This window comes from Peromyscus californicus, unplaced genomic scaffold, assembly GCF_007827085.1.
Source record: "Peromyscus californicus insignis strain IS unplaced genomic scaffold, ASM782708v3 Scaffold_15__1_contigs__length_86483966, whole genome shotgun sequence".
NCBI lineage: Eukaryota > Metazoa > Chordata > Mammalia > Rodentia > Cricetidae > Peromyscus > Peromyscus californicus.
The window spans coordinates 52,976,893-53,047,820 of record NW_026294447.1 but is presented as its reverse complement, the minus strand read 5'-3'; the positions used below and the strand labels follow the sequence as shown (position 1 = coordinate 53,047,820).

The window sequence follows — 70,928 nt, the reverse complement described above, 5'->3', positions numbered from 1 at the left end:
TCAGTGTGAAACTCGGCAGAAATCAGAGATAAAAAGACAGGGCACAAGCCGAACTTGCCACCAGGTAGGGATGCAGATAATAGTTGTCCTAGACTTTCTTTTTTCTTTTCTTTTTTTTATTTTAAATTAGTCCTTTTTTTAAAAAATAATTTGTTCAACTTTATTTTATGTGCACTGGTGTGAAGGTGTCAGATCCCCTGGAATTGGAGTTACAGACAGCTGTGAGCTGCCACGTGGGTGCTGGTAATTGAACCTGGGTTCTCTGAAAGAGGAGCCAGTGCTCTTAACCTCTGAGCCATCTCTCCAGCCCCTTAAATTAGTTCTTGTTTCACATTTGTTGTTTTAATTTTTTCCTATTTATTTATTTATTTATTTATTTATTTATTTTTCTATTATCAGCTTGATACAGTATAAATTCTTATCCTAATTGTGAAATGTTTCGTTGAGGCTTGCCCAGGAATTGTGTAAAACCAAAACTACTTATAAGCCACAGTCATCCTAGGGTCCCCCCTGCTTTATAGCCTCCCTGGTTCTGTGGGTTGCAGTCTGATTGTTCTTTGCTTTATATCTAGAATCCACTTGTGAGTGAGTACATACCATGTTTGTCTTTCTGGGTTTGGGTTACCTCACTCAGGATGATATTTGCTAGTTCTATCCATTTGCCTGCAAATTTCATGCTGTCATTGTTTTTCTCTGCTGAGTAGTACTCCACTGTGTGTATGTACCACATTTTCTTAATCCATTCTTCAGTTGACGGGCATCTAGGTTGTTTCCAGGTTCTGGCTATTACGAATAGTGCTGCTATGAACATATTTGAGCATGTATCTTTGTGGTATGATTGAGCAGTCCTTGGGTATATGCCCAAGAGTGGTATGGCTGGGTCTTGAAGTAGATCAATTCCCAATTTTCTGAGAAACCGCCATACTGATTTCCACAGTGGTTGTACAAGTTTGCATTCTCATCAACAGTGGAGGAGTGTTCACTTTACTCCGCATCCTCTCCAACATTGACTGTCATTGGTGTTTTTGATCTTAGCCATTCTGACAAGGTAAGGTGGTATCTCAGAGTCGTTTTGATTTGCATTTCTCTGATGATTAAAGATGTTGAGCATTTCTTTAAAAGTTTTTCAGCCATTTGTGATTCTTCTTTTGAGAATTCTCTGTTTAGCTCTTTAGCCCATTTTTTAATTGGATTGTTCAGTATTTTAATGTCTAGTTTGAGTTCTTTATATATTTTGGAGATCAGTCCTCTGTCAGATGTGGGGTTGGTGAAGGTCTTTTCCCATTCTGTAGGCTGTCTTTTTGTCATATTGACGGTGTCTTTTGCCCTACAAAAGCTTTTCAGTTTCAAGAGGTCCCATTTATTAATTGTTGTGCTCAATGTCTGTGCTGCTGGTGTTATATTTAGGAAGTGATCTCCTGTGCCAGTGCTTTCAAGAGTACTTCCTACTTTCTCTTCTATTAAGTTTCGTGTAACTAACTGGATTTATGTTGAGGTCTTTGATCCACTTTGTCCTAGACTTTCTAAGTAACTTCAAAAAGAACACAACAACTTTATTTCCATGCTCCCTGATTTCTTTATGGAAACTCACACATTAATAAACATATGCCTAGATCCTGACAGAACCCCATGTACATCTGTGTAACCGTCCTGTCTGGCAGCAATGGGCTTGTTCTCAACAGAGACTTGCTGTACCCTCTTTGGCTCTCAGACTTCTGAAGGGAAGCTGCCTTGTCTGGCAGTGAAGGAAAACTCCTAAAGCATCTGTGTCTGCAGAGCCTGGCTGGCTGATCTGAATTTCAGTACTGTAGAGAGATGGGAGCACTGCAGGTCAGGGGCTAATAAACTTCTCATGGGCTAAGTGCTGCTCTCTGGAACAGCCATGTTTCCTCCCTCTGTGTCAGAACTAAACCTTGTGACAATAGAGTCTATTCACTTAGCAGACAACCAGCTTCAATCCAAAAGCTAAAAATGCCAGCAGATAATATCTTGAGCCTGTGGAGAAGCTTCCCTCCTGTCTTGAGGCTCCTGCCTAACTGAGCAGCCCTTTGAGGAGGCCCAGAGAGATTTTCCATTATAAGCCATGAGAGGGCTGGGGGTTAGTTGAGTGGTCAGGGACTTGCCCAGAAAACACAATACCCTGGTTCAGTTTATAGTACCATAGGAAAAAGAAAATCATGAGAGCAAACTTGGTCATAGAACCTCCAGCATGTGTCATGTCTTCAGCCAACAGTGTGACTCATGAGAGGCCCTGAGGAAGAACCACCCAGCCTGGTTCCTCATGGGTGCCTGACACTGTGAGATATTCCATGTTTATTATTTCAAGTTGTGAATATCAGAGCAATTTACTCGGCATCATCAGATTAGTGAGAGGAGACCAGTCTCCCTCTTAGTCCTTTGGACCCAGAGAGAGAGAGTAAGGACAGACATGTCAGAAGGCAACATGCAGGCACACATTGAAATGACTAAGGTAAGTCCTTCATGTTCTGACTCCAACTTGTGTTTCCTCACACAGTTCTCAACCCTCTCTGTTCTCCACCACAGTCATGTCTGCCTTCACATGTATTTCAGATTTCAATGGACACGTCCATGGTGCAGAAGAATCGACCAGATAAGTAAGAAAACCACAATAAATAAAGATGCTATAATTCAAAATTATTTTGTCATGTTATGATTGAGATGAGTACTCTATTCTGTTAACAAAGAACATTTCAACATAATCTGAACTATATCTAACTTGTAATTAAATTATGGTCTTTGTGGTTTTTGCCCTTCAACATTCTGTGTCCCTGAGTTTGAGCACCTATAACCTTTTCAAAGACATGAGCTCATTCTTGGTCTGATCATTAATAAAAGTACTTAAATTATTTTTGGCTTAATAGTGTTGTTGTCAATAACTACCTCATGTGCATCATTTCAACATCTCAGCAGTGTCTCACTGTGGATTCTTCCCTAGGCAGAAGCCCCTCTTCCTGCTCTTCTCTTTCTCTCCCCACAGACACCACAAAGGTCACCACTGCTGCTCTGTCCTTCATGCCTAAGACCTTGTTGCATCTTCACAGCACCTGCTGAGGTGGGCCCCGGTGTTGACTGCCTACTGTGAAGGATCCCAGAGACAGACACCAGTTAATGCTGAGCCAAGCCAGGAGTGTGATCCAGACTAGCCAGATGGTGTCCATCCTCTCCATCACCACAGCTTTGGTCCCTGCTGACCCATACCCAGCCTGGCTGTGAGGACACACTGATGTAACAGCTGAGGAACCATACAGCCTTCCTGGTGGTGTGAAGGATGCCTTTGTTATCCAACTGTCTGAGTTCACCAGAATTCTAGGTACAGATGCCTGAACTGCAGACATGTTCTATCATGCTGGGGCTTGCCTCCTCACTCTCACCGTACTGGGTAATCTAAACTTCACATATATAAGCCAAGCCAGCATCCCACCACTAAGCTAGCTCTCCAGTCCTCTTCTCTTTCTCCTTGAACATGTACTTTATGTGGTTCTGTATGTTTATGAATGTGTATGTTGCATCGATGTTCACGTCCATATGAAGGTCAGAGGTCAACCTCAACTGTCATTCCTCATTCAGCTTGGTTTTAGGACAGGGACTCTCTCTCTCTCCCTTTTTATTAAAATAATTTTTCCTTTCATTTTATACACCAATCAATGATCCTTCTCTGCCCCCCCCCCCCCCCCCCCGGTTTCCCTGTCCCAACCTGTTCCCCACTCTCCCCAACAGGAAGGCAAGGCCTCCCATGAGGAGGCACATCCAGTAGAGGCAATTCTAAGCCCCTCCACCTTCCTCAAGTCTGTGTGAGGTGTCCCATCACAGGTAGTGGCCTCTAAAAAGCCCGCTCATGCACCAGGTATAGATTCTAATCCTACCGCCAGGGAACTCCCCAAGCAGGTCAAGCTACACAACTGTCTTCCAATCAGAGAACCCAGCAAAGTCCCATGCAGGCTCCACATCTGTTGATTCAAATTTCTTGAGTTCCCACTAGTTTGGTTTGGCCATCTCTGCAGGTTTCCCCATCATGATCCTGATGCATTTGCTCATAGAATCCCTCTTCTCTCTCCCTGACTGAACACCAGGAGCTCTGCCTGGTGCCTGGCTGTGGATCTCTGCATCTGTTTCCATCAGTCATTGGAGCAAAGCTCAGGACAGGGTCTCTTTATAGGCCTGAAAAATACTGAATTGCCTAGGTTGGCTCCCCAGGGAGCCCCAGGGATCCACCTGTCTCCACTGCCCCAGAGCTGGGATCACAAGTTCATGTGACCCAACTTGGGTTTTTTTTACTTTAGTTTCAGAGCATAAAATTCTGGCCCTAATGTGTGTGTGTGTGTGTGTGTGTGTGTGTGTGTGTGTGTGTGTGTGTGTGTGTGTGTATGTGGGGTGGGAACACTCTACCCACCTGGCCATGTCCCCATCCCTCTTCCTCTTGATAGTGTCTTTAGATGCACAAAGCTTGACTTGCCTCAGGCTAAAAGCAAAGAGGCCAGCAGACCCTGGCCTGAACTCTCTGAAACTGTGATCAAACCAAACCTTTGCTTCCCTCAGTAGGTTATCTCAGATGTGCTGTCCCAGTGACATAAGGCTACCTGACACACCCCTCTGTCTACTGTCTGCTCTGTGGCCTCAGTAACAACAGAGAACAGATGGAGGCAGCCAGCTGGATGGCAGCTCAGTATCCTCTCAGAAGGCTCTGGAATCATGCTATGATCTGCAAATCAGGCACTTCACAGTGGCTACCCCTTGGGGGTCCTCACATCTATGTGGGGTTATCCTTAGGTACCTTGTCCTGGTTTTAGTTTGGAGCACAGGTGTCTGAGATCACTACTGTAAACCTCTTTCCCTCACAGTCTGCTACCTCTATTGCACACCGAGGTGGTCCCTGTAGAGGGTTTATCACCCTGGCAACATTTGGTGGCCAAATCCTGGGGGAACTCTCATAGAATGGGCAAAAGTGAAACCCTGACATCTGTGTCCTAGACTCCCTTAAGAGGTGGACTCAGACTTTGCCAACACTTCTGGAAACAGTTCACAGGCAGTGTGAGAGGTACTCAGCGCCAGGCTCTTTAGATACCTATGCTGAAGCCAGGAAAGATGCAGGACTGCAGCTGAGGCCTGTAAGTGATCATGGAGTGCATGAGGTGGTGAACTCAGGGCCTTGACTGACTGTTGGACACATTGGATTTGTTGGGACATGGTTTTTTTCAATACATTGGTCCCGTTCTTATCTCTCCATGGTCCCCATGGAGTAATACCTTAGTGCACACTGGGGATGGGAATCCTGAGTGTGAGCCTCCAGGCTGTAATTCTCTGTAACAATGAGTCCACCTATGCATTGTGTGTTTTTAGGTGTCTCAAGACTTAAGTGTGTCTCAAATTGAATGAATAACTTTCTCTGTCTGTGTAGGCCTCCAGCAGTGTTTCAGAGCTCACAGATTCTCCACAGAGAATAATCCACAGAGGATTATTCTCTGAGAGAGGATGTTGCTGCCATTCTGGGTGAGCATGGATATCATGGGTTCTGATGATGCACAGTGGCTGGCGTTGTCCTCTGTAAGGAGGTCACTTTTGATTCATGGTGGCAGCTGCTTCAGTGCCCTCCTGTGCCAACTGCACAACACCTGAAGGGATAAGTGCTCTTCCCTTGCTTGAATATTGGAGTGGGTTTCTGATGTGGCTGAAGGGGTGGGAGGAAGAGGCAGCCTGGCCTTTATCAGTCATTATAACCATTGTCAATGCTATTTCTCTCTCTCCCATAGCACTCTATAATAGATATTTTCTGATCATTGATGTGTAGACATGAGACCTTGGCAATTGCCTTTGACAGGTAATTTAACCACATTCTCAGAATGAATATGTCAGACTATTATTATATTTGGCAGTCCATGTGGCAGAGGCAAGAAAGAAGGACAAGATCCACAGTGATTTGGAGACCCCTAACCAACTGCACTGTCTGGAAGAGGCAAAGATTGAGGCAGGAACTGGGCACTCAGTGATCCCAGATGCTGGAAATAGACTCAGGGTAGCAGGTTTCCTTCTCAGTGCTGGGATTGAGGTCCACATGATTGACCTATAAGTTTGCATAGTTCAGTCAAGCCTGCTGAAGCTGAAGGCAGACATAACCAGAGCCTAGATAGGGACTGAGCCATCTGCCAGGGCCCAGGCTTTTGAGTAGAGGCAGATACAGTAGAGGCAGCAGGGAGGAACACAAAGACAGAGTTCAGGCTCAAGAACATGAACTAGTGCTGCCAGGAAGACTGGGAGTCAAGCCTGACACTGACTGTCCAAGTGCCCTGTGCATGTTTGAGTCATACAGCTAGTCACTGTCACTGTCCAATCCAGGTATGCCACAGCTATTTAGAGCATTGAGGCCAAAATGCACATAGAGATCCACATATAGGCTTAATCCCTGGCCCTCAGGAAGAAGCCTCACCACTTGGAAAGTTCTAGTTTTCCTTGGGATTTGTAACTTTGGCCATAAAGAGTGCAATTTGAGTATTTGTGTCAGAGACAATCATTAGGAATGGCCTGTTGAAATTGACAGTCATTGGGTTCCATTTTCCAGAATCAGGGATAAATCTGACTCCTGTGGCAGCAGCTGCTTCTGTGCCTGTCTCTGCCACGTCCAGCACAGCCTTGTGGACCACCTGTAAGAGAAAGACATCATTCACTGGAGACCAGGGAGGGCAGGAGAGGAGATCCCTGGAACAAGCATCCACTGCTGGCCTCAGCTGCTGGTGAAGTTGTTTGTTTCTACAGTGAGCTCTACCCCTGGAGTTTCCAAGTTTCTGCTCAAGGTGTGAGATGAGGCATGCCCTGCATCTGGTCAGTCTCTGAGAATCTGTGTTACCCTCAAACCCATCCTTAAACTGGAGGATGGGAATAGGATACTCCAGTCCTTACTCCACAGGCAACTTCTCAGGAGATCCACAGGGAAAAAGCCAGGGTGCTGGCAGCCAGTGTGGGCTACAGCATCCCTCCTGCTCCAGCCCCCTTGGGACATACAATCTTAATGCACAGGACATGGCTTCATATTACCAGACTGCCATGCCCTGCTGGTATAGAGCTGAACCCAGGCCTCTGAGTGGGCACTGGACAGAACACTAGACATTGCCAGACTTTGCATCTGGGAAGGTAGTGTGAGGTTCCTAAGGCATCTTCTCCCTATTCTTAATCTTTTCATCTCAACTGCCACTCATCCCTCGATATTTCCTTTACTGTTACTGTTCTGTGTGCTAGTGAAGACGTACTGGCCAGCTCTGCAGTGCAGCAGATTGCCCTGCAGCAGATTGTGGTTGGCATCCGCACTACAGCCTATGGTGGTCTACCACCACGTACTGGGCTCCTGGGCAGATTATGTTCAGGGCATAGACAAGGGACTGGCTGCATGATATCCAGCAGGAGTACATATATATATATATATATATATATATATATATATATATATATATATGCATATGAGGGATTCTCAGAAATGCAGGCTTTCTCACACATTTGGCATTTCCCTGCACACCTCTTGGCCTTCACCATCCACATTGAGGGACCAAGGTGAACTACCCAGTGTGTCTAGGCTTACCTGAGAGACTCTCAGGTCCTTGGCCCCTGTGATCCCAAAGAGGTCAGCCTGTTTGGAAAAGACTTCCGTGATTCCCAGCTGTGGAAGGATGTTCTCCAGGCTGTAGTCAGTGGAGATGGAAAACTTGGGCATGTAGAGCTCAGTAATCATCCTGAGAATGAAAAAGAGAAATGTAAGTGTCCATGGACTGTGTTGCCCCATCAACCCACTTTATAGCTGGGGAACCAGAGACAGCCCTCTCACTGGAGCACAGCCCTCTTTCCATCCATGCCTAGAGCATTTGATTTTCTTCTTCCTAATGCATTAATTACCCATCAGTGCCTGAGAGTGTTTACAGGGGCCAGGCAATGATGCTTGGTATTTTCTGTTCCTCTGCCTAGAATGCTTTCTTCCAAGATCCACAAAATGGAGTCCTTTGCTTGACCTGTAGACCATCAGACATCTCCTAATGATCCTACTATATTAAATTTCACACTATATCTGACTCCAGCTTTCCTTATCTTTGAACCCCTTCTCAATCTCACCCCTCCTCACCTTTAAACTAATCAAATAATGATTAGGTGCATTTCCATCTCCCCGCTATCTCTTCCTCAATTACAAGAGGAACCCTCAAGCGTAAAAAATTTTGTGCCGAGTCTCTGACATACTCTCAGGGTCTAAGTCAGAACACAGCACATAGTAGGTCTTAAACTCATCATTCCATTATTGGTGAATGAATGATGGTATGAGATGACTACACAGGGCAGAGTTGATTCTCAGAGCTGATCTCATCTCCACCCCACTCCCCTCTGCCTTCCAAAACCCATTCAAGATTCCCTGTAATTACAGACTGTTAGACACAGAGGAATTCTCAGCAGAGGGAAATTCACCCCAACTCTGTCCCTGTTGTCTCTCTAATCATTACATTGGGTGCTAGTGAGACTCTGAGGGACGTGGACACTGGGCCAATGTTGACAACAGGATGGGGAGCCAGGCCACCTCTGGTTCCTGTGGATACTCACCTGGGCCTCAGAGAGTCCTTCCATTTTCTCAGGGTCTCTGGTTGCAAGCTGGCTTCCACCTGCTGCATCCTGCCCTCGTCAGGGAGGATGAACAGGGCACTGGCATTGCCTGTGTACTTCAGCTCCACCACAGAGCAGGACAGATCCTCATCCCGGAAGTAGGGTGTAGTCAAGTCCTCAATATTCATCATAGGCACCTCCACAGTCCTCTTCTTGCCCAAGTAGAACTTGGCCTTGAAAGTATCTTCAGGGTAAAAGGGCATCTTCCATTTTCCTAAAGATGAACAGGTAATCAGTTTGTAACATCACTTGAGAGACCCCACCTCTGTCCCATTTCTGTCCAGCTGCTGTGTTGTGACAGCCATCAATCCAACTTCAACAACACAGAGTGTCCTTTAGGTTGCATAGTCTGGATTGGGGGAAAAAAACCCTTGTAGGTGGACAAGTTCCTAGAGATGAGAAGAGACTCCAAGCTTTGTTTGGAAAGGGGAACTTCAAAACAAATCCTGGCTACTTGAGCTCCTGAGAAACTGTTAGGGTTCTGGGCATGGGATGTGTAACAGATAGATGAGATTAAAAGTGGGGAGATCTGTAGTGGGTAGCCATTCCAGCTTTGATCTGGAAGTTCCAACCCCCATTGAGACTTCGGCAACTGTCACGCCTACAAGGTGGGGCCAAGGGAGGCGCCTGGGGATCTGAGAGCTGGATCGGCGGGCGCTCTCTCTGTTGCGGGACCCTGGACTGGAGAGGTGGACCGAGCAGAGCTCCAGAGAACACCGCTGGACTGTGATACACCTTCCCCAGACTCCGCGACCTACCTATTCCTTAATTTGTAAGTTACGCCATTAAATAAATCTCCTTTTAACTACGTGGAGTGGCCTTAATAATTTCACCAATATCTGGCGCTCACGTGGGGCAAATTCCAAAGGCCTGGGTGGCTCCCGCCCTCAGCCTCCTCCCCGGCTGGCGGGTACCTAAACCCGCCTGCAGAGTTCCATATAACCAGGGAACGCCTACATGGTTCCATTCCCGAAAAAGGGAGCAGCTAGTCCGGTCTCAGCTCCCTAGCTTAGCCCCCAGACCAGCGAAAAACCGCTGTGAGTGAGGCGATCCCCGTCCTCCCCGAGTGCGGGCCCTGGCTCCCGCCATCCGGCTCCCCGCCATCCTGGCTCCTGCCTCCAGCTGCCGCCTGCCAAGGTTGCCAGCAGGCCCTGCTTTGGAGCTGTACCAGCGCCTCCTGCTGGCTGAAAAGCGCCACTACACCCCCCCCCCCCACCGAAAGGTAAGATAGGCAAACCAGCGTTTTATTTCAAGTAGAAGTACTTGATAATTTTACACCTTAAAACTGACTAACAAATTTTGAGTAATTCTTGTAATATGGCTGACAACATTACCTCACAAGAATTTGAAAACCTTTTTGCCTGTATGATGAATGACATCTTCCTGGAAATATACGACCTTCCTAAGGCATATCTGGCCTGTACCACTTTGGTATTCATTGTAATAATCCACACAGTGTTCAAACACTGGTTTAATAGCAAGAACAAAGATGAGTCATTATTGGGACTGATACGGGCTTTAAGCGAGAGCAATGAAGGCTTACAGAAAAAGATTCTCTCTCTGGAATCTGCTTTAACAGATAGCAATGAGACCTTAGAGAAAAAGATTCTTTCTCTGGAATCTGCTAACCAGGATTTACAGGCTTTCAAAACTAACAATGAGGGCTTACAGAAAAAGATTCTCTCTCTGGAATCTGCTAACCAGGATTTACAGGCTTTCAAAACTAACAATGAGGGCTTACAGGAAAAGATTCTATCTCTGGAATCTGCTTTAACGGATAGCAATGAGACCTTAGAGAAAAAGATTCTTTCTCTGGAATCTGCTGATCAGGATTTACAAAACAGGCTTGTACCAAAAATTGATCTTATTGATAATAAATGTGAATATTTAATGGACAGAACACTAACTCTCCAGACACTATATAAGGAAGAAAGATTATCATTAATTGATAAGATAAGGTCCATGGAATCATGTGTTTCTGAGGAACATAAAAACTTCTATGATTCCATGAGAAATCTGGAGTCCCTTGCCAGAGAGGAGGTTCACTCCATAGAACAGACTCTAGGTGCTCGTTTGCAGGCCTTAGAAGAAACTCTCAGTAAACATTATGACAAGGGACCTAATAAGCAGAAGGGCAAGACCATAGAGGTTGTAACATCTCCAAATGGCTCTCACACAATGGCTTATCCTGTTATCATCCATGAGAAGCCAGCGGATGACACACACCCCGAGCCATATACTACATATACAGTACAACCAATTTCAACAAGGGACTTTAAAAATATAAAGGAAGCAGTAGTTACGTATGGGATACACTCCACATATGTAAAACAATTGTTAAATTCGTGGTCTACCTCACATAGAATCATCCCAGATGACTGGCATCAGTTAATTTCAGCTGTTCTAGAATATAGTCAGCAGCTACAGTGGAAAAGCTGGTTGAGAGAAGAGGCAAAAAATTTAGAACAACAAGGTAAAATCAGGTTTTGTGATCTCCCAAGATCAAATACTTGGTGAGGGATGTTTTGCTGACAGGAATGTACAAGCCACTTATGATGAACATACAATATCCCTATGCCGTACAGCAGCTCTAAATGCTTGGGAAAAAATTCCAGAACCTGGAAAACCAATTGAGGTATACACAAAGATATTTCAGGGACCACACGAATCCTTCACTGATTTTTTACAAAGACTGAACACAGCTATAACAAGAGCTGTATCAGATAAAGAATTAAGTAAAGTATTAACTGAGTCCTTGGCGTTCGACAATGCTATGCAGAATGCAGAAGAATACTTACACCATTAAAGATCAGATCAGCTCCTTTGGAAGAGTGGATTCAGTATACTAATGGTGTTGAGTCTCGTAACTACAGTAATGAGGCTTGGATAGGAGAGACAAATCCCAGAGGTGAAAGAAGGCCCCATGTTACCAAATGTTTTAAATGTGGTACACCAGGTCATATAAGTAAAAACTGTACGTGGGGTACTCCTAGGAGTAATACTCCTTTTAGGAATAGCCTAAACAGGAGACCCCAACCACCTCCCGGATTATGTAGAAGGTGTGGCAAAGGCCGACATTGGACCAGTGAGTGCAGATCAAAAATAGATATACGAGGTAACCCTTTACTGGCGGGAAACGCCTCAGGGGGCCTCTTGCAGGCCCCCAAATCAAATGTAGTATGAACATTCCCAGCCACTGTGGAAGAAATTCCTCTCCAAGACAACTGAATAAACCAATGCCTAATGTAAAAACCGATACTGCAATGGATGATAAAACAGCTCTGATGGATGGATCACAGTTTACAAAGAACACTATAAAACAAATATTTTGGCAGACTTCCATAAATGATCAAAGACCAAAGCTTAGAATTCGAATTAGTGGCCTGGTTATGGAGGGACTGGTAGACACAGGTGCAGATGTGACTATAATTACACCAAAATCATGGCATCCAAATTGGCCTCTTCAAGAGGTAGATGTCCAACTTTTAGGGATTGGCACCCTATCTCAGATAAAACAGAGTTCGAGATGGGTTGAATGCATAGGGCCAGAAGGACAGAGAGGAAGGCTGAAGCCATATGTAGCAAATGTAGCAGTAAATCTTTGGGGCCGAGATCTGTTACAACAGTGGAATACCCAGATTAAAATTCCTACACTTTCAGAAAAAGAATACAGACAAATGCATGTTTCTAGGAATAATATCATCACATGCTATAAAAATCAGGCACCAACCATTCAGGCTGTTCACAAACAGAGCACAACTGCTGTTGAACTCTCAGAAGTACCAACTGCCTTACCTTTAAAATGGCTAACTAATAAACCTGTCTGGGTTGGACAATGGCCTTTGACAAAAGAGAAGCTACAAGCTTTAGAACAGCTGGTTCAAGAGCAGTTAAATGCTCAACACATTGAAGAATCTACCAGCCCTTGGAATTCTCCTGTATTTGTTATTAAAAAAAAGTCTGGCAATTGGAGAATGCTGACAGATCTGAGAGCTATTAATAAAGTAATTCAGCCAATGGGCTCCCTACAGACTGGGATGCCCTTGCCCTCTATGCTACCTAAAGAATGGCCTATAATAGTTATTGACTTAAAGACTGTTTCTTTACCATACCCTTACAAGAAAATGATAGAGAAAAATTTGCCTTCACAGTACCTAATTATAACAATTCTCAGCCAGTCAAGAGATATCAATGGAAGGTTCTCCCACAGGGAATGTTAAACAGCCCTACTTTGTGCCAACACTTTGTGCAGAAACCATTGGAGATAATTCGTGTAAAGTTTCCACAATCCATAATTTATCACTATATGGATGATATCCTATTAGCTGATCCAAAGTTAGATACATTAGAAAGCATGTTTGAAGAAGTAAAGAAAGTTTTACCTCACTGGGGACTGCAAATTGCTCCTGAAAAAATACAAAGAGGAGATTCTATTAACTACTTAGGATATAAGATAGAGCTACAAAAAATTAGACCCCAAAAGGTACAGCTAAGGAGAGATCGATTGAAGACTCTTAATGATTTTCAAAAGTTATTAGGAAGCATTTCCAACTTACTGGGTATCATGGGAATACCCAAAGAGGGACTACAAAATTTGGCTAATACTCTAGAAGGGGACAAAGAATTAAATAGTCCAAGAGAATTATCAGCCGAAGCTGAGAAGGAATTGGCCCTAGTAGAAAAGACAATTCGAGAAGCACATGTGGATCGTGTGGATCCAGAACTTAAATGCATTCTTGTCATATTCCCCTCCAGACATTCCCCAACAGGTATTTTGATGCAGAGGGAAGATATTATATTGGAATGGATATTCCTACCACGTAAACCAAATAAGAAATTAAAGACTTATATAGAAAAGATCTCTGATTTGATTCAAAAAGGTAAACTAAGACTTCGCCAGTTGACAGGAATGGACCCAGCAGAAATTGTAGTACCTTTAAATAATGAAGAAATTTCATCACTATGGAAAGATAATGAATACTGGCAGAGAACCTGCAGTAACTTTTTGGGAGAGATTAACAACCACTATCCCAAAAGCAAGAGAATAGAATTCATAAAGAAGACCGAATGGGTCCTTCCTCACATTGTACGGCAAAAGCCAATTTCTGGAGTCCTCACATTCTATACTGATGCAAATAAATCAGGGAAAGCAGGATATAAATCAGGAGACCTAAGTAAAGTGGTACAAAGTCCATACAGCTCTGTACAAAAGGCAGAACTGTATACCATTCTTATGGTACTGAAGGACTTCACAGAACCCCTCAATATAGTCACTGACTCTCAATATGCAGAGAGAGTTGTTTTACATATTGAAACTGCTGAATTTATTCCTGATAATACAGAATTAACTTCATTATTCATACAATTGCAGGAAATCATCAGAAAAAGGGAACATCCTATATATATATATAACACATATCAGATCCCATACAGGTCTACCAGGACCTCTAGCACAAGGTAATGATGAGATTGATCAGTTACTAATAGGTAATGTGCTAGAAGCTTCAGAATTTCATAAGAAATGCCATGTAAATAGCAAAGGTTTGAAGAAGGATTTCTCCATCACTTGGCAACAGGCTAAGGATATTGTGAAAAAATGTCCTACTTGTTCCATCTATAACCAACTTCCATTACCTGCAGGGAGCAATCCAAAAGGTATACAAAGAAATGAAATTTGGCAGATGGATGTGTTTCATTTTGCAGAATTTGGAAGATTAAAGTATGTACATCATACCATTGACACCTATTCAGGATTTCAATGGGCAACTCCTATGAGTTCTGAAAAGGCTGATTCTGTGATTACACACCTATTAGAAGTTATGGCCATCATGGGAATACCTGTACAAATTAAGACAGACAATGCCCCAGCATATGTCTCCAATAAAATGAGACAATTCTTTGCTTATTACAATATAAAGCATGTTACAGGTATACCACACAATCCCACAGGCCAAGCAGTCATAGAAAGATCCAATCGAACTTTAAAGGATATGCTAAATAAACAGCGACAGGTAACAATGACTCCTAGAAATAGATTGCATAGTGCTTTATTAACCTTGAATTTTCTCAATGCTGATGAGAAAGGAACAACAGCTGCGGAGAGACATTGGACGACAGACAAAACTCCTGAGCTAAACCAACCGGTTTATTTCAAGGATGTGCTGACCTCAGAATGGAAACCTGGATATGTTCTACGTTGGGGAAGGGGTTTTGCCTTTGTTTCTGCAGGAGAAGAGAAGCTATGGATACCAACAAAATTAATAAAAATTCGATTTGAACAGGAAAAACCCCTTGATGAGGTGAAGTAAAAGATCATCCACCAATGTGACATCTCTACAAGTTGTAAGAAAAATTTAACAATCAAGGTTGGGGTAGGGTTCTGTTTTTGTCTTTCCAGGATAATGGAAATACCCATCTTCCAAAAATCATAAGGCCTTGGATATCCGGATGTTTACAGCAGAAAGAAAGAATCTATTGGTACCAATCTACACACGGTAAAATCTCACTGTCTAACATCTATCTCTCTATCAATCTAGAAAAGTTGTGGTTCCAATTCAATTATAAGCCAAGCTGGCTTTGGAGATGGAATTGGCTCACTCCTTCTCTAAACCCAAGCACATTGCTAAAAGAAAAGTTTGAGAGATTCTTCAGTTCCATATCAGAAGAGCCCTCTGGTGTGGGACAGAAGGAAACCAATAAAAGGGACCATTGTCTTCTAGATTCTAATTCTCTGCATGCTTACTCTTGATTTCTCAGAATCCTTTCTTACATGCTATGTCCTCTTTAAATCCAAATCTTCCATTTTGACAACAAATAAGTTTTTCTAATAGCAATCTCAGAAGTCTCCAGAAGGAAGATGGGGCCCCAACAACAACTCTACCCAATCCAGAATGATGTCATGGCAATCATCATCATACTACACTTCTTACTGGAATTTCAGACAATCTTACCCATTACTCTAAGACTTACTGCAGAACCTACAGTTAGTCTAACTGAGATTTAACTATCTGAGCTTTCTCACAGTACCCAACAGAGATAACATCACCCCCTAAACAGCAGGAAGCAATTCTAAGAAAACGACGCCCCTTCTCCCTTAGGTTTCATAATTCTCAGGGTTATGGATGATGGTTATAGGGTTGGGGGTGGAAGGAAATATTAAACTCAGTATTCAAAAAAAAAAAAGAAAAGAAGAAATGGAATGGATAGGTATAAGATATTATGGTAGATTATTATGTATACTAGTAAACAAATTTAGTAAAATAGTAGCCTTAAATAATTTGCACTGTAATTTGCACTGTTATGGGTTCTTATATGTTGATACAAATGTAAACTATTTTTATATTCCTGTTTAAGATAATTTGTATATTGATACAAATACGGAACTATATTTGTTATAATGTACATATATTTCTACTCTTATTTGAAATACTTGTATATTGATACAAATGTAAATTTATATCTGTCATACTTTATGTAGGTTCTACTTCTGTTTAGGATATTCGGTATATTGATATATATTTAAGATTATTGTCATATTGCATATCGCACTATATACTCGTACCTCTGTTATAACATCTTGTGTATTGTCACAATTTTGAAGTCCATCGTTCTTTACCATACACTTGCTTATAGACTGTTTACCTTGTTTACGTGAAGCCTTAGTCCTTAGGTTATTTCGGTAGATAAGACTTATAGATTTATAGTCACCTATGCTTGTCATCTCTATAGTTACGTTAGTTAGGTTATCCAGATTTACAGATACATAGGTCAGATGGACAGGTAATCTTCAAACACTTCATAGACCTAGAGAATATGGCATTTAAATAACTTAGAATTCTGTTGATGTGAGACATAATTGCTCCTGGCTGCACCAATTTGATCCCGAGAGAATGTTGGGCTTCTAAGACATTTCCATTTGGAAGTTTGTCTTCTTGGCACAAAATGGCCTACTGGGCAAAGAACTGCCCTTGCCTCGACGGCTGACAGTACTAATGCAATGCTATCCTTTCTGGACAAGCAGGACACAAGGAAAGCGACCACTGTACTCTGCCAAGACAGGGTAAGATGGTCTTTCAGAATTCCTGCTTCTGAAAATGGTCTGTCAGATACTTTAGGCCTGTAGCCAATTTGAATGCACCAACAATGCTGAGAAACATTAGGTGACTGTCCAGGCTGCCAGCTGTCTCCGTCTACTCTCGCAAGATTCCCGAAAGTTGCTTGCATCCATCTACCATTTCTCAGGTACCATTATATTCCTTCTCAGGTCTTTGATGGGATTGAAGACTAGCAGTTATAGTTACAACTTAGTAGATAGAACATATTAAGTATTAGATTCAGGTTCTTTAGGATAGGACACCTTTTGGAATGATCTTTGTAACATGCCATTTACCTATGCTCTATACTTCTCTGGACTTTAGTATGTGTTTCTTGCTTGATATTGTTTGCATTGGTTGTACTTCCATCTTATCTAGGTCATTATCCCTCATTATTCCTGGACAACATTTGATAACCATTCCTTTGTATATAGTCTTGTATTAGGTTAGAACTTTCTTATTTAGACAAAAAGGGGGAGATGTAGTGGGTAGCAATTCCAGCTTTGATCTGGAAGTTCCAACCCCCATTGAGACTTCGGCAACTGTCACGCCTACAAGGTGGGGCCAAGGGAGGCGCCTGGGGATCTGAGAGCTGGATCGGCGGGCGCTCTCTCTGTTGCGGGACCCTGGACTGGAGAGGTGGACTGAGCAGAGCTCCAGAGAACACCTCTGGACTGTGATACACCTTCCCCAGACTCCGCGACCTACCTATTCCTTAATTTGTAAGTTACGCCATTAAATAAATCTCCTTTTAACTACGTGGAGTGGCCTTAATAATTTCACCAATAGAGATCGGAGCCTGGGGAGTGTTGAGGATCCCTTCTTCCTCAGGAGGAGCCATATCTAGAAGGCAATGTCTTGTGAGACAGGATTTTAGGGAAAACAGGACAAGAGAGACTGTGTTCTCCCACACCGTGAGCAGTCCATGGTCCCATAGATTGTGGACTAAAATGTGAGTAACAAGTCCTCATGTCACACGTGGGCTATGGCCACCTCTACAAATCACAGATATCCCATTCAGACTTATCCCAGATTTCTACAGAACTTGGTACTGAAATAATTTCTTGGGCTTGGGATCTAGCAGCCTAAACATGCACCCCTACCTCACAGCCAAGCAGCATTGGAGCTTGGGTCCTGAGGCTAGAGAGCCATGCCCAGCCATCCTTCAGGTCATCACTCTGCTTCCACCATTCCCAGCCCACAGCAGCTCTGCAGCCATCCTGTGCTCCTGTCCTCTGTCCCCCTAGACTCTTTTTCTGTCCATGGCCACCTTGAGATTTTGTCCATGGTCTCAGAGCCTGTCCTCCCTCTGCCCTGCACTATCCTTAATTCATCCCAGATCTAATTACATCATGACTTCTCTCAGGCACCAAGTTCTGGGCTGTCTCTTAACTCCATGGTCTCTGTCAGGCAGGGTGTTGTGGGTGTGGGTTCTGGATGTCCCCCCACTACCTTTACTGATTACCTCTCCAACTGAGTCTCCCAACTCTCATGCACCCAACTCTCATGAGACTCACTGGCCTTGGAGTGTGTCTTGGGCATTCTAACCTTCAGGATGTTTGGGCTAGTAATTTTACAAAAGCAAAATTCCATGAGGCACCCACACCCTAAACACAGAACACTGCATGGCTGACACTTCCCTCTCATTAGTGTCTGCTCCTGCATCCCTGTTTCCCATGTCCAGGTCCAGCTCATTACCAAAATGGCTCAAGGGAGAGGTCCTGAACAGGAATTGCCCACAGGGCTCTTCAGTAGTTACGGGACATGCTACTTTCACCATAAGATGGGTAGGCAGGCTCCTTAGGTCAAGAGGTCCCCAGCCCACCTGGAGTCTCTTAGAGGCAGAGGTTCTCCAGTAGTGATGGACACCTTCTACAGGAGCAGATTAGAAATGCTGGAGTGGGAAGACTAAGGGACCTCATCTCTGCAGGGAGCAGCCCAGGCTTCTCCCAACACAGGTAGGACTGGACATGCAACTTATGCATTCTGCTAGTTTGTAAGTTTAAGTCACAGCCATTAGGAGCCCTCTTAGACTGAGAGCTTAGGGGTATGTGCCAGGAACCACAACTGTATCCAAAAAAATCTTAGGGGAGAAGTAGGGCCTGTGGGTAGAAAGAAAGGAGGCACCCATGCCTCCAGGGTTGTGAGCACCACCTTTCCAGTGGTCAGCATAAGGACACAAGGTTCCCAGTCACCATTTTTCTCTCTACTCCCCAAACAGTGAGCAGTCTCACCTTTAAAGTAGATGTAATTCACCAGCACCATTACTGTCTGATTATCCAGGTCTGAGATCAGTTCCTTGATCTTCCCCTGGGTCTGTTTCCTCACATAGTCATTGATGAGCTTTTTGGCCTCATGAGGCTGCTGGAAGTCAGTCACAGAGGCCTCAGCCTGGTACAGTGCCCTTGCCTTCTCCTCGAACTCTGCCAGGATCTGCAGGTGCTTTTCAACAAACATCATGCTGCCTGTGCTGATCTTCACCTGGTTCTCTGGCTGACTGAGCATGTGGAGGAGGTGCCCAAAGCCCCTGTGGATGTCTGCCTCCGGGGTCTGTGTGAGATTGAACTTGAGACCTCCTAGAATCTCTTCCTGGGTTTTGCTCCTTGCTCCCAGGGACAGGATGGCCAAGGCAGTTGAGATGCTGAGTGGGGAGAAGATGACATTTTTATTTGGATTCTTCAAAGCCAACTCTTTGTAGAGACTGAAGGCAAAGTCAGTGTTGATGGAGGCCAGTGTCAGACTGTCCATTTGTGTCCCATTGTTTTGGTCTTCATGGACTTCGGTGTCCTTTCCCAAAGTGCCATCTGATTGACAGAGGACAACAGGGCAGATCCCTGCTATCAAGAGCCCCAGAGCTACACGGAGGGCCATCTTCTCTGCTCTCCAGGCTGAAAAGTAAAGATCCTTTGAGTCTTGGAGGACCAGGTGGTGTCCTTGTCCTCCCACAGGGCTGCACTGTGAACCTGCTCTTCTGCCCCTTGCTGCCTCTGTGACTGTGCATGGGAGGAGCTCTGAGCACTCAGATGGCAGTACCACATCATATGCTCCTGTTATTAGCACTGGAGGAAGCATTGCAGTAGCCAAGTCTCCTCACAGAGAACCCAAGACCCAGAGAGGGGAATGGACATGCCAGGTTCACAGAGAAGCCAGAAGAGGAGTGGAGGGATGGGACGAGCCCTGTCTGATCAGATTGTCTCCTCTCATTCTCTCCTGCAGAAGGATTCATTAGAAGGCTGGGAACCTTCTTCCTTTGCACTCACTCCCCTACCACCCTGTAGGCAGAACTTAAGATCCATGGAGTAGTTGCTAGCATAGGCCCTAACCTTGCCTCTTGATGACAAGTCTGGGAAATCTCAAGGCTCTTGACAGAATCTGGTGCATGAAGCTGGACCTGGGGAGGAATAATTGAGAGGCAGCACCAGAGACATCTAGTGTCGTGTCAGAGCCTTGGCACCTCTAGAACAGGTCATGGCAGGACAAACAGGGCAAGGTTCTTTCAGTCCTGCCAGGGAACCCCATGATGGTTTGCAACTCAGGCTTGGGAGGCCTCCTGGGGGAAGAAAGGTGAGTGATGTCAGTCCCTGACCCCTGGACTAGATTTTGTTTTGGCTCTTGTGATGGCTGTGTGGTAGCAAGCAAATGGGCAGACTTCTCTGAGAAGCTTGGTGAGTGACCCAGGTTACATTATTGGTGTCTAGCTTATTATGGGTCAATGGGGGTTAGTTGTAGGGAATGTCTAGAGGGCTATCTCTTCCATCCACCCCTGGAGTGGGGGCCACAACCATCCTAAAGGACTACAGTTGAGGGGTTGTGATCATGGTAAACACAGGCACCCACAACTAGCCTTGAACATTTGTTCAGGTGTCCAAAGGTGAAAGTGGATGGTAAATGAGTGGGAGGGAGAGGAAGAGGAGGGAGGATACAGCAGGGGGTTGGAGAGATCAAGAAGGAGTGAGAAAGTGGAAGTGGACAGGCAGGGAGATGGGAGGAGGGAGGGCTAGAGAAAGGAGGAGGAGCCAAGGGGGAGGCAGAGGGGAGAGAAGACCAGAAGAGTGTAGGAGGAGACTGGAGGGAACAGGGGAGGGAGGTGCTGAAGCTGAGCCACATGTCCCCAGGGATGTGACATGCCTGCAGAGGAGCCGGGGACCTCAGCAAGTTGGCTGATGTATTTGCTTTCAGACTGATGCAAGCATTTCTTTGGCAAAGCACTGAGCAACATTTTGTGCCAGGATAGGTTCCAGAGGAAATGGGCTGCATGGTGTGCGCAGCAGGAGACCTGGCTCAGGGGCTGAGCTATTGCCCTCTTTGCTTCCCTAGTGGAGGGTGAGGCCGATCTGCTCAGCCATGGGATCTCTGGGGGAAGTGGGTCCCTGACCCCCAGGCAACTCCTGTCAGCTGTAAGCATGGCAGGGCTGCCACCTCCTTCAGACGGACTCTGCAGCCCTCCTGTCTCCCCCCAGCTATGATAGCAGCACACAGGCTAGACAAGGTCTCAATACTTCCTCCCCGTGGAGGGTCAGATGGAACAGGCTCCATTCCCTCTCCAGGAGCATAGCCCATGGCACCCACATCTTCATACACATGAAGACCCAGATTGGAAAGATTGGAATGGAGATTCATATGCACCCCAGAAATATCCCCTGATTCCAATCCAGTGCCCCAGGAACCACTCATCATCCCTCCTTCAAACCAAGACTTCAGGTCATTGCCAGTACCTAAGAGTCCTAGGAAGGTTCTAACTCTGTCCCCAGAAGGTAGGAATCCTGGGTATTACCTGCAGAGCTGATGCCCGCTGCCAGCGTCTATGACAGCTGAGTTCTGATGTTCTGGGTTGCTGCTTGCCTGGTGTGTTGTTCTCCCTAGCACACTAATGCTTATTTATCCCCACTGGGGACTCCTCCCTCTTCTTAGGAAATACTAGTGTGGACAAACTGTTCTCTGGGCTCAGATTGGAAATGGGCAGACAGAATGATTTCTGGTAGTGTTGCATTTAGAGGCTTCTGCTAGCAGATCCTTCTGACGGGAAATTGCCCAAAGTGTTCTAAAAAAGACTACCTGATATTCTGGGCATGTCAGAAGCAAACAGAGTGTGCACAATCCCTGTCCCACTTGTCACCAGATAGGGCTGCAGCTAAAATTTATCCTGTACTTTCAAATCACTTCCAAAAGAACACAACAACTTTATGCCCATGATCCTGGATTCTTTAGTGAAATTCACACAGTAATAAACACTTGCCTTGATTCTGACAGAACCCCGTCTTCATCAGTGTTCAGAAAATGGAGGTCTGGCTTGTGATGTTCAGAGAGAGGTTTAAAGACTCAATCAGCACCCATTTGGATAAACTGGCACAAAACATTTTATATAACAGTGGGGTAGATATCCTTGAGCTGATTCAGCCTGTCTGGATTGTAGGGGATCTGGGTGTCCTTGCCTGAGGTAGCTGACATTTGTGGGAAGGTTAGGGTGGCTTTTGGCAAACAGATATGCATAATGGGTGAAACACAGAGACCTGCATTTGGGCTTCTGTTTATTTAGCCAAAATCCTTCTTGCTAGGACCAGCACCTCCATTTTGGGGAGAGTAGTTTTGGACCTAATACCTCTGCCTCTGGAGCCTTATATTGAAACTTGGCCTGCCATCCTGCCTGTCCTGTCAAGAACTCAAGTGTTGCTGGAGTCTTCTCCAATCTCACCCAGGCCAACAGCCACTCAGACTCAAATAAACACACAGAGGCTTATATTAATTAAAACTGTATAGCCTAATGGCTCAAGGCTTCTTGCTACCTAGATCTTTTTTTTTCTTCTTTTTTTTATTGGAAAATTTTTTTTTATTTAATTTTTTTTTTATTTTTATTTTGCAATACAATTCAGTTCTACATATCAGTCACGGATCCCCTTGTTCTCCCCCCCTCCTACCCCCCCTCACCTTCCCCCCAGCCCACCCCCCATTCCCACCTCCTCCAGGGCAAAGCCTTCCCTGCAGACTGAGATCAACCTGGTAGACTCAGTCCAGGTAGGTCCAGTCCCCTCCTCCCAGGCCAAGCCAAGCGATCCTGCATAGGCCCCAGGTTTCAAACAGCCAACTCATGCAATGGAGATCCCAGCTGGATTAACAACAGAGAGGGAGAACAAGGAATAGGAGACCATGGTAAATGAAGACCACATGAGAATAGGAAGAAGCAAAGTACTAGAGAGGCCCACAGAAATCCACAAAGATACCCCCACAACAGACTGCTGGCAATGGTCGAGAGACAGCCCGAACTGACCTACTCTGGTGATGGGATGGTCAAACACCCTAATTGTCGTGCTAGAAACCCCATCCAACTACTGAGGGATCTGGATGCAGAGATCCATGGCTAGGCCCCGGGTGGATCTCTGGGAGTCCAATTAGCGAGAATGAGGAGGGTTTATATGAGCGAGAATTGTTGAGACCAAGGTTGGATACAGCACAGGGACAAATAGCCAAATGAATGGAAACACATGAACTATGAACCAATGGCTGAGGGGTCACCAACTGGATCAGTCCCTCTGAATGGGTGAGACAGTTGATTGGCTTGATCTGTTTGGGAGGCATCCAGGCAGTGGGACCGGGTCCTGTGCTCATTGCATAAGTCGGCTACCTAGATCTTACATCTTAGATTAACCAATTTCTATAAATCTATACCTTGCTACTTGGCTCACGACTTACTGGTATCTTTACATCTTGCTCCTCACGGCAGTGGCTGGCAGTGTCTTCTGACTCAGCCTTCTTGTTCCCAGAATTCTCCTCTCTGCTTATTCCACCTATACTATACTTCCTGCCTGGCTCCTGGCCAATCAGCATTTTATTTATCAACCAAATCAGAGCAACACATTCACAGCATACAGAGAGATATCCATAACACTCAAGTGTTGAAACTAATCTTTCTACATTCAGGTTGCTTCTGTTGGGTATTGAGACCCATCAACAAGGATAACAACTAACATACCCAGGCTATCCTCACACTCCTGGTCTCCCTGTCTCAGCCATTCTAGTGCTGGGATTACATGTGTGTACAGCCTCAGCTCTGGCAGTTCTTTCCCAGGGCCCTCCCCAGCCCCACCTGACCTCTCTCTTCCCTTCTCCCCTCACTTCCTCCTCTTCTCTCCTGCTTTCCCATCCTCCTTCTTTCTCTTTTGCTTCTTCTCTTTTCCCTCTCTCTTTATGTCTCTTGATCCCTTTTCAGAAGTTAGATCTGAGAAGCCCTTTGAGTAGGCCCAGAGAGATTTCCCATCGAAAGTCATGAGAGGGCTGGGAGTTAGCTTGGTGGTAGGGGGCTTTTACAGCAAGCCCAAGACCCTGGGTTCAGTTCAGAGTACAAGAGGAAAAAGAAAAAGAAAATGGTCATGAGAGTGAACTTGGATATGGAACCTCTGTCAAGTCTTCAGCCAACAGTGTGACTCATGAGTAACCCTGAGGAGGAACCACCCAGCCTGGCTCCTCATGAGTGCCTGACACTGATAGATATTCTGTGTTTATTGTTTCAAGTTGTGCATTTTTGGGCAATTTATTCTGTATCAGCATATGCAAGAGAAGATCAGGCTCCCTCTTAGTCCTTAGGACCAAGGGAGAGAGTAAAGACAGACATGTCACAAGCCAACATGCAGGCTCACACTGAAATGTTTTAGTTAAGTCCTTCATAATGACTCCATCTTGTGCTTGCTCACACAGTTCTCAACCCTCTCTGTTCCCCACCATAGTCATGTCAGCCTTCACATGAATTTGAGAGTTCCATGGACATGTCCGTGGCGCACAGAATTGACCAGAATATGCAAGGAAACCACAATAAATAAAGAAGCTGTAACCCCAAATTATTATTCATGTTGTGATTGAAATAGTAACTCTGCTCTGTCAGGAAAGAACATTTTAAATTAATATAACCTTCATCTAATTGTATATAAATTATGGTCTTTGTGGTTTTTGCCTTTAAACATGCTGTGTCCCTGAGCTTGGGCACCTACAGATGTTTTGTAGGCATGAGCTCATTCTTTGTCTGACCATTAATAAAAGTATTTAAGCCATTAATTTTCTTAATATTATTGTTGTTAGTAACTATCTCAGGTGTATCATTTCAACATGAAAGCAGTGTCTCACAGTGGATTCTTCCCTAGGCAGAAGTCTCTCTTCCTACTCTTCTTTCTCTCTCCCCACAGAGACCACAAAGGTCACTACTCTTGCTCTGTCCTTCATGCCTAAGACCCTGTTGCATCCTCACCAGCACTTGCTGAGGTGGGTCCCAGTGTTGATGACCTACTGTATAGGATCCCAGGACCAGACACTAGTTGATGCTGAGTCAAACCAGGAGTGTGATCCAGATTAGCCAGATTTTGTCCATCCTCTGCATCAACACAGCTTTGGTCTCTGCTGACTTATACCCAGCCTGACTGTGAGGATTCACTAATCTAACAGATGAAGAAGGGTGCATCCTTTTTGGTGGTGTGAAGGATGGCTTTGTGATCCAACTGTTTGAGTTCTTCAGAATTCTATGTACAGAATCCTGAGCTGCAGACATTTCCTCCCATCCTTGGGGTTGTCTCCCCACTCTCACAGTACTGGGGACATTCAACTTCACATACACAATCCAAGCCAGTGTTCTACCACTAAGCTAGCTCCCTGCCCTCTTCTCTTCTTCTTGAACAATTATTTTTTGTAGTTCTGTGTGTTTGTGAATGTGCATGTGTGCATCCATTTGCATGTCTATATGAAGGTCAGAGGTCAACCTCAACTGTCATTCCTTACCCATCTTGGTCTAGAATAGGGTCTCTTTATAGGCCTGGAAGTCACTGAATTGCCTAGGCTGGCTCCCCAGGGAGCCCCAGGGATCCACCTGTCTCCACCTCCCCAGAGATGGGATCACAAGTTCATGTGACCACATTTGGCTTTTGTACTTTTGTATCAGGGCATAAAAATCTGACCCTTATGTGTATTATTGGGGGGTGGGGTGGAAACACTCTTCCCACCTACCTCTGTCCCCAGCCCTCATCCCCTTGATAGGTTCTTTACATACACAAAGCTTGACTTGCCTCAGGCCCAAAACAGAGAAGCCAGCAGACCTTGGCCTGAACTCTCTGAAACTGATTCAAACTAAACCTTTGCTTCTCTCCATGGGCTATCTCAGATGTGCTGTCCCAGTGACATAAGGCTACCTGACACACCCCTCTGTCTACTGTCTGCTCTGTGGCCTCAGTAACAACAGAGAACAGATGGAGGCAGCCAGCTGGTTGGCAGTTCAACATCCTCCCAGAAGGCCCTGGAGTCACACTGTGATCTGCAAATCAGGTACTGCACAGTGGCTACCCCTTGGGGGTCCTCACATCTATGTGGGGTTATCCTTAGGTACCTTGTCCTGGTTTGAGTTCAGTGCACAGGTGTCTGAGATCACTACTGTAAACCTCTTCCCCTCACAGTCTGCTACCTTTATTGCACACTGAGGTGGTCCCTGCGGGGGGTTCATCAGCAGGGCAACATTTGGGGGCCAGGTCCAGGGGACCCTCATAGAATGGGTGAAAGTGAAACCCTCATAGCTGTGTCCTACACTCCAGTAAGAGGTAGACTCAGACTCTGCCAACACTTCTGTAAACAGCTCATGGGCAATATGAGATGTACTCAGCACCAGGCTCCTTAGTTACCTGGTCTGAAGCCATGAGGATGGAGTGATGCAGCTGAGGCCTGTCAGTGCTCATGGAGTGCATGGGTCTTGACCTCAAGACCTTGAATAAGACTGTTGGACACATTGGATTTGATGGGACATGGCCATTTTCAATACTTGGGTCTTGTTCTTATCACACCATGGTCCTCGTGGAGTAATACCTTAGTGTACACTGTGGAAGAGAATCCTGAGTGTGAGCCTCCAGGCTGTAATTCTCTGGAACCACATGTCCACCTGTTCATTGTGTGTTCTTAGGAGCCTCAAGACTCAAGTGTGTCTCAAATTGAGTGAACAATTTTCCCTGTCTGTACAAGCCTGCAACAGTGTTTCGGGGCTCACAGATTCTCCACGGACACCCAGCACCCCAACCTAAATGCACTATGACCTCCTCTCATCCTCTGTCTAGGCACCAAACCAGTTAATCCTTGAGATAAATCATCCACTCTCTTCTCCTATGTGGCCTGATGTTCCATGAAACTGCCTTCAGTGAAAATCCCCATATTTACCCAAAGCAGTTCTCTGCTTTATAGCCACACAAAGTTATGAGTTTCCCAATACAGGAACAGTAATTCACCCCTTCAAAGTTCCCTGTAGTTCTGAGTCGTTTGAGAATCCTCACAGGTGCAGGCTCTTGGCAATCCAATGGCTGTTTTTGTCTTTTTCTTAAACCCACCAAGATTCTTAAAATGCCTCCATTGTTCTTTGCCCTGCCCAAAGCTTTCTTTCTGGTCACCTGCCCGCCTTCTCATCCAACTCAGACCACAGCAGAGAGGTCACATGACCCACAGACTGTTTTGGAAGCTCTCTGTGAAGCACCCAGAGCCTTGTTTTATGATCTACCTACACACCACCATGGTAATGCCTGTGTATAGAACCCTGGCTTGGTGAAAACTGTTCCTCTGACATCAGGACACTTGAAGAACATCCCTCCAGTCATAATGTCTAGCTGTGAGGTCATAAAAATGACTAAGTTTCTCTGTGCCTCAGTTTCCTGATCCATAAAAAGGAACAATTTATAACATGTAGGTCAGAGGTCCATCACAGGAGTCACAGACTGTGAGTGACAATCTCTACTACCCTGTGGTCACTAGAGGCCACACCCCTACCAAAAGGAGCTGAATGAACACTGACTGGACACTTTCTGTGCAGTTATACATTTATTGATGCTTTGCTCCAAACCCTACATTTTGGGTGAGGAAGGTAGAGGTGTCCATCTGTTGTGTCAGGTTGGTTAGTGGGGTACCTAGAAAAAGGCTCCTGTGCCCTAAGTAGGTGTACTAGGGGAAAGGAGCTGGTCTGACCAAATGACTCTGTGAGCTGCAGGATTTTGGGATCCAACACTGTGCCAGATGTGGGCAGGGTCAGGAGTCCCTGCAAGGGACAGTGGGTGGCCCAGCCTGGAAGAGGGAAAGTGTGAGGCAGGAACTGGGCACACAGTGGTCCCAGATGCTGGAAACAGACTCAGGGTAGCAGTTTCCCTTCTCAGTGCTGGGGTGAGGTCCATACAGATTGGCCTATAGGTTTGCATAGTTCAATCAAGTTCTGCTGAAGCTGAAGGCAGACAACCAGAGCCTAGATAGGGACTGAGCCTACCTGACAGGGCCCAGGCTTTTGTGTAGAGGCAGATATAGGACAGGCAGCAGGGAGGAACACAAAGACAGAGTTCAGACTCAGGAATGTGAGCCAGTGCTGTCAGAGGACTGGGAGCCTGACACCAACTGTCCCCAGTCCCCTGTGTATGTGGGGGTCATACAGTTAGTCACTGTCACTGTCCAATCCAGGCATGCCACAGCCAGTCAGAGCATGGAGGCCAAAATGCACATAGAGACCAATATATAGGCTAACTCCGTGGCTCCTAGGAACAAACCCCACCTCTTGGGAAGTTCTAGTTTTCCTTGCGATTTGTGACTTTGGCCATAAAGAGTGGAGTCTGAGTATTTGTGTCAGAGATCATCATCAGGAATGGCCTGTTGAATTCTATTTTCAGGGGGTTCAAAATTAGAGTTGATCCCACAGAACTCCAACCCATGGCAGCAGCTGCTTCTGTGCCTGTCTCAGCCACGTCCAGCACAGCCTTGTGGACCACCTGTAGGAGAAAGACATCATTCACTGGAGACCAGGGAGGGCAGGAGAGGAGATTCCTGGAGCAAGCATCCACTGCTGGCCTTAGTTGCTGATGAAGATGTTGTTCTACCGTGAGCTCTACCCCTGATGTTTCCAGGTGTCTGCTCAGGGTGTGAGATGAGGCATGCCCTAGGTCTGCTCAATCTCTGAGAATCTGTGTTGTCCTCAAAAACCCTAAATTCTGGAGGATGGGTGTAGGTGGAACCAGTCATTACCCCCAAGACAGTTTCTCAGGAGATCAACAGTGAACACAAAGGGTGCTGGCAGCCAGTGCAGGTTTCCACATGCTTCCTACTCCATCCTCCTTGGTAAATACCACAGTGATGCATAGGACATGGCTTCCCATTCCCAGAATGCCATGCCCTGCTGGTACAGATCTGAGACCAGGTCTCTGATTGGGCACTGGACAGAACACTAGGCATTCTCAGGCTGTGTGTCTAGGAATGTAATGTGGGATCCTACAGCATCTTTTCCTCTATTCTTAATCTTTTCATCCCAACTGCCATTCATCCCTTGTTTTTTTCTTTTACTGTGACTGTTCTGTGTGCTAGTCAAGAAGTACTGGCCAGCTAGCAGTGAAGAAGCTGAGGCTGGAAATGCATTTGCCCTGCAGTGGATTGTGGGTGGTATCCCCACTGCAGCACAGGGTGGTGCCTGTGGTGGTCTAAGACTAAGCACAGGCTCTTGTCCACCATGAGCTCCTAGGTGAGATTATGTTCAGAGGATACAGGAGGGACTGTCTGTGGTATCCAGCAGGAGTATCTAGGCTATAATCCAGTTCTCCCAGGATGAGGGAATCTCAGAAATGCAGGCTTTCTCACACATTTGCCATTCCCCTGCATACCTCTTGGCCTTCACCATCCACAATCAGGCATGTTCTCAACAGAGACTTGCTGTCCCCTCTTTGACTATCAGACTTCTGAAGGGAAGCTGCCTTGTCTGGCAGTGAAGGAAAACTCCTAGAAGAATCTGTGTCTGCAGAGCCTGGCTGGCTGATCTGAATTTCAGTACTGTAGAGAGATGGGAACACTGCAGGTCAGGGGCTAATGACCTCCTCATGGGCTAAGTGCTGCTCTCTGGAACAGCCATGTTTCCTCCCTGTGTCAGAACTCAACCTTGTGACAATAGAGTCTATTCACTTAGCAGACAACCAGCTTCAATCCAAAAGCTAAGAATACCAGCAGCTAACATCTTGAGCCTGTAGAGAAGCTCCCTGATCTTGATGATGCATCTGCCTCCCTGAGGTTCCCACCCCTGCATTTTAAACTTGCCTTGATTTGTGACTTTGTTTGGTTAAGCTATCAAGTTTTCATGAAACTGTTTCCATACTGGAACATGGAATTTGGGTGATAGAAATCTATGTTCTCGGCTCATTGTCACTCAAAATGACTCTTATAAAGTGTCTGTCATTCCCTTCGGGATGAGAGCTGTGGTGTTTGTGTCAAGGGTGGGGAGGTGTTAGGCAGGCACTGAGCAGGCAGGTGTTAGGTCCAAAGCTGCTGTCCCTCCAACGGCAGTGCTGGTCCTAACAAGAAGGATTTTGGCTCAGTAAACAGAAGCCTAAAGGCAGGTCTCTGTGTAACAGAGAAGCAGATCACCCATGGTGCATTTCTGCTTGCCAGGAGCCATCCAAATCTTCCCACAAATGTCAGCTACCTTAGGCAAGATCACCCAGTTCCCCTTCAATCTAGACAGACTGAATTAGCTCAAATATCCCTACCTAAGACAGCAAACACCAACTAACCCCCCAATGCTCGCTGCGGCTCTTTACCATCTTGTGTCTGTAATTGCTTCTTCCTCTCCACCACCCTGTGTTGTCTGTTCTGCTGTGTTGTCCCAAAGACTCACTTCCTATCAGGTTGTTAGAAATGCCTCCATGACTGGGAACCCTGCCCAAGACATTCTTTCTGGTCATGTGATGACCTTCTCACCCTCCTCTGACCTCAACACAGAGGTCACATGATTCATGTGCTTTTGGGAGCTCTCTGTGAAGTATCTAGAGCCTTGTTTTATGATCTACCTGAACACCACCATGGTGATGCCTGTGCACAGATCCCCACTTGGTGAAAACTGTTCCTCTGGCATCAGAACACTTGAAGAACATCTCACTAGTCAAAATGTCTATCTGTGAGGTCATGGGAAATGACTAAGATTCTCTGTGCCTCAGTTTCCTGATTGATAAAAAGGATTGATAATAACATGTAGGTCAGAGGTCCATCACAGGAGTCACAGAGTGTGAGTGACAATTTCTACTACCCTGTGGTCACTAGAGGGCACACCCTTGCCAACAGGAGCTGAGTGAATTATACTTTTATTGATCCTTTGTTCCAAACCCTGCATTTTGGGTGATGAAGTTGAAGGTGTCTATCTATCATTTCAGGTTCGTCAGTTGCCAACCTAGAAAATGGGTACTGTGCCCTAAGTAGGAGCGCTGGGGGAAAGGACCTGGTCTGACTAATAGGCCCCTCAAGATGAGTGAAGTCTCCAACAGTGGGCCAGATATGTGCAAGGCCAGCATCTGCTGCAAAGGGCAGTGGGTGGCAGAGCCTAGGGACTGGAGAGGGAAAGCACAAGGCAAGAACTTGTCACCAGGAGGTACCAGATGCAGGAGTGAGATTCAGTGCAGCAGCTTCCCTTCTCAGTCCTGGTCCTGGTCCTCATGGATTGGCTGGTAAGGATGCATGATCCCATCAAGGCCATGGAAGCTGAAGGCCAATATGCCTGGAGACTGTACTGGTACTGAGCCTACCTGATAGTGCCCACATTTGGGGTACAGGCCAATGCATATGAGTGAGCAGGGAGAGGGCATAAAGATAGATTCCAGGCTCAAAAACATGAACAGGTGCTCCCAAGAGACCTGAGAGCCTGTCACTCACAGTCCAAGGCTCCTGTGTATGTAGGAGTCATGGAGTTAGTCAAGGTCACTGTCCAAGCCAAGTATACAAAGCCAATCAGAGAATGGAGTCCAAGATGTACACAGACATGTGCAGGTCTCGCCTGGGCTCCTAGGCAGAAGCCTCTCCACTTGAGAAGGTCTAGCCTTACTTGGGGTTGGAGATTTTGGCCAGAAAGAGGGTCATCTCGGTAGTTTTTTCAGAGACAAACATCAGGAATGGCCTGTTGAAATGAACTGTCATAGATATAAATTTTGCACAACAAGGGACCGCTTTGATTCTCATGATGGCTACTGCTTAGTGCCTGTCTCAGCCACATCCAGTACAGCCTTGTGGACCACCAGTAGGAGAAAGACATCACTCACTGGAGACCAGGGAGGGCACGAGAGGAGATTCCTGGAGCAAGCATCCACTGCTGGCCTCAGCTGCTGGTGAAGTTATTTGTTCCTACCGTGAGCTCTACCCCTGGTGTTTCCAAGTCTCTGCTCAGGGTGTGAGATGAGGCATGCCCTGGGTCTGCTCAGTCTCTGAGAATCTGTGTTGCTCTCAAATCCATCCTCAAACTGGGGTATGGGTGTAGGCAATGCCAGTCTTTACTCCACAGGCAGCTTCTCAGGAGACCCACAGTGAACAGTCAGTGTGCTGGCAGCAAGAGCGGGCTTCAGCATCCCTCCTGCTCCAGCCTCCTTGGGACATACAACTACAATACACAGGGCATGGCTTCTCTTTATTAAACTGCCATGTCCTTTTTGTACAGATTTGCACCCAGGGGTCAGAGTGGTCACTGAACAGACAGAAGGCAATGCCGATCTGTGCATCTGGGAATGTAGTTTGGGTTCCTAAGGCATCTTCTCTCCTACTCTTAAGCTTTTCATCACAACTGCCAATCATCCCTAGTTATTTCCTTCCTGCTAGTGTTCTGTGTGCTCATCAGAAGTACTGGGTCAGCTCTGCAGTGAAGAAACTGAGGCTGGATGAGATTTGCCCTGCAGTGGATTGTGGGTGATATCTGCACTGCAGCACAGGTCGGTGCCTATGGTGGTCTAACATCAAGCACAGGCTTTTTCCCCACCCTGGGCTCCTGGGTGAAGTTATGTTCAGGGGAGAGAGGAGGGATTGGCAGCATGCTCTCCAGCAGGGGTATCTAGGTTGAAATCCAGCTCTCCCAAGATGAGGTAATTTCACAATGCAGGCTTTCTCACACATTTGCCATCTCCTCTTGCCACCTGGCTTTCAGCATACATATTCTGGCACCCAGTGAGAACCACCCAGTGTTTCTTGACTTACCGGAGAGACTCTCAGGTCCTTGGCCCCTGTGATCCCAGACAGCTCAGCCATTGTGAAGAAGACTTCCCTGATGCCCAGCTGTGGAAGGCTATTCTCCAGGTTGTAGTCAGTGGAGATGGAGAACTTGGGCATGTAGAGATCATCGATCATCCTGAGAATGAAAAAGAAATGTAAGAGTCACTGGACTCATTGCCACACAACCCACCTTTTGCTAGGGCGCCTCTCCACAGACAGCCCTCTCACAGGAGAGCAGTCCTCTTTCCATCCATCCCACACCACTTGATTTTTCTTTCCTAATGCATTAACTAACCATCAACGCCACAGAGTTTTTACAGGGGCAGGTGTTGAGACTTGGTACTAGTAGTTCCCTTACCAAGAATGCTTTTTTCCAAGATCCTCAAAATGCAGTACTTCGCTGTCATGTGGACCCTCAAACTTCATCTAATGATCATTCTATTTAAAATTGCACAATCCTTCTGACTCCAGCTTTCCTTATCCTTAGACACTCCCCCCCCTTTTTTAAACATCACTGCTTCTTGCTTTTTAAATAGTCAATTAATGATGAATTGTATTTTCAATCACCTACTCTCTCCTCTTCAACTTCAAGGTGAGCCTGTGAGGATAAGAAATTGTGTACTTGAGTTTCTGATACCCTCTCAGGGTCTAAACTCGAGCACAGCACATAGGTCTACAAGTCATCATTCCATGGATGGTGAGTGAATGGGTGATGAGGGGATGAGATGGCTACACAGGGCAGAGCTGATTCTCAGAGCTGATCTCCTCTCAACCTCACTCTCCTCTGCATTCCCAAACCCATCAAGATTCCCTGTAATTACAGCCTGTTAGACACAGAGGAATCCTCAGCTCCTGCTCTAGGTGATCTCATCTTGTGAACAACAAAAAGGACATTAAAATTTGCCTGAACTACCAAGTTCAGAAAGGAAGTCAGCTACACTCCACCTGTCCCTGCTGACTCTCCAGGTAATACGCTGAATGCTAAGTGAGACTCTGAGGGACAGGGACACTGGACCTCAAGCCAGCAGCAGGATGGGGAGCCACACCAGCTCTGGTTCCTGTGGATATGCACCTGGGCCTCAGAGTGTCTTCCACTTCCTCAGGGTCTCTGGTTGCAAGCTGGCTTCCACCTGCTGCATCTTGCCCTCATCAGGGAACATGAACAGGGCCCTGCGTTGCCTGTGTACTTCAGCTCCACCACAGAGCAGGACAGATCCTCATCCTGGAAGTAGGGTGTGGTCAGTTCCTCAATGTTCATCATGGGCACCCTCACAGACCTCTTCTTGTCCAGATGGAACTCAGACTCGAATGTGTCACGAGGGTTAAATGATGTCTTCCATTTCCCTAAATGTGGAGCAGGCCATCAGAATGTAACAGCACAGGAGAGACTCCACCTCCACCCCATTTCGGCCCAGCTTCTGAATCAAGAGAGCAATCAATCCATCTTCAACAACACAGAGTGTAGTATCCCTAGGTGCTTGCATAACCTGGATTGGAAAAACCTTGATATATGCAGAACTATGAATGAGAAGTGATCCACAGGCTTTATTTGGAATAGGGAACTCAAAACCAAAGCCTGGCTACTTGAGGAACCTGGGAAAATATCTAGGATCTGAGAATGGGTGATTTAAAGAGAAATGAAAGTAAAAGTGGTGAGACCCGAGTCTGGGGAGATTTGGGGATCCCTTCTTCCTTAAGAGGAACACTGTCTAGAAGGCAGTTGCTTGTGGGACAGGTTACCAGAGAAACAGGAAGAGTCTGAAACCTCCAGACAGTGACCTGTCAATGTTGCTCGTCAATGTGAAACACCTAACGGAAGGCAGAGCCCAGAGCCAAGTTGGGCTTAGAATCAAGCTCCAAGGCCCTGGAACTTCCCAGAGTTGGATTACCAGGATCCAATAGTTGGTTGACTAAGACATTGGTAATGAGTCCTCTTCTCCCTTGCGGGTCATGTTCACCTCCGTGAATCAAAGATATCCTACTTAGACTTTATGCACATTCCAAGTGCACGTGACCATCTGCAATACACCCTAGGGGACATGGTACTTTGACAATTTCTTGGGCTCAGGATCCAACAGCATAAACATATATCCCCAGCTCTCAGTCAAGTAGCCTTGGTGCTTGGGATCTGGGCCCAGGAGAGAGAGCCAGGCCCTGCAGTCTAATCCTTCAGGCCATCACTCTGCTTTCCTTCTCTTCAGAGCACAGCTGCTCTGGGGTCATCCTGGTCTCCTGTCCTCTGTCCTCCTATCTGCTTCTGTCCATGGTCAATTGACCTTCTGTCTAGAGTCTCAGAGCATGTTCTCCTCTATCCTAGACTATCCTATGTCCAGCCTCAAATCTACCTCAGGTCTAGTCACATCAAGACTTTCATTAGACATAATTTTCTGGACTATCGCCTCAATCCATGGTCTCTATCAGGCAGGATTTGTGAGTGTGGGTTCTGGATGTCCATCCCAAAACCCTTACCCAAAGCAATTCCAGCCTAGTTTCCCAAATCATTAGCTCTGTAACTCCAGATTCCCTGGCTCAGGAGTGAGTGTTGTGCACTGTGACCTCCCAGGCTGCCAGGCAAGTAATTTTACAAAAGCAAAATTCCACAAAGCAGCCAGACACTGAACACAGAACACTGCATGGCTGGTCTTTCTTCTCTAATGGCTTTGCCCCACCTGCTTTTCCATGCCCAGGTCTAGCTTGGTGCAGAAAGGATCAGGGGAGAGGTCCTGCATAGGAATGCATGAAGGGCTCTTCACTAGCTGTGGTACTTCACTAGCTCTGCCTCTTTCCCCTTAAGTTTCTGTATCAGGCTCCTTAGGTAAAAAGTCTCCAGCCCACCTGGACCCTCCTAGAGACAGAGGCTCTCCAGCAGGGATGGACACCTTCTACAAGAACAGATTAGAAATGCTGGAGTGGGCAGATTGAGGGATCTGTCTCTGCAGGGAGAAGCCCTGGCTTCTCCCTACTCAGGGAGGACTGGACAAGCAAGCTATGCATTTTGCTAGTCAGTAAGATTAAGTTACAGCCAAAAAGAGTCCTCTTAGGCTGAGAGCTCAGGGGTTCTGTTGAGTAAGTACCAGGAACCTCAACCACCATCCAGAATACCACAGAAGAGAAGTAAGGCCTGTTAGTAATAAGAAGTTAGGCACACATGTCTCTAAGTCCATGAGTACTTCCTTCCCAGTGGTCAGTGTATGGATACAAGGTGCCCAGCCAACACCCTCTCTGTATAACCCTGAAACATCGACCATCTTTACCTTTAAAGTATATGTAATTCACCAGCACCATTACTGTACTCTCATCAAGGTCTGAGATCAGTTCCTTGACCTTCCCCTTGGTCTGTTTTCTCACATAGTCATGGATGAGTTTTTGGCCTCATGGGGCTGTTGGAAGTCAGTCACAGAGGCCTCGACCTGGTAGAGTGCCCTTGCCTTTCCTTGAACTCTGCCAGGATCTGCAGGTGCTTTTCAACAAACATCATGCTGCCTATGCTGATCTTCATCTGGTCCCCTGGCTGGCTGAGCATGTGTAGAAGGTACCCAAAGCCCTGGTGGATGTCTGCCTCAGGGGTCTCTGTGAGACTGAACTTGAGACCTCCTAGAATCTCTTCCAGGGTTTTGCTCCTTGCTCCCAGGGACAGGACGGCCAAGGCTGTTGAGATGCTGAATGGAGAGAAGACAACATTTGTATCTGGATTCTTCAAAGCCAGCTCCTTGTAGAGGCTGAAGGCGAATTCTGTGTTGGTGGAGGTCAGTGCTAGATTGTCCACTGGTGTCCTGTTGTTCTGGTTTTCCTGGACAGTGTGTCCCTTCCCAATGTGCCATCTGGTTGGCAGAGGACATCAGGGGAGATCTCAGCCATTACTCTGTTCTCCTGGTTGAAAAGAAAAGATCCTTTGTTAGGGAGGGTTGTTTGGTGCCATGACCATCTCCTTGTCATCCTATGTGGTCTGTACTGTGTGCGGCTACCTCTGTGAATGTGCATGGGAGGTGCTCTGGCCACTCAGAATTTAGCATCACAATCTGTGACTCTGCATAAGAGGTGCTCTGGCCACTCAGATGGTAGCACCACAGCCTCTGCTCCCTTTTACTCCAGGAAAAAGTACTCTTGCAGTAACCAATATTCCCAGTAGAGAACCAAGACCCAGAGAGTTTAAGGGATTTGCCAGGGTCACAGGGTAAGGAGGAGAAGAACCTGAGGATGGGTTCAAGCCTTGTGTAATCTGAATCTCCTCTTCTGGATTGGCATAAGGACTCATTAGAAAGCAGGGGATCTCCGCCTTTGCGCTTGTGTCTTCTACCCCGTCACCAGCCTCTAGTCTGGACTCAGGGAAGGAACCTTAGACCAGTCATGTAGCACAAGGCCCACCACAACCTGCAGCAGACACACCAAGAAATCTCACAGCTCTGGGCTGAACCTTGCGCCTGTTTCTGGGAGTGTGAAGGGTTAATAGAGGGCAGCACTGGAGATGACTGGTGCAGTTCCAAAGCCTTGGGACCCCTGACCACAAATACTAGTAGGACCAATAGGGGAAGGTGCTCTCAGCCCTGCCAGGATAGCACATGGAGGTTTGTATCTCAGCTTGGAAGGCCTTCTGATGGGAAGGAACTTGAATGGTGTTCCAGTCGTGGATGCCTGGACCAGATTTCATTTTGACTGTTACAATGTCTGTGTGGGGCAAAGAAATGGGTAGAACTGTCTGGGCAGCTGTTGAGTGACCAAGGTTACACTCTTAGTAAAAGTATATGGCTTATTATGGGCATTGTGGGTATTTGTAGGGAATGTCCAGTGGGCCATCTCCTCCATACATCCCTGGACTGGGAGCATCATAAAAACTACAGTTGAAGGCTGATGTTCATGGTAAACACTGATACCCACCTTAGCCTCTGTCCACTTTGTAGATGAGTTCAGAGGAGAACGTAGATGCTAGAGGAATAGGAAGGTGAGGAAGAAGAACAGAGGAGAGAGAACCAGGTGGGAAAAGAAGCTGGAGTGAGAAAGTGTGGGGGGGGGAGAGTAGGGGGAACTGGAGGAGGGAGGGGGATCAGATGGGGGAGTCAAGGAGAAGATGGAGTTGAGAGAAGACCAGGAGAGTGTAGGAGTAGAATGGAGGGAGCAGGGGAGGGAGGTGTTGGAGCTGAGCCACAGGTCCCCAGGGCTGTGACATGCCTGAAGAGGGGCCAGGGACTTCAGCTGATTTTACCCTGTGTTTATTGTCAGACTGAAGCAACCGTTTATTTGGAAAACATTCAACCATATTTTAAATCAAAATTATTTCCACAGAAAAGAGGCGAGTCCGTTTGAGGAGGAGACCTGGCTCAGTGGCTGAGCTGTAGCCTACTTTTCCTTATTAGGAGAGGGTGTGGTCACTTTTCTTGGTCATCAGATCTGTGGGGGAAGTGGGGTCCCTGACCCCAAGGCATCTCCTCTCTGCTGTAAGCACTGCAGGGATGTCACCACCCCCAAAAGGACTCTGTAACTGTTCTGTCTCCCTCTGGTTCCTACAGCTGCACTGGCATAGTCAAGGTCTCAATACTTCCTCCCCGTGGAGGGTCAGAAGGAGCAGGCTCCATTCCCTCTCCAGGAGCATAGCCCATGGCACCCCCATCTTCATACACATGAAGACCCAGACTGGAGAGAAGATTCATATGCACCCCAGAAATGTTCCCTGATTCTAACCCAGTGTCCCAGGAACTACTCCTCACTCCTCCAAACCAAGACTTCAGGTCATTACCAATACCACACAGTCCTGCAAAGGCACCTTTCCTGTTCCCAGAGGGAAGGAATCCCGGGCATTACCTGCAGAGCTGACGCCCTCTGCCAGAGTCTGTGATAGCTGAGTTCTGATGTTCGGGTGGCTGTCTGCCTGGTGTGATGTTCTCCCCAAGCACACTGATGTCTATTTATCCCCACCAGGGACTCCTCCCTCTCCTTAGGAAATGCTGACCCAGACCAGTTATGCTCTGTGCTCAGTTTGGAAATGCACACATGGCATGATTCCTGGTAATGTGCATTAGAAGCTCCAGGAGGCAGAACCACATCCTGATGGGAAATCCTCTAACCATTTTCTTTTTTTTTTTAGTATGCTAACAATGTGATTTTTATTCCATATTTAAAGTCAGTTGTTCAGACCCAATTGCTGGAAAAATATTCTTTTCAAAATATCACTGTGTAGCTGAAGTTTTCCTGTGTCCCAGCCTGCTGGCAGTTGGGACAAATCTCTCCCACTCATGTCCCCCAAGTAAACATACAGAGACTTACATTGCTTACAAACTGTATGGCCAAGGCAGGCTTCTTGCTAACTGTTCTTATATCTATATTAACCCATTTCTATTAATGTATAAGTTGTCATGTGACTCGTGGTTTACCGGTATCTTAACATCTGCTTCACATCATGGCGACTTTGTTCTTAACAACAAGCCCACTGGATTGCCTTTGTGGCTTTCTGTTTCTCTAAATGTAAATGGTCAGTGTGAAACTGGGGAGAAGTCAGAGTTAAAAAGACAGGACACAAGCTGTACTTGTCACCAGGTAGGGCTACAGATAATAGTTTTCCTAGACTATTTATGTCACTTCAAAAAGAATACAACAACTTTATTTCCATGCTCCCCAATTTCCTTAAGTAAACACACACATTAATAAACACATGCCTAGATCCTGACAGAACCCCACCTGCATCTGTGTAACCGTCCTGTCTGGCAGCAATGGGCATATTCTAAACAGACTCACTCTCCCCTCTTTGGCTCTCAGACTTCTGGAGGGAAGCTGCCTTGTCTGGCAGTGAAGGAAAACTCCTAGAGGAATCTGTGTCTGCAGAGCCTGGCTGACTGATCTGAATTTCAGCACTGTAGAGAGATGGGAACACTGCAGGTCAGGGGCTAATGACCTTCTCACGGGCTAAGTGCTGCTCTCTGGAACAGCCATGTTTCCTCCCTCTGTATCAGAACTCAACCTTGTGACAATAGAGTCTATTACAACCAGCTTCAATCCAAAAGCTAAGAATGCCAGCAGCTAACATCTTGAGCCTGTAGAGAAGCTTCCCTCCTGTCTTGAGGCTCCTGCCTAACTGAGCAACCCTTTGAGTAGGCCCAGAGAGATTTTTCCATTATAAGCCGTGAGAGGGCTGGGGGTTAGTTGAGTGGTCAGGGGTTTGCCCAGAAAACACTAGACCTTGGTTCGGTTTATAGCACCAGAGGAAAAAGAAAGTCATGAGAGCAAACTTGGACATGGAGCCTCCGGCATGTGTCATGTCTTCAGCCAACTGAATGACTCACGAGAGGCCCCGAGGAAGAACCATCCAGCCTGGCTCCTCATGGGTGCCTGACACTGTGAGATATTCCATGCTTATTCTTTTAAGCTGTGCATTTATTTGGGGGCATTTTATTCTGCATCAACAGATGTGTGACAAGAGCAGTCTCCCTCTTAGTCCTTAGGACCAAGGGAGAGAGTATGGACAGACAAGTCAGAAGACAACCTGCAGGCCCTCACTGAAATGACCAAGGTAAGTCCTTCATGCTCTGACTCCATCTTGTGTTTCCTCACAGATTTCTCAGCTCTCTCTTTTCCCCCACCACAGTCATGTCTGCCTTCACATGTATTTGAGAGTTCCAGGGACATGTCCATACTGCACAGAATAGACCAGAATAACTAAAGGAAATCACAATAAATAAAGAAGCTATAACTCAAAATTATTATTCATGCTATGATTTAAATAGTAAGTCTGCTCTGCCAGAAAAGAACATTTTGAATTAATCTGACTTTCATCTAACTTGTATGTAAATTATGGTCTCTGTGGGTTTTGCCTTTAAACATGCTGTGTCCCTGAACTTGGACACCTACAGACTTTTGGAGTCATCAGATCACCATTAGTCTGATCATTAATAAAAGTACTTAAACCAATAACTGGCTTAATACTAGTGTTGCTAATAACTATGTCATGTGGATCATTTCAACACCACAGCAGTGTCTCACAGCGGATTCTTCCCTAGGCAGAAGCCCCTCTTCCTGCTCTTCATTCTCTCTCCCCACAGAGACCACAAAGGTCACCACTGATGCTCTGTCCTTCATGCCTAAGACCTTGTTGCATCCTCATCAGTACTTGCTGAGGTGTACCCCAGTGTTGACTGCCTACTGTATAGAATCCTAGGGCCAGACACTAGTCAATGCTAAGTCAATCCAGGAGTGTGATCCAGTCCAGCTGGATGGTGTCCACTCTCTCCATCACCGCAGCTTTGGTCCCTGCTGACCCATACCCAGCCTGGCTGTGAGGACACACTGATGTAACAGCTGAGGAACCATACAGCCTTCCTGGTGGTGTGAAGGATGCCTTTGTTATCTCTTTGAGTTATAAGAATTCCATGCACAGACGCCTGAGCTGAAGACATTTTCTACCATCCTGGGGGTTATCTCTTCAGTCTCACAGTGCTGGGGACCCTAAACTTCACTTCTATAAGCCAAGCCAGCATCCCACCACCAAGCTACCTCCACAGCCCTTTTCTCTTTCTCCTTGAACACTTACTTTGTGTGGTTCTCTGTGTTTGTGAATGTGTATGTGTGCATCCATGTGCACATCCATATGAAGGTCAGAGGTCAACTTCAATTGCCATTCCTCATCCACCTTGGTTTTAGGATAAGGTCTCTCCATAGACCTGGAATTCATTGATTGCCAAAGTTCACTAGCCAGGAAATCTCAGGAAGTCACCTGTTTCCACCCCAGAGCTGGGATCACATGTTCATGCTACTGCACTAACCTGTTTTACTTCTGTATCAGGGAATATAACTCAGATCCTCATGCATATGAGACCAGTACTTTATCCACCTGCCCATGTCCCAGGATGAGCCTCTTGATAGTGTCTTTCGATGTACAAAGCTTGCCCTACCTCAGGCCCAAAGCAAAGAAGCCTGGCAGACCTCGGCCTGAAGTCTCTGAAACTGTGATTCAAACCAAACCTTTGCTTCCCTCAGTGTGTTATCTCAGATGTGCTGTCCCAGTGACATAAGGCTACCTGACAAACCCCTCTATCTACTGTCTGCTCTGTGGCCTCAGTAACAACAGAGAACAGATGGAGGCAGCCAGCTGGATGGCAGCTCAGCATTCTCTCAAAGAATCTGGAGTTGGCTGTGATTGTTCTAGGGGGAGAAACCTTGGTGAGGATCTGCAGATCATGCAGTTCACAGTGGTTCCCCCTTGGGATGCTGGCATCTGGTGGGGTTACCTTAGATACTCTGTCCTGGCCTTGGTTTGGAGCACAGGTCTCTGAACTTATTACTGTAAACACGCTGCAGATTTTGTAGTTGTTTTAAGGCTCAGGCTGGGAATGAATGCTCTGTACTGCACAGCTCCTGCAGTTGACTAAGCAAGTTACTATAGCAAACCTTCCTGGGGTTGAGGATTATTCTCTGAGAGAGGATGTTGCTGCCGTCCTGGGTGAGCATGGATACCATGGGTTCTGATGATGCACAGTGGCTGGCAGTGTTCTCTGCAGGGAGGTCACTCTTGATTCTTGGTGGGAGCTGCTTCAGTGCCCTCCTGGGCTGTTCCAACTACATATAACCTGGAGGGATAAGTGCTCTTCCCTTGCTTGAATATTGGAGTGGGTTTCTGATGTGGCTGAAGGGGTGGGAGGAAGAGGCAGCCTGGCCTTTAGCAGTCATTATAACCATTGTCAATGCTATTTCTCTCTCTCCCATAGAAGTCTATGATAGGTATTTTCTGATCATTGATGTGTAGACATGAGACCTTGGCAATTGCCTTTGACAGGTAATTTAACCACATTCTCAGGATGAATATGTCAGACTATTATTATATCTAGTAGTCCATGTGGCAGAGGCAAGAAAGAAGGACAAGATCCACAGTGATTTGGAGACCCCTAACCAACTGCACCCCATAGCCACTTTCCCATGTTAAATTTGTATAAAATGGATTCTCAGTCTGTAGAAATCACTGTGCCATTCAGAAAGTTCCCAGACATTCAACCTCAGGGAACTGCACTGTTGCCAGGCCCATCTTTCGTGCTTCACAGTCTGCTACCTCTCTTGCATACCGAGGCGGTCCCTGTAGGAGGTTCATCACCAGGGCAACATTTGGTGGTCAGGTCCTGGGGGAACCCTCATAGAATGGGGAAAAGTGAAACCCTAACATCTGTGTCATAGACTCCATTAAGAGGTAAACTCAGACTTTGGCAACAACTTCTGGACCCAACTCCTGGGCAGCATGAGATGTACTCAACACCAGGCTCCTTAGATACCTGGTGTGAAGCCAGAAAGGATGCAGAGATACAGCTGAGGCCTGTCAGTGATCACGGAGTGCATGAGGTCGCATCCCAGGCCCTGAATGACTGTTGTGCACATTGTATTTGTTGGGACATGACTGTTTTCAATATATGGGTCCTGTTCTTATCGCTCCATAGTCCTCATGGAGTGGTATCTTAGTGCACAGTGGGGAAGACAATCCTGTGTGTGACCCTCCAGGCTGTAATTCTTCTCTTGTAACAACACGTCCACCTGTTCATTGTCTGCTCTTAGGAACCTTGAGACTCAAGTATGTCTCAAACTGAATGAATAACCTTCCATGTCTGTGTAGGTTTCTGCAGTGTTTCCAGGCTCACAAATTCTCCATGGACACCCAGAACCCCAATCCAATCCCACCATGGCCTCTTCTTGTCCTCTATCTGAGCACTAAAGCAAATCTTTGAGCTGAATGATCTCCTCTCATCTCCAGATGTGGCCTGATGTTCCTTGAAACAGTCCTTAGTGAAATTTCCACATTTGTCCAGAGCAGTTCTCTGCTTTATAACCACGCAAAGTTCTGAGGTGCCCAAGGCAGGAACAGTGACTCACCCTCCCAAGCTCCCTGTAGTTCTCAGTCATTTGAGAATCCTCACAGGGCCAAACTCTCCGACATTTGGTGACTGCTTCTTTCTTTTCCTAAATACCCATGATTCTTAGAAATGCCTCCATTGTTCTTTGCTCTGCCCAAAGCATTCTTTCTGGTCATCTTACTACCTTCGCATCCTCCTCTGAGCTCAGCACAGAGGTTACACAATCCATAGACTGTTTTGAAAGTTCTCTGTGAAGCACCCAGAGACAAAAGCACCTTGTTTTGTGATCCACCTGCACACCACCATGGTGATGCCTTGAGTACAGAACCCCTGCTTGGTGAAAACTGTTTCTCTAGCATCAGGACACTTGAAGAACATGCTGCCAGTCATAATGTCTAGCTGTGAGATCATGGGAAGTGTCTAAGCTTCTCTGTGCCTCAGTTTCCTCGCCCATAAAAAGGACTGATAGTAACATGTAGGTTAGAGGTCCATCACAGGAGTCAGAGTGTGAGTGACAATCTTTGCCACCCTGTGGTCACTAGAGGGCACACCCCTGTCAACAGGAGCTGAGTGAACATGGCCTGGACACTTCCTGTGCAGTTATGTGTTTATTGATCCTTTGCTCAAAGCACTGCATTTTGGGTAAGGAAGGTGGACGTGTCCATCTGTTGTGTGAAGTTGGTCAGTAGGGAACCTAGAAAAAGGCTCCTCTGCCCTTAGTAGGTGTACTAGAGGAAAGGGGGGCTGGTCTGACCAACCAACTTCAGGAGCTGCAGGAATGAGGGATCCAACACTGTGCCAGATATTGGCATGGTCAGGAGTCCCTGCAAGGGACAGTGGGTCGCACAGTCTGGAAGAGGCAAAGTTTGAGGCAGGAACTGGGCACTCAGTGATCCCAGATGCTGGAAATAGACTCAGGGTAGCAGGTTTCCTTCTCAGTGCTGGGACTGAGGTCCACATGATTGACCTATAAGTTTACATAGTTCAGTCAAGCCTGCTGGCAGTGAAGGCAGACATAACCAGAGCCTAGATAGGGACTGAGCCATCTGCCAGGGCCCAGGCTTTTGAGTAGAGGCAGATACAGTAGAGGCAGCAGGGAGGAACACAAAGACAGAGTTCAGGCTCAAGAACATGAACTAGTGCTGCCAGGAAGACTGGGAGTCAAGCCTGACACTGACTGTCCAAGTGCCCTGTGCATGTTTGAGTCATACAGCTAGTCACTGTCACTGTCCAATCCAGGTATGCCATAGCTATTTAGAGCATTGAGGCCAAAATGCACATAGAGATCCACATATAAGCTTAATCCCTGGCCCTCAGGAAGAAGCCTCACCACTTGGAAAGTTCTAGTTTTCCTTGGGATTTGTGACTTTGACAATAAAGAGTGCAATTTGAGCATTTGTGTCAGAGACAATCATCAGGAATGGCCTGTTGAAATTGACAGTCATTGGGTGCCATTTTCCAGACTTAAGGATGATTTTGACTCCTGTGGCAGCAGCTGCTTCTGTGCCTGTCTCAGCCACGTCCAGCACAGCCTTGTGGACCACCTGTAAGAGAAAGACATCACTCACTGGTGACCAGGGAAAAGGCAGGAGAGGAGATTCCTGGAGCAAGCATCCATTGCTGGCCTTAGCTGCTGGTGAAATTATTTGTTCCTACTGTGAGCTCTACTCCTGGTGTTTCCAAGCATTTGCTCAAGGTGTGAGATGAGGCATGCCCTGGGTCTGCTCAGTCTCTGAGAATCTGTGTTGCTCTCAAACTCATGACAAACTGGAGGATGGGTGTAGGCAACACCAGTCCTTACTCAAAGGCAGCTTCTCAGCAGACCCACAGGGAATATCCAGTGTGCTGGCAGCCAGTGCAGGCTTCAGCATCCTTCCTGCTCCAGTCTCTTTGGGACATACAGCAGTAATGCACAGGACATGGCTTCTCATTCCATGACAGCCATTCCCTGCTGAGACAGATCTGAGTCCAGGCCTCTGAGTGGGCACTGGACAGAACACTAGGCATTGCCAGGCTGTGCATCTGGGAATGTAGTGTGGGGTCCTAAGGCATCTTCTCCCCTATTCTTAAGCTTTTCATCCCAACTGCCAATCACCCCTTGTTATTTCCTTTACTGCTGCTGTTCTGTGTGCTAGTGAAGAAGTGCTGGACCAGCTCTGCAGTGAAGAAGCTGAGGTTGGAAGTGATTTGCCCTGCAGTGGATTGTGGGTGGCATCTGTACTACAGCACAGGTCAGTGCCTAAGGTGGTCTAAGACCAAGCACAGACTCTTGCCCACCATGGACTCCTAGGTGAAGTTAATGTTCATGGAATAGATGAGGGATTGGTTGCATAGTTCCCAGCAGGAGTATCTAGGTTGTAATCCAGCTCTTCCAAGATGAGGGAATCTCAGAAATGTAGGCTTCTTCACACATTTACCATTCCCCACACACCACCTGGCCTTCACCATCCACATTCAGGCACCAAGGTGAACGACCGAATGTATCTTGGCTTACCTTAGAGACTCTCAGGTTCTTGGCCCCTGTGATCCTAGACAGGTCAGCCTCTTCGGAGAAGACTGCCCTGATGCCGAGCTGTGGAAGGATTTTCTCCAGGCTGTAGTCAGTGGAGATGGAGAACTTGGGCATGTAGAGCTTGTTGATCTTCCTGAGAATAACAAAGGCATGTAAGATCACTGGCCTGCATTCCCCATCAATCCACCTTGTTTCTCTCACTGGAGAGCAGCCCTCTTTCCATCTATGCCTAGACCATGTGATTTGTTCTTCCTTTTGCAGTAATTATTATATTGTTGCAGTAATTTTTGTTGCAGTAATTATCTATCAGTGCCTGAGAGTGTACAGGGCCCAGACAAAGAGGCTTGGTTCCAGGTGTTCCTCTGCTGAAAATGCTTTTCTCCCAGGTCCACAAAATGCGGTTCCTCCCTGTCATGTGGACACTCAGACTTCATCTAATGATCCTTCTAGTTAAAGCTGCACATTCCATCTGATTCCAGCTTTCCTCAACTCCTCTCACCTTTCCTCCTTCCTTCCTTCCTCCCTCCCTCCCTTCCTTCCTTCCATCCTTCCTTCTTTCTTTCTTTTCTTGTTTCTTTGATTTGTTTTTCTGCTTTTCTTCAAGACAAGGATTCTTTATGTAACTCTGGCTGTCCTGGAGCAAGCTCTGTAAACCTGGCTGGCCTCAAAATCAGATATATGTCCCCTGCATGCTGGGATTAAAGGCATGCACCACCACTACCTGGCTTCCACCCCATTTTTAATTAATCATATAATATTCCATTGTATTTTCATGCTCTTACTCTCTCTTCCATTGTCATATTATGATCGTCCAATGATAAGAAATAATGTGCTTGAGACTTGGATAGCCTCTCTGGGTCTAAATCACAGCTTGGCACATAGTAAGTATTCAAGTCATCAATTGCACTAATAGTGAATGAATGAGTGATGAGGGGATGAGATGGCTACACAGGGCAGAGCTGATTCTCAGAGCTGATCTCACCTCAACCTCACTCCCTTCTGTATTCCAAAACCCATTCAAGATTTCCTGTAATTACAGACTGTTAGACACAGAGGAATCCTCAGCTCCTGCTCTAGCTGATGTCATCTTGTGAACAAGATGTCAGTAAAATCAGGCCCCAAACTACCAAGTCAGCAGAGAGAAAGTCACCTCCACCTCACTTGCCCCTGGTGACTCTTCAACAGTTACTATCATACTATGGAGCCTCTGAGTCACAGGGACACTGGGCCTCAGGCCAATAGCAAGATGGGGAGCCAGACCAGCTCTGGTTTCTGTGGACACCCACCTGGGCCTCAGAGAATCCTCCCACTTCCTCAGGATCTCTGGTTGCAAGCTGGCTTCCACCTGCTGCATCCTGCCCTCATCAGGGAGGATGAACAGGGCACTGGCATTGCCTGTGTACTTCAGCTCCACCACAGAGCAAGACAGCTCCTCATCCTGGAAGTAGGGTGTGGTCAGATCCTCAATGTTCATCATGGGTACCTTCACAGACTTCCTATTGCCCAAGTGGAACTCAGACTCAAAAGTATCTTCAGGGTCAAAGGGTGTCTTCCATTTTCCTAAAGATGAACAGATCATCAGTTTGTAACGTCACTTGAGGGACCTCCACCTCTGTCCCATTTCTGTCCAGCCCCTGTGATGTGACAACAATCAATCCAACTTCAATAAGACAGAGGTGGAAAATGCTGGATTGGGAAAAAAAACCCCACAAACTTATAGGTAGACAGGCTCCTAGAGATGAAAAGAGACTCCAAGCTTGGTTTGGAAACGAGAAACTCAAAACAAAGCTTGGACACTTTATCTACCTGAGAAACAATCTGGGATCTGAGGGTGGGGTATATTAGAGAGAAATGAGAGTGAAAGTGGGGAGACAGGAGCCTGGGGGGAGTTAAGGATCCCTTCTTCCACAGGATAAAGGATGTCTAGAAGACAATGTCTTGTGGAGCAGGCTTTAGGGGAAACAAGACAAGAGAGACTGGATTCTCCCACACTGTGAGCAGTCCATGGTCCCATAGATTGTGGACTAAAATGTGAGTAACAAGTCCTCAACTCACACATGATCTATGGCCACCTTCACAAATCACAGATATCCCATTCAGACTTATCCCGAATTTCTACAGAACTTGGTACTGAAATAATTTCTTGGGCTTGGGATCTAGCAGCCTAAACATGCACCCCTACCTCACAGCCAAGTAGCATTGGAACTTCTGTCCTGAGGCTAGAGAGCCATGCCCAGCCATCCTTCAGGCCATCATTTTGCTTCTGCCATTCCCAGCCCACAGCAGCTCGGCAGCCATCCTGTCCTCCTGTCCTCCTGTCCTCTGGCCTCCTAGACTCTTTTTCTGTCCATGGCCACCTTGAGATTTTGTTCATTGTCTCAGATCCTGCCCTCCCTCTGCCCTGCACTATCCTTAATTCAACCCAGAACTGATTATATCATGACTTCTCTCAGGCACCAAGTTCTGGCCTGTCTCCTAACTCCCTGGTCTCTGTCAGGCATGGTGTTGTGGGTGTGGGCTCTGCAAGTCCCCCCACTACCTTTACTGATTACATTTCCAACTTAGTCTCCCAACTCTCATGAGACTCACTGGCCTTGGAGTGTGTCTTGGGCATTCTAACCTTCAGGGTGTTTGGGATAGCAATTTTACAAAAGCAAAATTCCATGAGGCAGCCATACCCTAAACACAGAACACTGCATGGCTGACACTTCCCTCTCATTAGTGTCTGCTCCTGCATCCCTGTTTCCCATGTCCAGGTCCAGCTCATTACCAAAATGGCTCAAGGGAGAGGTCCTGAACAGGAATTGCCCACAGGGCTCTTCAGTAGTTATGGGACATGCTACTTTCACCATAAGATAGAGGAGGCACACTCTTCAGGTCAATTCCCCAGCTTCTCTCTACCCTCCTAGAGACAGAGGCTCTCCAGCAAGGATAAACACCTACTACAGGAGAGTATTAGAAATGCTGGAGAGGAAAGACAGAGGAACCCAGTCTTTGCAGAGAAAAACCATGGCTTCTGGCTACTCAGAAAGGACTAGGTATGCAAGCTATGCATTCTCATAGTATGTTTAAGTCACTGCCAAAATTAGCCCTCTTACCCTGAGAGAGCAGGGGTCCTTTTGGAAATGAACCAGGGACTACAACTATATAAAAAAATCCCTAAGGAGAAGTAAGGCTTGTGGGTAACTAGAAGTTAGGCACCCATATCTCCAAGGCCATGAACACCTCCTTTCAAGTGGTCAGTATAAAGACACAAGGCACCCAGCCAGCATCCTCTCCCTCCATGCCGTAACCAGTGACCATCCTCACCTTTAAAGTAGATGTAGTTCACCAGCACCATTACTGTCCTCACATCCAGGTCTGAGATCAGTTCCTTGATCTTCCCCTGGGTCTGTTTCCTCACATAGTCATTGATGAGCTTTTTGGCCTCATGAGGCTGCTGGAAGTCAGTCACAGAGGCCTCAGCCTGGTACAGCACCCTTGCCTTCTCCTTGAACTCTGCCAGGATCTGCAGGTGCTTTTCAACAAATATCATGCTGCCTATGCTGATATTCACCTGGTTTCCTGGCTGACTGAGCATGTGGAGGAGGTGCCCAAAGCCCCTGTGGATGTCTGCCTCAGGGGTCTCTGGGAGACTGAACTTGAGACCTTCTATAATCTCTTCCAGGGTGTTGCTGCTGGCTCCTAGGGACAGGATGGCCAAGGCAGCTGAGATGCTGAATGGGGAGAAGAGAATATTTTTATTTGGATTCTTCAAAGCCAGCTCCTTGTAGAGGCTGAAGGCAAAGTCAGTGTTGATGGAGGCCAGTGTCAGACTGTCCGTTTGTGTCCCATTGTTTTGGTTTTCCTGGACTTCAGTGTCCTTTCCCAATGTGCCATATGTTAGGGAGAGTATAACAAGGCATATCCCTGCTATCAAGAGCCCCAGAGCTACAAGGAGGGCCGTCTTCTTTGTTCTCCAGGCTGAAAAGTAAAGATCCTTTGATTCTGAGAGGGCCAGGTGGTGTCCTGACCACCTCCTTGTCCTCCCACAGGGCTGCACTGTGTCCCTGCTCTGCTGCCCTTTGCTGCCTCTGTGACTATGCATGGGAGGTGCTCTGAGCACTCAGATGGCAGTCCCACAGAATGTGCTCCTGTTATCAGCTTTGGAGGAAGCATTGTAGTAGCCCATTCTCCTCACAGAGAACCAAGACCCAGAGAGGGGAATGGACACGCCAGGTCCACAGAGAAGCCAGAAGATGAGTGTTGGTATGAGCACGAGCCCTGTCTGGTCAGATTGTTTCCTCTCATTCTCTTCTGCAGGATTCATTAGAAGGCTGGGGACCCTCTTCCTTTGCACTCACCCCCCTACCACCCTGTAGGCAGAACTTAAGATCCATGGAGTAGTTGCTAGCACAGGCCCTAAATTTGCCTCTTGATAACAAGTCTGGGAAATCTCAAGGCCCTTGACAGAATCTTGTGCATGAAGCTGGACTTGGGAAGGAATAATTGAGAGGCAGCACCAGAGACATCTGGTGTCGTGCCAGGGCCTTGGCACCTCTAGAACAGGTCATGGCAGGACAAACAGGGCAAGGTTCTTTCAGTCCTGCCAGGGAATCACATAATGGTTTGCAACTCAGGCTTGGGAGGCCTCCTGGGGGAGTGATGTCAGTCTCTGACCTCTGGACCAGATTTTGTTTTGGCCCTTGGGATGGCTGTGTGGTAGCAAGCAAATGGGTGGACCTCTCTGGGAAGCTTGGTGAGTGACCCAGGTTGCACTATTGGTAAGTGTCTGGCTTATTATGGGAACAATGGGGGTTAGTTGTAGGGAATGTCTAGAGGGCTATCTCTTCCATCCACCCCTGGAGTGGGGGCCACAAGCATCCTAAAGGACTACAGTTGAGGGGTTGTGATCATGGTAAACACAGGCACCCACAACTAGCCGTGAACTATTGTTCAGGTGTCCAAAGGTGAAAGTGGATGGTAAATGAGTGGGAGGGAGAGGAAGAGGAGGGAGGGGACAGCAGGGGCTTGGAGAGATCAAGAAGGAGTAAGAATATGGAAGAAAAGGTAGATAGGAGGAGGGAAGGGGAAGGAAAGGAGGAGGAGCCAAAGGGAAGATGGAGCACTAGAAGAGCATAGCAGGAATTTCAGGGAGCAGAGGAGGGAATGCTGGAGCTAAGCTGCTCGTCACCACGGCTGTCACATGCCTGCAGAGGAGACAGGGACGTCATCTGCCTTTACCCAGCATTTGCTTTCAGACTGATGCAAGCATTTCTTTGGCAAAGCTCTGAGCAATATTTTGTGCCAGGATAGGTTCCAGAGGAAATGGGCTGCATGGTGTGCGCAGCAGGAGACCTGGCTCAGGGGCTGAGCTATTGCCTTCTTTGCTTCCCTCGTGGAGGGTGAGGCCGATCTGCTCAGCCATGGGATCTATGGGGGAAGTGGGGTCCCTGACCCCCAGGCAACTCCTGTCAGCTGTAAGCATGGCAGGGCTGCCACCTCCCTCAGAGGGACTCTGCAACTTTCCTATCTCACCTCAGCTCCTACAGCAGCACCCAGGCTAGACAAGGTCTCAATACTTCCTCCCTGTGTAGGGTGAGAAGCAGCAGGTTCCCTTCACTCTCCATGAGCCTAGTCCATGGCTCCCGCATCTTTCATAGATATAAAGATTCAACCTGGAGAGGCGATTTATATGCACCAAGAAATGTCCCCTGATTCCAACCTTGTGCTCCACGAACAACTCCTCCCATTCCAAGACTCCTGGTCATCATCAGCATCACACAGTCCTGGGAAGGCTCCTCTTCTGTCCCTGGAGAGAGAGAATCCTGGCATTACCTGTGGGGCTGCTTCCCATGGCCAATGTCTGTGACAGCTGAGTCCTGGTGTTCAGAGTTGATGCTTGCCTGGTGTGTTGTTCTCCCCAAGCACACTGATGCCTATTTATCCCCACCTATCCCCACCCCAGGGTCTCTTCCCTTTTCTTAGGAAATGCTTGCACATAAAAGCTGTGCTCTGTGCTCAGACTGGAAATGACAGATAGGATTATTTCTTATAGCGTGGATATAGAAGCTCCTGCTAGCAGAACCACCTCCTGATGTGAAAATGCCCAACTGGGTTCTAAAGAAGCCTCCTGGATCTCCTGGGTGTGTCTTCTGTTAATCTAATGCAGAAGTAAAGTCAGAAGCAAAAATGAGTCTGTTTGGAAACAGGGAGAAGTCAGAAGCAAAAAAGACTGTGCACAACCCCTGTCTACTTCTCACCAAGTAGGACTGCAGCAAACGTTTGTCCTGTACTTTCTAAGTCACTTTGAAAAGAACCCAACAGCTCTCTGATCACCAATTTCTTTGGGGAAACTCACACATTAATAAACACATGCCCCAAACTGACAGAACCTCGTCTTCATCTGTGTAACCATCCTGTCTGGCAGCAATGGGCATATTCTCAATAGAGACTCACTCTCCCCTCTTTGGCTCTCAGACTTCTGGAGGGAAGCTGCCTTGTCTGGCAGTGAAGGAAAACTCCTAGAGGAATCTGTGTCTGCAGAGCCTGGCTGGCTGATCTGAATTTCAGCACTGTAGAGAGATGGGAACACTGCAGGTCAGAGGCTAATGACCTTCTCATGGGCTAAATGCTGCCTCTCTGGAACAGCCATGTTTCCTCCCTCTGTGTCAGAACTCAACCTTGTGACAATAGAGTCTATTCACTTAGCAGACAACCAGCTTCAATCCAAAAGCTAAGAATGGCAGCAGATAACACCTTGAGCCTATAGAGAAGCTCCTCCATTTTGATGCACCTGACTCTCCGAGGTTCCCACTCCTGCATTTTAAACTAGCCTTGATTTGGGACTTTGTTTGGCTAAACTATCAAGTTTTTGTGTAACTGTTTCCATATTGGAACATGATATTTGGGTAACTTAAATCTGTGTTCTCAGCTCATTGTTGCTCAAGATGGCTCTTGTAGAGTGTCTGTTGTTCCCCATGGGATGAGAGCTGTGGTGTTTGTGTCAACAGCGTGGTCAGAGACTCAACAGGGAGGTGTTAGGTCCAAAGCCGCTGTTCCCAGAATGGATGTGCTGGTCCTAACAAGAAGGATTTTGGCTGAGCAAACAGAAGCCCAAAGGCAGGTCTCTGTGTACCAAAGAAGCAGATCACCCATGGTGCATTCCTCTTTACCAGGAGCCACCCAAATCGTTCCACAAATGTCAGCTACTTCCGGCAAGGGCACCCAGCTCCCCTTCAATTCGCACGGGCTGAATCCACTCAAAGACCCCTACGCTGATGTCATATAAAATCTGTTTTCTTTTCTGTCATTTTGCCCCTTCGTGGGCTCCATAAAGTCTTCAAACTTCCTTTTGAACCATCACATGTACATTCTCTGTACAGCTCTCAGCATTCTTGTCTTCCAAGCCCCCACAGAATATCCCACTGAGCTACCAACACTCAATGGCCTTTCTAGCCCAAAGTTCCAAAGTCCTTCTACAATCTTTCCCCAAATATAGTAGATCTGTCACAGCAATACCACAGTACACTGGTACCATCTTGTCTTATTTAGAGTTTTTTGTTGCTGTGATGAAACAGTATAACCAAAAAGCAAGTTGGGGAGGAAAAGGTATATATGGCTTTTACCTCCATATTGCTGTTCATCATTGAAGAAAGTTAGGAGGAACTCAAAAGGAAAAAACAACATGAAAGTAGGAGCTAAATCAGAGGTCAATGGAGGGGTGCTGCTTACTGGCTTGCTTCCTTGGCTTGTTCAGTTTGCTTTCTAACAGAACCACCAGGCCAGGAATGCCACCAGCCACAGAAGGCTGGGCCCTCCTTCATCAATAACTAATTAAGAAAATTCCTTAGAGCTAGACCTTACGGAAGCTTATTCTAAATTAAGATTTCATTCTTTAATTTAACTCCTTTTTTTCTGTGCATGTGCCAAGGTGACATAAGGCCAGGCATCCTGGTGCCCATGAACAAAGTGGTTGTGGTGATAGAGAGGAGGGTTATGCGTAAGTTTGACAATGTGGACCACCAGTCAGCAAGGCTAACCTGGCTACATCTGCCACTGAGTGTCAGATCCGCCAGCAACATACTCCAACACTGAGTCCCAGATATGGTACCATTTTTCCTGGATAACCAGCCAAGGTCCAGGTGGTAAGTTAACTACATTGGACCACTTCCTTCTTGAATAGGAAAATGGTTTGTCTGTGCTGGATATGGTGGTTGGCCCCAATAGACTCATGTGTCTGAATGCTTGGCCCACAGGGAGTGGCACTATTCGGTGTGGCATTGTTGGAGGAAGTGTGTCTCAGTTCACTTCTGCTGTCTGCAGATCAAGATGTAGAAGTCTCAGCTCCTCTGCTGTACTGTGTCTGGCCTGATAGAGAGATGGGATGGCCCTTTGAAGATACAGTTACAGTGCCAATAATGTGGCAACAGTCCAGAGGGCTATGGCAGCATTCTCCAGAAGGTGATACATGCTTCAAATCATTGTCCTGTGTATGGTATGGTTTCTCCCACAGCCAGGATTCACACAGGTCTAGGAGTTAAGAGATACAAGGGAAGGGATGCACTCAGTATCACCCCTAGAGATCTAATTGAAGGTTTGTTACTCCCCCTATTCCCATGACCTAAATTCTGCTGGCCTAGAAGTTTTGTTTCTAGGGGTCGGATTGCTCTTGCCAGGAGACACAACAGATATTCCACTGAACTGAAAACTCAGACTTCCTCCTGGCCACTTTGGGTTTCTGATGCCTTTTATCCAACAGTCTATGAGTGGAATAATTCTGTTAGGTGGAGAGGTTGGTTCAGATTACCAAGCAGAATTGGATTGCTTCTCCACAGTGGAGAGAAGAAAGAATATATCAGGAGGTTAGGGGATCCTTTAGGGAGTCTTTTTCTGTCACTATCTCCTGAGATTAAAAGTATGAGAAACTACAAGAATCTAGTCCAGGTAAGGGGACAAAGGGAATGAAGGTGTGGGTCACTTCTCCAGGAAAGAGCAAAGTCAGGTGAGGTCCTTGTTGAGTATGCAGGAAATACAGAATGGCCAACAGAGGAACATAGTTATAAATATCAGTGAAGGCTGTGTGACCAGTTCTAGAAAGAAGGATTATGACTGACAGAAGTGTTTTTGTCATTTTTTTGGTTAAGAATTTATTTGTACATATATTGGTGTTTCCTTTCCTCAATTTCTTTATCATGAAATATAGTATCAATTTAGAGAATACCAGTGAATATAACACTCAAGTTAGGGCCAGCTCTGACAGACCAAGAGGTGAGTCACTGTTCTCTCAGACAGTCATCCAGCCTCTAAGCCTTAGGCCCAGGGGCACAACCCATGCCCCCATACCCTCTCCCATTGCTGCCCCAGTTGCAGGCCAGCAGGTACGTGTTGACAGCCCTGACCACCACCACCCCTCTGTCAGATTTAATAATCTACAAGCCCCACTCCATTCCCCAAACCTACCCATACCACAAGACTGCAGCTATTCCCTGAGACACAGACTCCTCCAGTTCTAAATGGAACAAGAGCTATGATTGGACCAAGAGCTCCCTGAGACACAAACACCACCAGAGTAAGAATACATTCAACAACATAAAGAGTAATATGGCAGTACCAGAACCTAGTGGTCCTACAACAGCAAGACCTGAACATCCCATCACAGAAGAAGTGAAGAAAACGACCTTACAAATGACTTTATGAAGTTGATAGAGGCCTTTAAAGAGGAAATTGAAAAATTCCTTAAAGAAGCCAAGGAAAAGTCAAACACAAACTTGGAAGAAATCAGTAAATCCCTTAAAGAAAGTCAAGAAAAAGCAATCAAACAGGTGAAGGAAACAGTTCAAGACTTGAAAATTGAAATAGAGGCAGTAAAGAAGACACAAACCAAGGGGATGCTGAAAACGCAAAATCTGAGTAAACAAACAGGAACTACAGATGCAAGCATATCCAACAGAATGCAAGAGTTGGTAGAGAGAATCTCTGGAGTTGAAGATATGATAGAGAAAATATATTTGTCAGTCAAAAAAAAAAACCATTAAAGGCAAAAAAGCCATAATACAAAACATCTAGGAAATCTGAGACACCATGAAAAAAATCAAACCTAAGAATAATAGGTATAGAAGAAGGAGGAGGAGGAGGAGGAGGAGGAGGAGGAGGAGGAGGAGGAGGAGGAGGAGACCAACTCAAAGGCACAGAAAATATATTCAACAAAATAATAGAAGAAAACTTTCCCAACCTAAAGAAGGAAATGCCTATGAAGCAACAAGATGCTTACAGAACATCAAATAGAATGGACCCCCAGCCCCCAAAAGTTCCCTCACCACATAATAATCAAACCACTAAACATAGAAAATAAAGAAAGAATATTAGGAGCTGCAGAGGAAAAAGGCCAAGTAACATATAAAGGCAGTCCCATCAGAATAACACCCCACTTCTTAATGGAGACTCTGATAGCCAGACAGTCTTGGACAGACATTATGCAGACACTAAGAGATCATGGATGCAAGCCCAGACTATTATACCCAGCAAAGTTCTCAATCAACATAGATGGAGTAAACAAGATATTGCATTACAACAACAGGTTTAAAAACCACCTATCCAGAAATCCAACCCTACAGAAAGCATTAGAAGGAAAAATCCAACCTGAGGAAGTAAGATGCACCCATGAAAACACAGGCAATAGATAATCCCACACCAACAAATCCCAAAGAAGGGAAACACACATACACTACCACCAAAAATAATAGGAATTAGCAATCACTGTTCATTAATATCCTTTTGTAGCACAAATTGTTAGAAGGTCTTATTAATAAAATCAAACCTGGAGCCAGGTATTGGGGTGAACGCTGAAAGATCAGAGAGACAGAAGAGGCCACAGCTAACCTCACCTCACCAACTTCTCAGCCGATTCTGTTTCCTCAAACTGGAAGCCTCTGAGTCCTCATCTGGAATGAATCTCAGCTGAACTGCTGCTAAAAGCCTAAAAGCTTAACCAGGCTCTAGTTCCTGGTCCTCACGCCTTATATACCTTTCTGCTTCCTGCTGTCACTTCCTGGGATTAAAGGTGTGTGTCACCATGCCTGGCTATTTCCAGTGTGGCTTTGAATTCACAGAGATCCGGATGGATCTCTAACTCCAGAATGCTAGGTAGGATTAAAGGTGTGTGTGTCACAGTTTTCTGGCCTCTATGTCTATCTAGCAACTGTTCTGGTCTTTGACCCCAGATAAGTTTATTAAGGTGCACAATATATTGGGGAACACAATATCACCACATCCCTTAATATCAATGGACTCAATTTGCATATAAAAAGACACAGGCTAACAGAATGGATTCGAAATCAGGATTCATCCTTCTGCTGCACACAAGAAACAAACCTCAACTTCAAAGACAGACACTACTTCAGAGTAAAGGGTTGGGAAAAGACTTTCCAGTCAACTGGACTTAAGAAGCATGCTGGTGTAGCTATCCTAAACCAAAATAGACTTCAAACTAAAATCAATCGAAAGAGATTGAGAAGGACATCATATATTAATCACAGGAAAAATCCTCAAGTTGAAGTCTCAATTCTGAACATTTATGCCCCAAATACAAGGGCACCCACATATGTAAAAGAAACATTACTAAAGCTTAAATTTCACATCAAACCCCACACACTAAGAGTGGGAGACTTCAACAGCCCACTCTTACCAATGGACAGGTTTGCCAGTTAGAAACTTAACAGAGAAATAAGGGAACTAACAGATGTTATAACTCAAATGGACTTAATAGCCATCTGCAGAACATTCCACCCAAACACAAAAGAATATACCTTCTTCTCAGCACCCCACAAAACCTTCTGTAAAATTGACCACATACTTGGTCACAAAGCAAATCTCAAAAGAAACATATTTTTATTCATCAAAAGTATACAGATTAAGGAGAAATCATCTTTCTGAAAATCTACAGATATAAATGATCCAGGTAAATGGAATATATTCATAAATACACATCAGTGGGGGAATTCCCATAGCCGTTTAGGGAAAAATTGCAATAACACATGTGAAAATTACTGAGAGAAGCAAACATTATTCCAGAGTCTGTGTTCTCATGGCCATGCCTAATGAGATTTCCCAACAGAGAATTATTCATCTGGTGGGCTGACACCTTGAATATTACTATCCATCTGCTGTTCTATGACATGGCCCTTGGCATTAACCCATCCAAAACTGCCTGTAGTTCTCAGCCATTTGAGAATCCTCACAGGGCCAGGTGCTTTCACACCTGGTGACTGTTTATTCTTTTACTAACACCCCCAATTATGATTCGAAATGCCTCCGTCGCTGTGTCCCCTGCACAGAGCATTCTTTCCGTTCATCTGACCACATTCTCATCCTACTCTGACCTCAGCACAGAGGTCACATGACCCACAGACTCTTTTGGGAGCTCTCTCTGTGAAGCACCCAGAGCCTTGCTTTATGATCCACCGGCACACCACCAAGGTGATGCCCCAGGCACAGAATGTCAGCTTGGTAAAAACGGTTCCTCTGGCATCAGGACACTTGGAAGAACATCCCTCCAGTCATAATGTCTAGCTGTGAGGACATGGGAAATGACTAAGATTCTCTGTGTCTCAGTTTCCTCATCCATTAAAAAGGACTGATAATAACACAGAGGTGAGAGGCATATCACAAAAGTTACAGACGGTGAGTGACAATCTCTACTATCCTGGGTTCACTAGAGGGCAAATCCCTGCCAACAGGAGCTGAGTGAACAGTGCCTGGGTACTTTCTATACAGTTATATATTTATTGATGCTTTGCTCCAAGTCCTGCATTTTGGGTAAGAAAGGCAGAGGTGTCCATCTCTTGTGTGATGTTGGTCAGTGGGGAACCTAGAAAAAAGGCTCCTCTGCCCTAGATTGGTGTACTAGGGGGAAAGAAGCTGGTCTGACCAACCGACTCCATGAGCTGCAGGAGTGAGAGACACAAAACTGTGCCAGATGTGAGCAGGGTGAGGAGCCCCTGCAAGGGACAGTAGGTGACAGAGCCTGGAAGAGGCAAAGTGTGAGGCAGGAACTGGGCATGCAGTGGCCCCAGTTCTGGAAATAGACTCTGAGTGGCAGGTTCTCATCTCAAGGACTGGGGCTGAGGTCCATATGATTGGCCTATAAATTTGCCTAGTTCCATTAAGCCTGTGGAACCTGAAGGCAGACATAACCAGAGCCTAGATAGAGACTGAGCCTATCTGCCCAGGCTTTTGGATAGAGGCAGATACAAGTTTGGCAGCAGGGAGAGGCCACAAAGACAATTTTCAGGGCCAGGAATATGAGCCAGTGTTACCAAGAGGACTGGGAGCCTAGCACTGATTGTCCAAGGGTTCCTGTGCATGTGGGAGTCATACAGTTAGTCATTGTTATTGTCCATCCCGGAATGCCACAGCCGATCAGCATGGAGGCCAAAATGCACATAGAGACCCACAAACAGGCTTAATCCCTACTCCTAGGAAGAAGCCTCACCACTTGGAAAGTTCTAGTTCCCCTTAGGATTTGTGACTCTGGCCATAAAGAGTGGAGTCTGAATGTTTGTGTCAGAGACAATCATCAGGAATACACTGCTGAAATTCATTTTCAGAGGGTTCAAAATTAGAGCTGATCCCATAGCTCTGACTCTTGTGGCAGCAACTGCTTCTGTGCCTGTCTCAGCCACGTCCAGCACAATATTGTGGACCACCTGTAGGAGAAAGACATCACTCACTGGAGACCGGGGAGGGCAGCAGAGCAGAGTCCTGGAGCAAGCATCCACTGCTGGCCTCAGCGGCTGGTGAGGTTGTTTGTTCCTACTGTGAGCTCTACTCCTGGTGTTTCTAAGTCTCTGCTCAGGGTGTGAGATGAGGCATGCCCTGGGTCTGCTCAGTCTCTGAGAATCTATGTTGCCCTCAAACCCACTAAAAACTGGAGCGTGGGTGTAGGCAACATCAGTCATTAATCCACAAGAATATTCTCAGAGTACCCACAGGGAAAAGCCTGGGTGCTGGCATCAAGTGCAGGCTTCAGCATCCCTCCTGCTCTAGCCTCCTTGGGACATACAACCTCAATGCAAATGGCATAACTTCGCATTCCAAGACTGCCATTCCCTACTAATACATATCTGAGCCCAGGCCTCTGAGTGGGCACTGGACAGACCACTGTGCATCTGGGAATGTAGTGTGGGGTCCTAAGGCATCTTTTCTGCTATTCTTAAGCTTTTCATCCCAATTGTCATTCATCTCTTCTTATTTCCTTTACTGCTACTGTTCTGTGTGCTAGTCAAGAAGCACTGGACCAGCTCTGCAGTAAAGAAGCTGAGACTGAAATGCCTTACCCTTCAAGGAATTGTGGGTGGCATCCACACACAGCACAGGTTGGACCTATGGTTGTCGAAGACCAAGCACAGGCTCTTTCCCATCCCGGGTTCCTGGGTGAGATTATGTTCAGTGGGTAGAGGAGGGATTGACTGCATGCTCTCCAGCAGGAGTATCTAGATTAAAATCCAGCTCTCCCAGGATGAGGGAATCTCAGAAATGCAGGCTTTCTCACACATTTACCATTGCCCCTTGACACCTGGCTTTCACTATCCTCATTTAGGCACCCAATGAGAACCACCCAGTGTTTTTTGGCTTACCTGAGAGACTCTCAGGTCCTTGGCCCCTGTGATCCCAGACAGGTCAGCCTGTGTGGAGAAGACTTCCCTGATACCCAGTTGTTGAAGGATGTCCTCTATGCTGTAGTCACTGGAGATAGAGAACTTGGGTATGTAGAGCTCATCAATCATCCTGAGAATGAAAGGAGAAATGTAAGAGTCACTATACTGTGTGTTCCTTTCAAACCACATTGTAGCTAGGGCAGCTCTCCACAGACAGACCTCTTACCAGAGAGAAGTCCTCTTTCCATGCAGGCATACATCACATGATTTTGCTTTTCCTATTGCATTTATTACCCATCAATGCCTGAAAGTGTTTACAGGGGCAGGTAATGAATCTTGGTACCAGCTCTTCCCTTACCCAAAATGCTTTTCTCCCAGATTCAGAAAATCCAGTCCTTCCCTGTCATGTGGACCCTCAGACTTCATCTAATGAGTCTTCTAATTAAAATTGCACACTCCATCTGACTCCATTTTCCTTATCCTTGGGCCCTCCCCTTAAAATCTCATCCCTTCTCATCTTTTAACAAATCAAATAATGATTAGTTGCATTTCCATCTCCCCACTCTCTTGTCCTCAATTACAAAACATGTCATAAAGGGTAAGAAATGTTGTGCTTTAGTCTCTGATATACTCTCAGGGTCTAAATCAGAGCACAGCACTCAGTAGGTCTTCAAGTCATCATTCCATGAATGATGAATGAATGAGGGGATGAGATGGTTACACAGGGCAGAGCTTATTCTCAGAGCTGATCTCACCTCAACCTCACTCCCCTCTGCCTTCCAAAACCCATTCAAGATTCCCTGTAATTACAGCCTGTTAGACACAGAGGAATCCTCAGCTCCTGCTCTAGCTGATGTCATCTTGTGAACAACAAAATGGCAGTAAAATCTGCCCCTAAACTACCGAGTCATCGGAGGGAAAGTCACCTCCACTTCACCTGTCCCTGCTGGCTCTCCAACCATTCCACTGGGTCCTGGAGAGACTCTGAGGGACAGGGACACTGGGCCTCAGGCCAACAGCAGGATGGGGAGCCAGTTCAGCTTTGGTTCCTGTGCACACACACCTGGACCTCAGAGAGTCCTTCCACTTCCTCAGGGTCTCTGGTTGCAAACTGGCTTCCACCTGCTGCATCCTGCCCATGTCAGGGAGGATGAACAGGGCGCTGGCATTGCCTGTGTACTTCAGCTCCACCACAGAGCAGTTCAGATCCTCATCCCGGAAGTAGGGTGTGGTCAAGTCCTTAATTTTCATCATGGGCACCCTCACAGTCCTCTTCTCGTCCAAGTAGAAGATAGATTCAAATGCAAAACATGGGTCAAAGGGCATCTCCCATTTCCCTAAATGTGGAGCAGGTCATCAGATTGTGCCTTCAGCAGAGAGACCCCACCTCCAGCCCATTTCTGCCAGTATCTCACTCTCGACAGGAATTAATCCATTTTCAACAACACAGAGTGTCCCTCACTAGTCGCATAATCTAGATTATAGAAACCTTGGCAGATGTGGAACTATGAATGAGAAGTGATCCACGGGCTTGGTTTGCAAAGGGGAACTCAAAACCATAGCCTCCCTACATGAGATACCTGAAAAACAGCCAGGGATCTGAGGGTGGGGTGTGTAACAGAGAGATGAGAGTGAAAGTGGGGAGCCTGGAGCCTGGGAAGCTGAGGATCCCTTCTTCCTCAGGAGGAGCCATGTCTAGAAGGCAATGTCTTGTGAGACAGGTTTTAGGGGAAACAGGACAAGAGAGACTGTGTTCTCCCACACCATGGTGTCCCTTAGTGCGAACCACCTTAATTGACGTCCATTCCCAGAGCCATGAGTGTGTTTAGATTGGAGCTGGTGAGATCTGCAACTTCCCAGAGTTGGATTACCAGAATCCCATAGTTGGTTGACTAAGATATGGATAATGAGTCTTCTTCTACTACATGAGATATGTTCACCTCCATAAATTAAAAATATCCTACTTAGACTTGCCCCACATCCCAAGTGCATGTGACCATCTGCAATACACCCTGGACGACTTGGTACTTTGACAATTTCTTGTGCTCAGGATCCAGCAGCATAAACACACATCCCCGCCTCAGGGTCAAGCAGCCTTGGAGTTTAGATCCTGGCCCAGCATGGAGAGCCACGCCCTGCAGTCTAATCCTTCAGGCCATCAATCACTCTGCTTCCCCTCCCTTCAGAGCACAGCTGCTCTCTGGTCATCCTGGACACCTGTCCTCTGTCCTCCCATCCTCTCCTGTCCGTGGCCAGTTGGTTTTCTGTGTATAGTCTCAGAGCCTACCCTCCTCTGCTCTGGCCTATCCAGAGTCCAGAGTCCCAAATTCACCCCAGATCTAGTCACATCAATACTTTTTATCAGTAATCATTCTGTGATCCATTGTCTCAGTCTTTGTTCTATCAGGCGGGGATTTATGGGTATTGGCTCTAGATACCTTCCCACTAACCCTCACCCACAGCAATTCCATCCCACTCTCCCAAATCTCCTGAGCCTCAACCCCACATTCCTCATCCCAGGATTGTGTCTTCAGCACTGTGACCCCATAAGCTGACTTGGCTACTAGTTTTACAAACTAAAATTTCATGAATCAGTCAGACACTAAACACAGAACACTGCCTGGCTGACACTTCCCTCTCACTACTGGTTTTTCCTCGCTCTGCTTTTCCATGTCCATGTCCAGCATTACAGAAAGGTTCAGGGAGAGGTCCTGCATAGGAATGTGTGAAAGGCTCTTCAGTAATTATGGGATATGCTACTTTCCCCCTTTGAAATTGGGTAGCCAGGCTCCTTAGGTCAAGAAGTCCCAGACCACCTGAGACCTCCTAGAGACATAGGTTCTGTAGCAGATGGATTCTGTAGGAGCATATCAGAAATGCTGGAATGGCCTGAATGAAAGTCTACTTTTGTGGTAGTTTGAATGTAATTGGCCCCCATAAGCTCATAGGGAGTGGCATTATTAGGAGGTGTGGCTTTGTTAAAGTAGGTGTGGTCTTGTTGCAGGAAGTGTGTCACTGTTGAGGCAGGCTTTGAGGTCTCATAAATGCTCAAGATACAGCCCAGAGTCCCAGACTGTGGGAGCCCAGCTGGGAGACCGGCTCCCACATTTTAGCACAGGGTACTCGTGAGGAGAGAGGGACAAGAAATATTAGATTGAAGGATAGAGAGGAAAGAAACATAGAAACACAGGATGTCCTTGGGAGGGCCTGGATCCTTATCCACCAGTCCCTCCTGTCTCTTCTAAAGGGCTATTTATAGGAATGCCAAGGGGTGGAGCAAAGGACCTCCCCTCAGCTCAACCAAGTATAGACTCTTCCAATCACCTTGTAACCATTCACATGGTCAAGCAATCCTCTCATATAGCCCTGCTGGGTAAAGCAAGCTCAGATCTAACAAGGAAACATTTATGGGCCTCCACAACTCCCCCTTCTTGATATAATAAAGGGCTCCCCAGACCTCTCAAACTGTGCCTGTCTTAGGTTGTTCTTCTTGATTAATTTTACATACATACATTCAAGAAGTTATCAAGAAGACAGTTGCCCAGCTTTGGCTACCAGCCTCTGGCAAGAGGGGGTACAGAGCTTAACTCATCTGTGACCTAGGTCCCTACTAAGAGCTTAGAATCATCCACAGTGATTTCCATAGCAGCCATACCTCCCCGTAAAGGAATAGAGAATAATAAAAATACAATATACTTTTTGGGTCTAAGGTGATTACAGCAGTCTTAGCTGAACCAAGCCCTTTTCTAAATCAAAACTCTCTCCTAACAGATATTCAATAAGTTTTTCAAGAGACTATTTTGATTACCAGGAGAAAAGTCATTTCAAATCACTACAAAGTATCCACTGATGCAAACAAAAACCCATGTTAATTATAAAGACACTTTTGCAAACTAACTTGATCGTGGGAGGCTTATCTGTTTGTGGAAGGCGTACCCCTTTCTAAAGAGAAGGAGTGGAAATTTCTTGAAAGAAGACAGAAAAACTACCCCAATTATGATACCTTTGCTTAACTTTTCCAAAGCCCACTGAGATCACAAAATTATATTTTAAGCTATCATAAAAAGTATTCAAATATATCTGAAGGTAAGAGAGTAATAAAACCTTCAAGATGCTTCTAATTTGATATGGTTTATCTTTTAAAAAATGGTGTTACCTGACTTGTCTGGACTAGACAAATATTGAATTTACACTTTTCACAAACTACTATTTAACATTTACACTTTTTATATTCAATATTTACACTTTTTGCAAACTTACATTCAACATATTTACAAGTAGCGTATCACTATACATGTTTTACTTTTTACAATCTTATATTCAAATGGAAACTTTGTAGAACTACTTTACAAACTTACCATATATCTAGAAGAATCTCTTAACAGAACTAATTTACATTCAAAATCAAACTCTATTAGCAAACATCTAGAAGAGATTTCTTAACAGAACTATTAACAAGATAGGAAGTATGGAAATCATTTCTAAAGTTTGGAGTTTATAGTCAGATTTGATGTCATTCTAAAAGTTTTCCTGACAGTTTGAAGTCAGAGGCTAATTCATCAGTGACTCTAAGCTTGACTGAGTGAAATTTTCCCTCTTCTTAATTTTTTAAAGCTACTTTTTAAGACTATCGTGAGCATTTCAATGATGCCAATGTTTTTCTCTTGCATTTCAAGCACAATCCAAGCTTCTTATTTTTTTATTTGCCTATAAGATTTTTCTTTTTTTCACATCCAAAGCAATTTCCCACTGTATGGACCTCTTTCCCTAGTTTTGTAAAGGGTTTCAAAGTGACTTCTTGACAAACAGTATTAGCATATTAATTGCCTCCTGACTGGCAAGCTGTTTGCCTGTTTCTAGTTCTTGAGAGGCAAGCTAACAGAGCTTGTGAAGAAAATAGCATTTTGAGCTGAAAAAAAAAAACAAAAACAGAGTTTTTGGTCAATGCTGCACTGGTATCTCTTTTATGTCCTTCATTTCCCAAGCTGCCTTTCTCTATATTGTCATGCTATTACAACCCATGTTAGGTACTATATTTCCCAAGCTGCCTTTCTCTATATCATCACACTGTACAAATGAACTACATTTCCCATGCTGCCTTTCTGGGTCTGGGAGAAAACTTCTATTCACACTGTATTCAAGCTTTTGCTTATACCATGGGAAGTTTTTCAGTCAAAATTTTGCTCTCTTACCAGGGTAGATTTCTGTTCTTCCTGAGCTGGCATTGATAGGTACATTTCCTTCACCTGGCATTGTCCCCTACAGTGGGCTGCATCTGTCTGCTCACACTCAGACAGGCATTTTGGTAACCCTTTGTTCCCCTGCCTTATTGGGTCAATGAAAAAGTAAAGACAGTACTTGAAAAATAGAGCTTTTTTAGACAGATTTTTTTCCCAATAGAGAAAGAAGACAAAGAGCTTTTTCAGAGAGAACTTTTCTTTGATATGAAAAGAAAAAAAGAGCTTCTCAGCTTTACCCCCCTAATACCAGCTTGAAGGAAAGATAGGAGTAGCAGAGAGGATTTGTCCTGTTCCAAGAGGGTTTTTTGTTTTTTTGTTTTTGTGGTTTTTTTTCTAGAGCAATTACAGGTGATTTTCCCATACTGATAGATGTTATTTCCAGGTGAGTTAAATTTTTGCCACTACAGAAAGAGAAAAAAAATCTGAGAAAGACCTGAAGAGCTTCCAGATTTTAGAGAGAAATTACAAAGTTTTCCAAAGAAACCTTTCAGCTTTTGAGAGAAAGATTACTAAAATTTCCCCAAGACTTCTATTTCCTGTTATTGGCTTTATGACCAAGGAAACTAATTCTGATGGTATGATGTTATCATACAGTCACAATGTCAGTGAAGTGAAGAGTTTTATTTCACCCACAACTGACTCAGAAAAAACTCTTTTTTCTACTGCTCAGGACTTAAACCTAAGTTCTTCACAGGCCAAAAGCTTCCATAGGAATCTTTTTCTGCCTGTTTTTCTCATCTTAGATAGATTTTTTCTCTGTTTCTTCCCCAGGAATTTGGATTCATATTCCCATAGTTGGAAAATCAAAGACATAGTTCCTCTGTCTTGTTGCTTATCTTATCCTAAGTTTTTTCTTACACTATATCCCTATGTTCTACCTTATATTTTTTCCTACTTACCCTAAGTTTTTTCTATACTATATGCCTATATTCTACCTTATTTTTCCTTAATTTTATAGATAGAAATTAAGAGAGAGAGAAAAAGAAAGAAACCTAGAAAGAGAGAAATATTCACCGAAGCCTCACTTTTCAACTTTGGCATTCAGCCACCTTATTTTCACTCCCAAGAATAAAAAATTGCTGCCTTCATTTTTAATTCCTTATAGGGCATGCCTCCTTACAACTGCAACTCCCTCTCTCTCCTTCTGCCAAGGCTGTGGTCCCTGTTCCTGGTGCCATTTGTGAGAACCCAGCTGAGAGACCTGCTCCTACATTTTATGACAGGGTACTCTTGAGGAGAGAGGGATAAGAGATACTAGATAGAAGGACAGAGGGGAGAGAAACAGATAGAAACATATGATAGCCTCAGGAAGGCCTGGATCCTTATCCACCAGCCCCTCCTGTCTCTTCTAAAGGGCTATTTATAGGATTGCCAAGGGGTAGAGCAAAAGAACTCGCCCTCACTCAGCCAAGTGTAGACCCTTCCAATCACTTTGTAACCATGCATATGGTCAAGCAATCCTCTAATGCAGAGCTGTTAGGTAAAAGAAGTTGAGATCTCACTAGAAAACCTTTGTGGGCCTCCACTCCAGACTACTTCCTCTTGCCAGCTATTTGTAGTATTCTCAGATATGGCTCTATCATCATGTCTGCCTGCACGCTGCCATGTCCCATCACGATGAGAATGGATGGAACCTCTGAATTTTTAAGTGAGCCACCCCAATTAAATGTTTTCCTTTATAAGAGTTGCATGGTCATAGTGTCTCTTCACAGGAATAGGACCCTGACTAAGATACCATGTCTGCAGGGAGAAGCCATGGCTTCAGCACAGTCAGGTAGGACTGGACATGTGAGCGATGCAATCTGATAGTCAGCAAGTTAAAGTCACATCCAACACAACCCTCTTAGACTGAGAGCTCAGGGGTTCTGTGGAGTATGTACCAGGAATCACAACTATATCTCAAAACTCCCAAAGGACAAGTAAGGCATGCTAGTAATAAGAAGTTAGGCACCCATGTCTCCAAGGCCATGGGCATCTCCTTTCTAGGGGTCAGAGTATAGACACAAGGTGCCCAGCCAACACCCTCTCCATCCACCCCTGAAACAGTGACCATCCTCACCTTTAAAGTAGATGTAATTCACCAGCACCACTAACGAACTCTCATCCAGGTGTGAGATTAGTTCCTTGATCTTCCCCTGGGTCTGTTGGCTTACATAGTCATTGATGAGTTTTTTGGCCTGATGAGGCTGCTGGAAGTCAGTCACGGAGGCTTCAGCCTGGTAGAGTACCTTTGCCTTCTCCTTGAACTCTGCCAGGATATCCAGATGCTTTTTAATAAACATGTTGCTGCCTATGCTGATCTTCACCTGGTCCCCTGGCTGACTAAGCATGTTGAGGAGGTGCTCAAATCCTGGGTGGATATCTGCCTCAGGGCTCTCTGTTAGATTGAACTTGAGACCTTCTAGAATCTCTTCCAGGGTGTTGTTGGTTGCTCCCAGGGACAGGATGGCCAAAGCTACTGAGATGCTGAGTGGGGAGAATATGACATTTTTATTTGGATTCTTCAAAACCAACTCCTTGTAGAGGGTGAAGGCAAAGTCAGTGTTGATAGAGGCCAGTGTTAGACTGTTCACTCGTGTCCCATTGCTTTGGTCTTCCTGGACTTCAGTGTTTCTTCCCAATGAGCCATCTGGTTGGCAGAGAACAGCAGGGCAGAACCCAGCCACCAAAAGAACAAGAGCTACAAGGAGGGCCATCTTCTCTGCTCTCCTGTCTGAAAAGAAAGATTTTTTGGAGTCTGGGAGGGTCAGGTGGTGACCTGACCATCTCCTTGTCCTTCAACCTTGCCTGTACTGTATCCAGGCTCTGCTGCCACTCTCCGCTTTTGTGAATTCTCAAATGGCATTGCCAGATCCCACATAGCCTGTTTCCACTGGAGGAAGTGATGCTATAGTAGTCAGTTTTCCTACTAGAAAATCAGGATCCATAGAGATAAAGGGGCATGCCAGACTAACAAAGTAAGGAAGCAAAGGACCTGAGGATGGGCAAAAGCCTTCTGTAATCTTAATTTCTTTCCTCTTTTTGCTTGGCATAAGAGCTCACTGGAAATCAGGGAATACTCTTAATTTACACTTGTCCCTACTCACCATCACCAAGTTCTAGTCAGGACTCAGAGAAGGATCCTTGAATTAGATCAGCAGCAAATGCCCCATCCCAACCTCCAGATGACAAGTTCATGACATCTCACTGCCCTGGGATGCATCTGGTTCCTGTCTCTGGACATGAAGTGGGACAATTGAGAGGAAGCACAGCAGACATCTGATGCAGTACTAAAGCCTTAGCATGCCCGAGAACAGGTATTAGAAAGACCAATAGAAAATGGTTCTTTCAGCTCTGCCAGGATGCCATATGGTGGTTTCTATCTCAGGCTTGGAAGGCTTCCTGACAGGAAGAAAAATAAATAGTGTCCCAGTCTCTGATGAATGAATCAGATTTCATTTTGGTTGTCAGGATGGCTGTGTGGTGGTAGAAAGCAAATAGGTGGATCATTCTTGGCAGCCCAGTGAGTGGCCCAGGTTACATTATTAGTAAATGTGTCTGACTTATTATGGGTATTGGGATGATTGTAGGGAATGTCCACAGAGTCATCTCCTCCATACACCCCTGGAGTGGGGGACACAAGCATTCTAAAGACCACATTTGAAAGCCTGTGATTGTGGTAAAAATGGGGACCAAACTTTAGCCTCTGTCCACTGTATAGGTGAGTTCAGAGGAGAATGTAGTTCATACAGGGAAGGGATGATGGGGAAGATGGATAGAGAGGAGAGAGGACAAGGTGAGAAAGGATGAGGAGTGAGAAAGTGGAGGGAATTGGGGGCAGGAGGACAGGAGAGGAAGGGGGGATCAGATGAGGGAGTCAAGGAGAAGACAGAGGGTAGAGAAGACAAGAAGAGTGTAGGAGGAGAATGGAGGGAGCAGGGGAGAAAGGTGCTGGAGCTGATCCACATTTGCCCAGGCCTGTGACATGCCTGCAGAGGGGCCAGGGACTTCAGCAACCATTATTCTGTGTTTACTGTCAGACTGATGCATCCATTTCTTTCAAAAGCATTCAACTATATGTTACTGCACAATTATTTCCTCAGAAAACAGGCCAGTCTGTCTGTACAGGAGAAAATTTGGCTGAGTGATTGTCTTTTCTTCCTGGCTATGAGAGGGTGGAGCTTCTCTTCTTGGCCATGAAATGTATTGGGGAAGTGGGATCCCAGACCCCAAGCTTCCTGCCCCAGAGGGACTCTGCAACTGTCCTGTCTCCCCTTAGGTATGACAGCAGCACCCAGAGTAGACAAGGTCTCAATACTTCCTCCTTGTGCAGGGTCAAAAGGAGCAGGCTCCATTCACTCTCCAGGAGCATAGCCCAAGGCACCCACATCTGCCACAGATAAGAAGACCCTGACTGGAGAGAAGATTCATATGCACCCCAGAATTGTACTCTGACTCCAACCCAGTACCACAGGAACAATTCCTCACCACCCTGCAAACCAATAACCCAGGTAATTGCCAATACCACAGTCCTGGAAAAGCTCCTTCCACTGTCCCCAGAGAGAAGGAATCCTGAGCATTACCTGGAGAGCTGAAGCCAGCTGCCAGCATCTGTTTTAGATGAGTCCTAATGTTTTGGGTTGCTGTTCTCCTGGGGTGCTGCTCCCCCATTGCACACTGATGCCTATTTATCCACACCAGGGACACCTCCCACCTCATAGGAAATGCTGGCATGTACAAGGTGTGCTCTGTGATCAGATTGGAAGTGGGCAGACAAGATGATTTCTGGTAACATGAATTTAGAAAATCTATCTAGCAGAAACACCTGTCACTGTGTTCCAATCAATAAGGCAGCTGCAGCTGGATTTCAAGGTTGCAGCTGCTGTTTCTCCAATGATTCAAAGTTCAGTGTGGAGCTGGGGAGGAGTTGGAGGCAATGGGCATATTCTAAAGAGACTTGCTCTCCTCTCTTTGGCTATCAGACTTGATAGGGAAGCTGTCCTGTCTGGCAGTGAAGG

The 70,928-nt window shown here is 46.0% G+C and overlaps 3 protein-coding genes and 1 pseudogene across 3 annotated transcripts; all 4 read right to left on the bottom strand.

Moving 5' to 3' along the window:
* Nucleotides 1–5,859: 5,859 nt before the first annotated feature.
* Nucleotides 5,860–21,586, bottom strand: LOC128110885 (serine protease inhibitor A3N-like). The gene is made up of 5 exons (XM_052738867.1): nucleotides 21,514–21,586; nucleotides 18,974–19,627; nucleotides 8,587–8,860; nucleotides 7,586–7,736; nucleotides 5,860–6,656 (listed from the first exon to the last, which is right to left on the bottom strand). The coding sequence occupies exons 2-5, from the start codon at nucleotides 19,608–19,610 to the stop codon at nucleotides 6,456–6,458; spliced, it is 1,263 nt and encodes a 420-aa protein (XP_052594827.1). The 5' UTR covers nucleotides 19,611–19,627; nucleotides 21,514–21,586; the 3' UTR covers nucleotides 5,860–6,455.
* A 6,705-nt stretch (nucleotides 21,587–28,291) lies between these two features.
* LOC128110343 (serine protease inhibitor A3G-like) lies at nucleotides 28,292–36,584 on the bottom strand (annotated as a pseudogene).
* Nucleotides 36,585–44,399: 7,815 nt separating this feature from the next.
* On the bottom strand, nucleotides 44,400–51,891 carry LOC128110342 (serine protease inhibitor A3N-like). Its single transcript, XM_052738126.1, has 5 exons — nucleotides 51,873–51,891; nucleotides 49,365–50,018; nucleotides 47,342–47,615; nucleotides 46,038–46,188; nucleotides 44,400–45,087 (listed from the first exon to the last, which is right to left on the bottom strand). Exons 1-5 carry the CDS (start codon nucleotides 51,889–51,891, stop codon nucleotides 44,887–44,889), a joined length of 1,299 nt encoding a protein of 432 aa, XP_052594086.1. The 3' UTR covers nucleotides 44,400–44,886.
* A 7,648-nt stretch (nucleotides 51,892–59,539) lies between these two features.
* On the bottom strand, nucleotides 59,540–68,627 carry LOC128110523 (serine protease inhibitor A3N-like). Its single transcript, XM_052738214.1, has 4 exons — nucleotides 67,991–68,627; nucleotides 61,755–62,028; nucleotides 60,671–60,821; nucleotides 59,540–59,740 (listed from the first exon to the last, which is right to left on the bottom strand). The coding sequence occupies exons 1-4, from the start codon at nucleotides 68,625–68,627 to the stop codon at nucleotides 59,540–59,542; spliced, it is 1,263 nt and encodes a 420-aa protein (XP_052594174.1).
* Between the last annotated feature and the right edge of the window lie 2,301 nt (nucleotides 68,628–70,928).

Bases quoted from the DNA above. Each gene is read 5' to 3' on its own strand.
- LOC128110342 (XM_052738126.1), bottom strand. The intron at 47,616-49,364 runs GTGAGGATGGTC...GTTCATCTTTAG, and splicing joins GAACTACATCTACTTTAAAG to GAAAATGGAAGACACCCTTT. The intron at 46,189-47,341 runs GTGGGTGTCCAC...TGTTATTCTCAG, and splicing joins GAGGATTCTCTGAGGCCCAG to GAAGATCAACAAGCTCTACA.
- LOC128110523 (XM_052738214.1), bottom strand. From the start codon at position 68,627: ATGGCCCTCCTTGTAGCTCTTGTTCTTTTGGTGGCTGGGTTCTGCCCT. The intron at 60,822-61,754 runs GTGTGTGTGCAC...TTTCATTCTCAG, and splicing joins AAGGACTCTCTGAGGTCCAG to GATGATTGATGAGCTCTACA. The intron at 59,741-60,670 runs GTAAGCCAAAAA...TTTCTCCTACAG, and splicing joins AGGACCTGAGAGTCTCTCAG to GTGGTCCACAATATTGTGCT.
- LOC128110885 (XM_052738867.1), bottom strand. From the start codon at position 19,610: ATGGCCCTCCGTGTAGCTCTGGGGCTCTTGATAGCAGGGATCTGCCCT. The intron at 8,861-18,973 runs GTGAGACTGCTC...GTTCATCTTTAG, and splicing joins GAATTACATCTACTTTAAAG to GAAAATGGAAGATGCCCTTT. The intron at 7,737-8,586 runs GTGAGTATCCAC...TTTCATTCTCAG, and splicing joins AAGGACTCTCTGAGGCCCAG to GATGATTACTGAGCTCTACA.